The sequence below is a fragment of the Vigna unguiculata genome, chromosome 10 (assembly GCF_037176805.1).
Source record: "Vigna unguiculata cultivar grain cowpea cultivar isolate G323 ecotype 2 chromosome 10, ASM3717680v1, whole genome shotgun sequence".
NCBI classification, from domain to species: domain Eukaryota; kingdom Viridiplantae; phylum Streptophyta; class Magnoliopsida; order Fabales; family Fabaceae; genus Vigna; species Vigna unguiculata.
In genome coordinates this window covers 11,971,087-12,043,175 of record NC_140801.1, presented here as the reverse complement: position 1 = coordinate 12,043,175, position 72,089 = coordinate 11,971,087, and the positions used below count along the sequence as shown (strand labels likewise).

The window sequence follows — 72,089 nt, the reverse complement described above, 5'->3', positions numbered from 1 at the left end:
CTTCAAAAGGTGGCCCTTGTTTGGTAAAATTGGTTGCAGCATAAATATTGTTCCACAAGGAAGGCAACTAAAGGCTGAGAAATGTTATTCGTTCTAGAAGTCATTGAGAATCACACATTTACACGTGTTTAACAAAATATTTTGAATAGGAATCTTCCAAGTAAAATCAAATAAAACAGGAATATTGTAGTCACACAATCAAAAATACAACGCACTATTTTTGTGCTCTAGTATCAAACTCTAGGATCAAAAAACAAAATGATGATGTAGTGTAAAATATACTACTTTTATACTAGAATGGAGAAGACAAATATAAAATTTTTAACTTTATTATTTTCTAACTAAATTTGAAGTCTTTATTATCATTTAAATTTCTTATCTATCTTTCTACCGTATATTTATCTATCTATTTGTTTGTTAATGTAAATAGATAAATTGATATTTATTTAAATAGATTATATATATATATATATATATATATATATATATATATATATATATATATATATATATATATATCGATTTAAAATAGATAAACATTTACGTAAGGAAATAGAATACACTACAAGAAAAATTATTTTTAATAGGAGTTATTTTTGGCATTTCCGGAGGTTTTAACCTCCGCTAAAGGTGTTACTCGCGGTTTGCTTTTCTTTTAAAAAAACCAGCATCTTTAATATATTACCGGCGATTTTGACTAACCCCTGGTAAAGCAACACTTACTGGCGGTTTTGAAACCCCTGGTATATACCGGCAGTTTTGAAACTCCTGGTATTTACCAGCAGTTCTGAAATCCCAAGTATCTACCGGTGATTCTGAAACCCCTGGTATCTACCAGCAGTTCTAGAACCTCTGGTATTTACCGGCAGGTAATTGGACAAATTTTCTAGTAGTTTGTTTTCCTTGTTTTATAATATATTCCTACTAATTAAAATCCTTATTATGATTAATGCAATAAAGTTATAATAGAGGACAACCAAGACATGCAGACATTAGAGACGGAAAGCCTGTGATATCTTAGGAGCCAGCCAGGCACAAAATATAGATTGCACGTCTATAATATCTCACTTTTTTTAATGTGATTCCAACATTTTCATGCTTATAATAAAGATATAATTTTCTTCATTTTAAGTCAAGCTAAATGAGTTATGCTTCTTAAAGTTGAAAATCTACACCAATGCTTTTTTTTTTGGTTCAAGAACCCGATAAATCTAAAAATCCTAGTTAAATACGATAATGATTTGTCTTATGGTATCGCACGGTAAAGAAGCCCCCTACTAGGCCAAAATTGACCGTTAGATAGAATTATGAAAAAAAAAAATTGAAAAAAAAAATCTAGTGTAGAATTCAAACATTCTTGCAGTTATAGGCAAAGCATCTCCTCACAACCACACAAGCATACTTGTTTACTACAATTGAATCTTAGCATAGATAAAGAATGATATAAATAAATAGAGCTAACTGTACAAGTGAATTCTAAATGGAAGAAAGCTACCATGAAAGAAGCACAAATAATGAATTAAATTAGGCTAGTAAGATTTGGTGGCTCTCGTTGCCTAGCAAGTTCATCAATGTCCCTCATGATGTCAAACACCGCCTCTGGTTGTGCTAATTTAAGTGCTTTCTCTGACATTCTTTTCAGCTCATCTGATTTCGTGGTGAACCATTCTGCCACCATTTTTGTTGTTTCCTTAGGACTACGCGTGAACACACCAGCTTCATTGTCAACCACGTACGACACGTTACCCTTCTCCTGAAGTTTTTACCACACTAACATCTCATAATCAACATGGAACAATAGAAATAATAGAAGAAAACCCAATTTAACCACTCACCTGTCTTGGGATATAGTTGTCGAGAATTATGGGAAGTCCTCTGATCAATGCTTCCGCTATCGTACCTGGTCCAGCCCTCTGATCAATATTTCAAAACCCACAATGGAATATGCTGCATCAAGGGATGGACGTTGATGATTATATTTGGCTTGTACTCCATCAACCCCGCCTCCACCTCCCTGAGAAAGACGGAGAAGTTATAATAAATAAGAACACAACGAACATAAAACAAAAATTCTTTTACAGCTGCAGAAACGAATAGTTTTTTTATCAGTAAAGGGGGAACCACCATTTTTCACATCTTCCCTTTTCACTGTCAAAATAGTTGTCAAGATTACTTATCAAAGGTAACCAAGAGAAGCATGAGAATAGGAATGTACCTGGCATAGTATGCAGCAATGGCAGCCAAATAATGTTGGCAATATATGTCATTGCTATATGCGTATATGCGTATACTAATATATGTCGGCAACTGAAGAACACTGTGCTCACAATAACTGCCTCTGCAACCACAAGAATCACAACCACACGCACAACACCTTTGGTTGTTTTTGGATTTCCTGCACCTAGTTTATTTGAAACCCGAGTGCTGCAAAACAAACACCACAAATTACAAAGTATGTTCTTGATGACAAAGATTCGCTTTCTGTTCAAGAATTACTCACTGAAAGACAGGGTTTTATTTACTCAAGCTTAAACTTAACCTTCATAAGGCTCAACACAACATGAAAACAACTGAACCTTGTAGAAGCTCCAACAGCGTAAGGAACGAAGTAGTGTAAGGTAGTAGCGTTAAGGCTGCATGGGTGACATCAGAGTTATTAAAGGAGGAGAAATTGATTCCACCCACCAGACTAAGAGTACTGCGGTTTCAAGTTGGGGATTAGGCAAAAGCCCTACAAGTAAAGTTAGCACCTCAAAAGACCACCATTCAAAATTGCAGAGAGTAATGAAAAACGCAATTAGCAGAGAAGAAAAATAGATGAAGAAAAAGCATTGATGCAAAGTCATATTTACCAAAACATGAGTCCTGAAGGGATAACTAATTTCAAGAAATCTGGAATGCAAAGTAAAGCACTACAAGAAAACACAATCTTGGTTTTTTGACAAGCCGGGAAGTAAAGTATGTATATTGCAAGCCAAACCACACTTAACCAATAAGAAACTCCAATGGCTAACGCAGCTCTAACGTGTCCTAAGCCCAACGTAAAAACCAGACCCCAACAAATAGGAACATGCAAACACAGTGAGGTAATTGAGCTGAAAACCATGGGAAAGATCATACTCTGAGTCTGGAAGTACCGAGTCAGAGCCTGAAGAATAGCATGCCCAATTCAGCAGATGGTGTTCCGTAGAGCTGCATCACGAAAGAAATGAAGATACTAGAATAACTCCTCCAAGGTAGACCAAATACAAAGCCTGCTATAATTTATAAGAGTCATCACACTCCATCACATATACACATAAAAAACATGTGTTTAACTAAAAACATATCTAAAAAATGCATGAAGAATATAATTAAAAAAATTAATCAATTCTACCCCATATATTTATGGCACACTTCATACAGGCAATTTTTAAAAGTTACTTTTTAACCTTCGTATCTTTATGTTACTTTTTACTTCTTTTTCTGCATACCAATTCATTGATAAATAAGTTGAAGTTATACATGTAATTATGCATTTTATAGTTATATCAAGTAAAAAGTACACTTATCTCATATAGCTAGAACATTACTCATTCAGTTAGTTAGTACTAAGTAGTTATCAACTATAGAATTCTGAAGGAAACATTGTATGTAATTATGCATTTTTGCAGTTCTTAAAACAACATAGATCCTACGAATATCAATTCATATAGTACAATGAGTAGAAAAATCTTGGAGCATGTTTTGCTTGCACAAGTGACAGAGAACACAACAAAAGTATATTATAATATCAAATAAGTGAGTTGCTACAGGAGATTCAACATCCTCAACCAGAATCAATAAACAACATCAAAAGTACTATAATGCATTCAAATGTTTTACAAATAAAGCTAAATTCTTACCTTTCTCTTTGCAAGTGCCAAGCATATCCAAATCCACTTTTCCAAGCTTCAAACCAAGTTCTTCAGTGATAAGCTATTGGGATTCAGAAAATGTATCACTAATAAGTTAACAAAATAAGATTTAATGCAGTAGTAACCTCAAAACAGTAAATTTACTGCTCCTCCTGTTAGAACTGCAAGATCTTGAAGAATTACTTAGATATCATAAAAGGAAACTACTCTTTCATTAGTAATTTAGAAAAAATTTACAAAACCTCTATTAAAAATATAAAGAGGCAATTTTCACCTTACAAAATATAAATAGAGGTAATTTTCACCTTACAAACCAAAGGAATAATTACACTTAAACTCACTTCCTAATTCACCATAATGCCAATTCTATGGACATAGGGATTTATTATCAAAACTAGATTCAACTAATTTAAAGCCCCCAATTTCATGAACATAGGGACTTATTATCAAAATTAGAGCCAACTAATGTAAAGCCACCTTACAAATTATCTCCAATTTCATCTGTAAGTCACAAGTCTATGACACTATGACAACGATAAGTTAATCTATGTAATTGATATTAGCAAGTAAAACAGGACTATAGTAGCTGCAAATCAAGAAATCGAGTAAACCAATCCAAATTTACATGATAATGCAAAATAAGTGTTCCTGATAATGCATTATAAAAGCTTTCTGCCTAAAGAATTCTGGTTTACAGATTATTATAGAAAGGAATGCAAAACATTGGATACCTATTATTATGAACTAATAACTTCCAATAACTACCTATTATTATTATGCACAATTTTCAAAGGAAGTGAACGAGCGAAAATACCAATTTCAAAGGAAGTGAAGAATTTTCCCTCATCAACCATTTTCTTAACGCCTTTTATGTCAATCTTCTTCACCAAGCTTTTCGATCCTCCAAATCCTTAAACGCCAGTCACCAAAATCAACTTCTTTGCAATGGTCTATAGATCGACAACCTTGGGGCTAGGGCGGGCTGTGAGGAGGCGACCATCGAGGCTGAAGAGACCTACGACGGTGGTGGAAGATGACGCCCCCGACATCAACACCTGGCTCGGATTCTCCCTCGCGGCTAACAAGCACTCCAAGGCAGACGACGCCTACACAGCGGAATCAATCAGAGTCGAACAACCAAGTCATCGTCAGGGTGGAGAGCTTCTACTGCGTAGTATACCGCTTGTGAACCTCCTCATGAATGCCTAGTGAGAGTTAGGCAAAGAAATTTGGGAAAAATCAAGGGCAAAGGAATTAGGGATCGGGATACTTAGTGTTTAGTAAATGCATAAGAAAGAGGAGATGGAGAATTTTTTTCAAATGATGAGAGAAATTTATGTTCTTCGTATAGGAAGATGAGATTAAAGAGGTAGGATATTCTAGGAATGAAAATCAATTGTACACGAAACAAATAAAAGAGAGGGAAGACGAAAAGTGAGAAAAAGAGGGAAGGAACGAAAATTAATAGTATAGAACAAAATTAAAAGAGAGGTAAGACGAAAAGTGAGAAAAGAGGAAAAGTAAATATAAAAAATAAAATAAAAATATGAAATTTGGTACGGTTTTTTTAAAACTCTGGACATTTACCAAAGGTTTAAGATAAACCCCAATTATGTATAATTTTTGCAAGAGGTTATAATAACCCATGATAATAAACCTCAGTTATAATTAATTTTTTTTGTACTGATATATAAATATATAATAGATAGATATCTAGATAAATATTTATTTACCGAAATAAATAAATATCTTAGACAGAATTTCATTTATTTATTAAAATATATAAATATTTATCTTTTTTAATAGATAATATAAATATAAATATTAAGAATAAATAAATAAATATATATATATATATATATTTCAAAATCACCCGTTATTAGTAGATATTTACCAATATTTAAAAAAAAAATATTTTATAAATTTTTAAAATTAAATTTAAATGAAATTACAAATAAAAATAAATATAAATATAATTTAATAAAATATAAATTAAATTTTAATTTTAATTAAATTTTATTTAATAAAATTGAATTTTAATTTTAATTTTTTATAGATAATATATATCCACATATACAAATAATATAATATTCATACTCAATTTCCTCTTTATTAATGGATGTTAAAATATTGGTTAATAAAGGTAATTAATATTTCTGAATTTCAACTATTGATTGTGAATTTTATCCAACTTGGTTATAGATTTTTTTTAATCTCTAACTTCATTAAATGTTTTTGTTGATGATACAATTTTAACTAGAAATCTATATTTGTTGATGTCGAACATTGATTTTTGTTTTATTGCTTTCTCAAAATTGTGAAACGATAATTTGAAAGATGATGTTGATATATGAAATAGTTAGTATTATTTGATTGAATATATTTATTTATCTTAAAAGGAATATTATCCAACTTGGTTATAGATATTTTTTTTGTAACGTCTCGTTTAATCAACAAACATAATTAACAGAAACGTTGCACAAGGTAACGTAATAGCGCAGTCCTGGAGTTTTAAACTTAACTCCTTACAACTCAATGCACACCACGGTGCCACAGGAAAACAAGTTATAAAGTTTAAGAGGAACATAAAGAAATTAAAAGTTAAACTGATACATGGGCCATAACCCTAAAGAAGAGCCCAACAATAAACATCAAGTCCAGCCCAAGTGGACTACGCAGCAGAATCCTCTCTCCCTTACCACGAGTACCTCTCGCATCTGCTCCCATCAATAAATTGATGATCATCGCAAAAGTAGAAGGATAACATACAAGGCATTCAAACAAGAAAGGGTAAGCTAGAGCCAAAAAGATTCCATCAATACAGTCAAATATATTTTCACAATCCAATGCACACATATCAACCAAGCATGTCATGACTTCTCAAACAATACACCAAGACTCGACTCGACTCATCCGGATACATATAACCTGGTCGGATTCAACGGATGCTTGCACTTGTGGTGGATACCTCTGCTCACCCCCGAGCTGTATGTTACAAGTGTTACAATGAATCAATTCCCTCACACACAAGGTTAGCCCTTAATGAGTTTCAGGCCTCCTGCTACTCTCACCATAGGAGTCAGTCCGCTTTAAGTGAGACTAACTGACTCCTTAGAGTGTCAGGATGCAATCCTTACCAAGTTATATAGATGGGGCACCACCATGGACACCCACTAACAGGGGTCATGGAATTACGTCCCGACCACTGAAGCACGACCTTGAGAATCTCACCAAGAGATCCCAAGGATTACGCACTGACACGGACCAAATTATGTTCACACAACCAAGTAATATTTAGCATGCATGTATATATATCATGCCAACCCTTATAACCAATCCTCTTTCGTGTTCCAGGTCAAATCCATACCAACTTGTCGTACTCCACCCATGAATATAGGGTTTCAACTCATCTCATTACCATGTCACATTCATAACCAACCAATCTCATATTCATCACATGACAAGAATTTATACAAGTTCATCATTCACAACTCACACACCCTCCCATTTCATGCATATTCATTCATTTCATACTTTGGCATAGCAATACAACCAAGCATGTATTTAATACCCAAAACAAAGATTGAAACAGTACCCACACATCCTCTCGCCCAACTATCGCTTAGGCCAGAAGCCCTCGCTCAGGCGAGAGGGGTTCCCTCGCTCAAGCGACAGGCCCTCACGTAGGCGAGATCGCAACAGAGGTAAATGGAGTGTTTCTCACGTACTCGCTTAGGCGAGCCCTCCCTCGCCTGAGCAAGCCCACTCCTCGCCCAAAAATGAGGTCCCTCGCCTGCGCTGCAACTGCAGCGACCCAACCTCGAACTCCCACGCGAGCTCGCTTAGGCAAGCGTCTCTCGCCTGAGCGAGATAGCACCTTGCTCAAAACTAAGACCCTCCGCCTGAGCGAGAGCTCGAGCACGAGCCGAGGTTGGTTCTCTGCAAGTCTCGCTTAGGCGAGACCAAGTCGCTTGGGCGAGAATAACAGGTCACGCCATTGTTCATCCTGCATCAGCTATATTTCCATACCCAATAATATTTCCAACCATCTCATACGTTCACAACAACATGCAATTTCAACCAATCACGATACAAACACACAACCACAGAAAATGCATCACACAAATAGAGGGTTCTAGCTTCCCTTACCTGGAAATAAGCTAGTAGGATATCCCGACGCGCCCCCGACACAGAACGTAAGAACGCAGCAACTCTAGGAACGAAATAAGTGGCTGGAAGGAAACCAAGAAATAGAGCAGAACGGGTTATTGAAATGAGTCTCAAGGGAACGCCACTATAGAGTTAGAGGAAGGCTACTACGAGTTCAGGAACAACTTACATGGAGTGGAAAAGTCGAAGTTCGCTTGGAGAGGGTTGACGGCTAACCCTAGCAGAGCTCTGAAACGGAAGGGAGGCAGTGTTTAGGTTCAGATTGCCAAAGTGAGGCTGAAAGGAAAATCCTAGCAGCTTTAAGGCCTTAGCACCCTATGGGCCAGTCTTTAGGCCCAACAGATTAAGGCCAACCCTTAAGCATTAGGGCAAAGAAATGAAACTGGGCCTTACATTTTTAATCTCTAATTGCATTAAATGTTTTTGTTGATGATACAATTTTAACTAGAAATCTATATTTGTTGATGTCGAACATTGAATTTTTGTTTTATTGCTTTCTCAAAATTGTGAAACGATAATTTGAAAGTTGATGTTGATATATGAAATAGTTAGTATTACTTGATTGAATATATTTATTTATCTTAAAAGGAATATTATAAATTAAAAATAGAGATTAAATATTTTATAGAAATAGAAATGGAAAAACAAAATTATACAATTAATGTATCGTTTCTCGTATATTAATGAGATATAGATTGGTTTCTCGTATTTGTTCAATAACTATTAATTAACTTATGAGTATTGATATTAAACACACTACCACTTAAACCGTTCAAAAAACAATTTTTTATTTAATTAGGATCTAAAATGCTAAGTAATTATTTTCTGACAAAAGTCATGTAAGTTCTGTTGAATGATTAACTTTAATTTTCTTAAAAATATATAAAAGAAAATGAGTTAAAAATTTTATAAAATTATAAAAAAAATTATCGTTCAATTCATCTCAACTTCTACTGTCTAATTAAGATTACATGTGGTCACTCTAAATGAAAAAAAAAATAGATAAAAAAAAAATAGAAGAACTAAATTGAGATTTTGTTATAAAGATGGGACCAAGACATAATTAAACCTTTTTGTTTTTTGTTTTTCCAATATTTTTAAGTTGGAACCAAGAAATTGAGATTTTTAAGTTTTAAATAAAGAAACTAAAAATTAGTTACCTAAGCTTTGTCTACCAAAATAACTTAGTTACTAAATTACTCTCTATTTAATTAGTGACAAATTTAATGATCGATTATAATTTTTTATTTATATTAGTGTTTTAAGATCAATTCCGGAATAATGAGGTAAATACTGCTAAAGTTGGTAATGGTTAATAATGCACTATTCAATTTTATGGTATGTTTTGCTAATTGGTAGTGTATGTAGTTTGTAACAGGTTGTACACATAAGTAAGAAAAGTACTTCTGATGTAGTTCTTGAACAATGTGTAGATGACAGCCACAAAATTGATTGTCATGTTCCAACCTCCAATGACAACCAAATTGTAAGTATTGATATGATTTCTATTTTTATTATTTGCTAATTTTGACTGTATGTATTTCATTATACAGATTGCAGATTTTAGCTCGAAAAGGATATGTGATTTAAGTGTTGATACTAATAGTTTTATTGTAAGTATTTACCATAATTAAATTTGGTTATTTATACCAATAGTTCTACTTCTAATATTTTCACAGTTTTCATATTTATAAACTGCGCATTTGTGCTTATGTAGAATAATCTCTCATGTACAACAGACCATGATCCTCATTCATAAGTTTATAGAACACCTGTAAAAAGATTATCCACTGAATCGACCAATGATGATGACATGTCACAAGAGGAACAATCAAGACAATTATCAACTACTAAGACGACCAAAGTGATCAAGAAGGAGAAATGAATATTGACGAATCTGTAAATCAGTTTTGTATATAAGTAGTTCACTGTTTTGGAAGCTTTAACTTATAAGGACTTCATAATGTTTACCCTTTTGGAAGCTTCTGTTTTGTATATATAAGTACTTGCGTTGAAAAATTTAACATTTTAGAAGGTTTAAATTATATAAGTAGTGAAGCTTTAAATTGTTATTCCTCATTAATAGTTTACTACTTATATGCAACCTTTTCTATTACAGGTCTCATTAATACTAATGCTGGTCTAATCTAATATTTGTACATGAATCTTTTCTTTGTTTTCCTAAATCAATTTTATACTCAGAACATTTGATGTAGTATTATATAAAAAGCTATTGTGATTTATAAACCCAACATGACAAACAGTAAAACTGGAAGTCATTGATTTGTTGTGAGAGTACTCTGTAAAAAAGTTTCCCAACTAAGAAATAGAATTGGTAGCATTTGTTTTCAGCCCTTTGCCTTTCGGTTGTTGTTATATTTTGGATACTTCTACATTTATATTTATATTATAAGTCTTTCACAATTTGAAATAAGTAAAGACTAAATAATTTAAATTGTCTGATTTGTTAATTTTAACTTTCGTGTTTTTTTTAATATTAATTAATTTTATATTATTGTTTCTTTACTAATTCCTTTAGTGTTTCTTTATTGTGATATTACAAATCCAGCCATGATGTCTACTGTCACTTATATAATTTTGAAATTTAATTTTTTCGAACGTAAATTAGAATATTTTAATGTATTAAACAAAGTATAAGTTTATTCTATCTAACTTTAACTTCGTTTTTGAACTTTAACTTTTCGCATACATACGTTTATTGTTACATTGATATAAAAATGAGTATAAAGAACAAATGCCATTATATAAATATATGCTTATTTGACTATATAAGATTAAATTATATATCTATTCAATTTATATATTGCAATATCAAGTGGCCTGTAAGTACAAATATCACCAAAATATAGGCAATCATAAAACATCCATATAGAATATTACCACTATACATCTTCCCAAATTTAAGTTTGTAATATGTCACAAAATGAATCATGTTCAAAATCCCGCTACTGATATGGATTCTACCCACCTCATTTCTCTTAGTCCTACAATAGCATACATGTCTCTTAGGGTCTATTAATTTCACTTACCCAGGTTCAAATTCCTTACCCCAACTATATCCCAGAATTTGAAAATCCAAACTATCCAGCATACGAACAAAATTAATACACTGAGTTAGCCAAATTAACAATATTTTACCAACCAAGTATGATGAAACTGAATTGATCATCAAAACCAACCATATACCTTATTGATCTGCAACGAAGTAGTGAAGCAATGGAAGAAATGAGGCGAAACCAATGGTTCATCAGGATTTTTCATGTCCTTAGGGAGTGGATACTCCATCTCAACCCAATCATCATTAAAAATTCTAACCATTGGTTAACTATGAAATGCCTTGATTGCAGACCATAGAACTCGATACTGGTAGCAGCAGAAAACGATTTTATGGGTGCATGTGTTCCATCAAACTCCATAGTCAGGAGGTTGCCATTTGGATCTCTAAACAAATTCGAACCATTGACTAAACCTTCAGCCTAGTAATGCAGCAAACAATTTTGAAATTGCACAACCACCTGTACTTACAAATCTTAGTATCAAATATAGAAGATCATATTAAAAGCAAGTTGACTTTGAACAGTGAGATGAAATTTGAAACCCTAAAGTAAGAAATGCATAAATTTAACAAACATCATCCTAAGTCCAGAACTCAAACAGTCAACATGTAAAAAAATATTCCATAATCAGATAATGGCAAGCACAACATACGATTTCAACAAAGAGAACTCATGCAAATAAGATGTATAATAGAAATAGAGAAGAAGGAATGATAACCTTACCTTTAGAGGTTTTAAACTGCCCACTGATTGTTGAAACCAGTTGCGAAAATTAAGCCCAGACGCACTCCTCATGGTGTTGTCGAATGGAAGTTTCTAGAGCCTTGTAGAGTGGGATGTTGGTAACTGGAAGTCTCCAAACCACTTGAATCCGTGATGTTTGAAGAAGTCTCGCAATTTATAGCATTGAACATACCAAACATAACTCAATATGTTATATTAATAACGACAATGATACTTTAACCTACTTTTTTTGACCCACTTTTAACCCACCACTTCAATCACCATTAGATCATCACATCACATCACTAAAAAGAATAAAAAAAGATGATCTAATGGTGATTAAAGCAATGGGTTAAAAATGGGTCAAAAAAAGTGGGTTAAAATATCATTTTCCTATTAATAATTCTTAAAAAGAAATTGGACAATATGACGTTTAAAAGAAATAAAATCAAATCAAAACTAGATCACATGACATAACTTTTCTGACATAAATTGAAGGGCATTAATTATAAGCTAAATAAAATATTTAAATTAAATCTTTTAACCCATTCATAATAACAATTCATCATTACAAATCTTACGATCAAATCTCAGACCTGAATAAAAATAAACTTCAATATGAAATATATAAAATAAATAAATTGCAAATATTTATTTATTCTCGCCATTATCAGTGAATAAATTTGACGAAATATGGTTTATGCAAAATTAAACTAGAACACGTAAGTTGAAGACGAAAAAGAAAAGCTAGGAATTCTTTCAAACATGGAAGTAAATATTGTAGTCTCGCTGCATCCAAAACAATGTATGACAATAGCTGATATCTAAATGCAGAAGACTTCAGGTTAACCCTATTAAACTCAATACATGCTTTCGATTTTAAAAAAGTATACATTCCAAACTGATATATAATCAACATAAACAGATTCTTCCTAACTTAATTCTTGCCTTTTATAGATACAAAACAATGTCCATGAAATCTTTTATAACATTATTCATTTAATATGTTGTCTTCATTTTGCATTTCATCTACTGTAATCTATATGTATATTTTGCAATTCATCTACTCACAAAATATTTGATATATTCTTACAACTTATTAAATATATCATGCATTTCTACCTTTCTATAGTCTTTATGGATAATCAGAATCAGAAGAATAAGCATAGTTGTGCTTTGGCAAGATTGAAAAGGAAAAAATTCTTATTGAAAAGAGAAGTAGGTATTACACTATTGCAGTGGGATCCTCACCTTCTCAAAGTACCTGTCAATTGAAAATTCTACGAAAGGGAAGGTACATGTTAACAACTGATTTACACTTACAATTTGAATGAAATCTTACTCAACTAACTTTTGTATTAACATTGCATAACCATAGTTAAATAGAATATTCAATGCACTCGAATTCAAGTACTGAAGATGAAGGAACATTGCAAAACAGTGTTTTTCATAAACAAAAAGCCAAGAAAACAAATTATTGTGCTTTGGTAAGATTGAAAAGGAGAAACTTGATTATTAAAAAAAGATGTAGATCTACACAGAATCAGTGTACACCAAATCAACATACACAACCAAGGATATACAACAGGCCACTGTCAGATATTACTTTAAGTGCACTCAATGAACCCTCTTCCTCAACTCCTTGGTGGGAAACACTCCAAGCACCACAAATATCCCCTCAGTAGGTATTGATATATTAAATACAATCCCATATAATATTAGTCATCGTACCAACCTAATTAATAGGTTTGATGTTGCAACAGAAGGAACAACTCCTTTGAAAGGTATATTTCATGACTACAAAAGCAATACTCCCGATACACAAATGGAAGGTATCAATCAGTTTATGATTATAACTCCTAATGTATTAAATTATATTCAAATTGTTTGTTATTAACATTCGTATCATCATATGTAAGACGATTTTGCAATGCATTCAAGTTCAAGTTCTGAAGATGAAAAAGAATTTGAAGACAATTTCATTGATTTATCAGTTGAATAAGATGTAATATCTCCTATGAATTCCTATTTCTTACTATAATCAAGTATTCATATATTTCTACTAAATCATTATGTCATGTCTAAGGTATATGGAGATATTGGTCAACCTATATATGAATGTATACATTGCAAAGCTCATATGTGGTATCAAGAAAGGATAAGGAAAAAAGTACATTGCTCCATTCCAAAGTTATAACTATGTTATGAAAATGGTAAAGTTCAATTGCCACTACTAAAGGAACCTCTTCCTCTGTTGCATCATCTTCTTACTGATATTGAATCTCAATAATCCAAGAATTATCAGCAAAATATAAGAATATATAACATGATGATTGTTTTTACTTCGCCGGGGGCAGAAATTGATAGAAGTATCAACAATGGATAAGGACCACCAAATCTTAGAATATAAGGTCAATCATGTCACAAAATATGTAGTCTCCTTCCACCAATTGGAGAGGTACCGAAGTTTGCACAACTTTATATCTATGATATTGAGAACGAGACACATAATATGATCCAATCCTCAAGGTGAACATTTTGAAAGTAGCACTACTAGAAATTCTCATATTACATTTGCAAGAAAAGATTTTTTTTCTGTCATTTTCTCTAAGAATTTTAATTGGCAGGTAATTTCTTCGTGGGTAATCATTTCTTACAAAATTATAAAATTTGCAAGTATTTCCAACAAAATTTGTTGCGAAAAGTGTTTTATACAAAATATTTTGCAAGAAAATTTGTAGCAATTTCTTGCAATTTTTTTTTCACAACAAAATTTGTAAGTATTTCTTACGAAAATATTTTCAAAACAAAATTGGCAGAAAATATGAGTTGTTTTAGTAGTGTAGAGATTAAAGCTGCTTACACTATAATTTTCATTATATACAACTACTTACATTAATTTATTCCATTATTGCTGTAAGAACTCAAATCGTATAGATGTTGAGATTGTTGAACAACTAACAAACATGCTTGATATGCATAATGTACATGCAAAGTCATTTAGAATGGCAAGAGACAAATACAAGGACAAATCGTATGATGACTTGAAGCTAAGACTCATAGCAAATAGGAGTAAGGATGGTAGAATTTATAATATTCCTATTATTTCTGAAGTAGCAACATTAATTGTAGGTGATGTTGATACTGCTTCTCCTAGAGATATCATCATGGAAAATAGAGGTGGAAAATTGCAAAGAATAAATGAGTTACACACAAGTTACTTAGGATTTCAGTACCCATTACTATTTCCTTATGGTGAGGATGGATATAGGCATGACGTGCATCACCGAGACTCATTGTTATCAACAAAAAAAAAAAAGGAATCGCTTGACAATACGAGAATGGTTTAGCTATCACATACAAATAAGAGATTGTGAAGCGAGTACTCTGTTAAGATCAAGAAGACTATTTCAACAATTTGTTGTGGACGAATATACCATGGTAGAATCTGAAAGATTATCCTTCATCAGGAACAATCAATCAAAACTAAGAGTTGACAAGTACAAAAATCTTTCTCAAAATAGTATGAATGAAGAGAATGAAGGTCCAAGCAAAGGGAAGAGGATTGTCTTGCCGTCAACTTTTGTTGAGAGTCGCAGGTTTATAGATTAATTATACTTTGATGGTGTGGCAATTTGTGGACATGTTGGTTTTCCAGATTTGTTTATAACATTTACATGTAACCCAAAGTGGCCCGAAATAAAGCAATTATTAGGTCAGTTGAACTTAACACTAGCTGACCGTCCAGATATACTTTCTAGAGTATTCAAGATTAAATTTGAACAACTTCTAGAAGATGTAACAAAGAAGCACATCTTGGGCAAAGTTGTAGCATGTAAGTCTTTATGTTCTAATTAATTAATCCATGCTCCTACGTATCTCCATTCATAATGGAGAATCAGGGTTACATAGTTATTTATGAAAAACTATTTGAGAAACTTTTTGATTTGATTTTTTTATAATTTTGAAAACCTTTTTTATGTTTGTTTTTGTAAATTTGAATTATTTGGAAATAGGTGTCATGCGACGCGAGTGGTCGCACAGACACTAAAAATTAAACAAAGAAAATATTTTTTTATTTTAGTTTTTTATATATATTGTTTTACATTTTTTGAAGAAAAAAAGAATTTTGAAAATTGGTGTTAGACAAACACTAAAGAAATGAAAAAACTATTTTTTGTTATGATTTTTAGAATAAGATAAAAAAGGAAGCCCAAGAGTAGGCGAGAAAAAGCGTATAATATTAAAACAAAATATAGTGAAATTTTAGGAATAAATAAATAAAAAAATTTGGCACTGACATACCTTTTAAACTTTCTAGTTCCTCCTCTTCTTTTTCAATCTCTTTTGTTCCCTACATTATAACTATCTTCTCTTTTCTCCTTATTTTTCCTACTTCCTCTAATAAGAATTTTGCTCTTCCCCCCAAAAGAGATAGAAAGGAGGTGTAACGGTGTGAGTGGTATTGAGAAAGAAAGAGGAAGTGTAGAGAATATTTTCTTCTTTTTTGGTCCTTTTTCATATGACAAACTGCATATTTATATTCATATATTGCAATCCCAATGCAATCCTAGCCTTAATTGTAATGAACAATATAAGGAAGAAATTGGTCATGATAACATCACATTATGGAAATCAAATCATAGCAAATCAGAGTACAATATCAATCATCGAAAATATTGATTCTAACCATTAACAAAACAGATCACAAAAATCAATCCTAATTAATAATATTGATTCTAACCATATGAAGAGATATTGTTTCTAATTATTAGAATCATATCACTAATGTCCCTATCAAGAACAAAGGGTAGAAAATATGTTGAGTTGTTAGGCTCAAGAAAAGGAGTGCGATAATTAATAACAAATAGGGCTCTTCCTTTTTTTTTCCTTTTTTTCTTTTAAAATTAAAGTTTGAAAATTTTTGAAGAAAATAATGTTTCACATTTTTTTATTGTTATTTGTTTTTCTTTTGAAAATAAAATTTATTCGTCCTAACGAAATTGGGTATTGACAAATGTGATCTCAGTTGAGGTTCCAAATCGACAAAATCAAATATTGTATAAAGCTGTCATGGATAACATGATTCATGGACCATGTGGACTAGCAAACAGATCATCACCATGCATGAAAGACAAAAAATAACTCACAATTTTATCCAAAAAATTTCCAAGAAAAAACAGCTATAAGTGAAGATGGTTATCCACATTACAAAAGAAGAAATAATGGAGCAAATATTGTCAAAAATGGTATTGAATTGGACAATCAGTTTGTAGTGCCATACAATCCCAAACTGTTAATAAAATACCAGGCTCATATCAATGTGGAGTTGTGTAACCGAAGTACTTTTATTAAGTACTTATTGAAGTATATCAACAAAGGATATGATAGTATAACAGCTATAATAGTACCTAACCAGACAAATCCTTCAACAAGTGTAGCAGTAGATGAGATAAAGCAATATGTGGACTATAGATATATCTCACCATGTGAGGCATGTTGGAGAATTTTTGCATTTCCAATCCATGGAAGAAATCCAGTTGTTGAAAGACTATTTTTTCACTTACCAGGTGAGCATCAAATATATTTCAGAGATGGAGATATCATTGACCAACTCATTGTGAAACCAAGCATTACTGAGTCTATGTTCACAAGGTGGATGAAATGCAACAAGAAATATCTAGAGGCAAGGAAACTAACCTACAGTCAATTTGTATCTAAGTTTGTTTGTGTCAAAAAAGATAGGTGTTGGAAACCAAGGAAAAAAAGAAACACTCTTGGAAGAATTTTGTGGATATCACCCTCTACAGGAAAACTTTTCTACTTAAGAAGAATGTTAACAGTAGTAAAAGGGCCATTATGCTATGCATATATTAGAACTGTTCAAAACATAGTATATCAAACTTTCAGGGAAGCCTGCTTCCCATCAGGATTTCTAGTTGATGATTCTGAATTCATATAAGCTATTAAGGAGGCCAACGACTGGGGTTCTAAACACTACTTAAGAGAATTGTTTGTAGCAATTTTGATCAACAATAGTGTCAACAACCCTCAAAATATTTGGAACAGTACTTGGAAATGCCTTTGTGATGGTATTTTGTACAATGAAAGAAGAATAGCAAGAAATCCAGGTAATACTACAAAACAAATTTTGTATTCATGTTTCCTATTAGCTTAGATAATTTATTCACTAAGACTGTTTTCCAGATCTTCGTCTAAACGATGCACAATTACAAAATTTGACATTGATTGAGATAGAAAAGCTACTCAAATCATATAGAAGAAGTTTGAGGGACTTCTCAGGAATTCCTTATCCTGACAACTTTATAGCTTCTCAAACTGGAAATAGTCTGATTTATGCAGAATTGGATTACGACCCAGCTCAAGAACATACAAATTTCGAATCAAATTTCAAATCCTTAACTAGTAAGTTATTTAATATATAAATCAATACAAACTATATTCATACAAGTACTTATATTTGTTTAATTTTATAGATGAATAAAAGGAAATCTTTGAAAAAGTATTAGAGGCTATAAACAACAACAAAGGAGGAATGTTCTTTTTATATGGATATGGAGGCAAGGGAAAAACATTCATGTGGAAAACACTCTCATCTGCCCTACGATCCAAAAGAAAAATTGTCTTGAATGTTGCTTCAAGTGGAATAGCTTCTTTGTTACTACCAGGAGTAAGGACAACACATTCCAAATTTAAAATCCCAGTCCCTACTTTAGATAACTCAGTTTCTAACATTTTTCAAGGCTCTGAGTTATCTCGATTATTAAAACAGTCTGATCTAATTATTTTGGATGAAACACCTATGGCACACAAATATTGCTTCGAAGCTCTTGATAGAACATTGAATGATATAATGAACACAGAAAATAAAAATGGGAAAGTTTTTGGTGGAAAAGTTATTGTTTTTGGTGGAGATTTCAGACGAATACTACCAGTTATTCTAGGAGGAACAAGATCATATATTGTTCACGCCACTGTCAACTCATCTTATCTTTGGGATTACTGTCATATTAACTTTGACATAAAATATTCGTCTATCACACGCTAGATTAGACCTGGCAAAGAAAGCAGAAATTAAACAATTTTTTTGATTGGATAGTCGAGGTTGGGGATGGTACACTGATTGAACCAAATGATGGGTTAGTGGAAATTGACATTCCACCAAAATTTCTGATCATGGAATTTGAAGATCCTATTCAAGCTATTGTCAAAAGCACATATCCAGATTTAACAACAAATTGCTTCAATCACAACTACTTGCAGTCTAGAGCTATATTGGCTAGCAAAATTGACACTATCAATGACATTAATGAATACGTTTTGTCTTTAACACTAGGTATATCATATAGATAAACTGCAATAAAGAGATAATACATTCAAAACAGAAACTAACCTCTTTTTGTGTTCAATATACCATCCAACACCAACTTCTCCTCATGCATCCTGCATAACCTTCCTCTTCCAGCATCCATAACCTTCCTCTTCCAAGCATTATATAATTTAAAAAATATAGAATATTACAAAATTTATGTGGTATAATTTTTAAGTAGAGAAGTTACGTACTTTTTTTTTGTCAGTAAAAGGAGACTCTTCACTTAATGAATAAAATATTTTTATTTGTTAAATGATACAATTATTCAATTAGAAGTTAACACAAAAGCTAGTTATAAAATATATTTTATTTTTATATAACAATATAGATATATGTAATTGATATAGGCTTTATTATAATTTTGATAATGTAATTTAAAAATTTTGTAAGTTTGGCTCTGATAATTTTTTGAGTAATTTTTTATTTATGTTTTAATCTTTAATTATACGTAGTTTTGTTGTTGTTTAGTTTTAAAAACGCTTGTTATTGTCCTTAATGTTAACTAATGAAATGTGTTTGGCTGTATAATGTTTTAGTTTATAGTGTTTTTGTTCGAAGAAGCTTAACAAATGTAACTTTAAAACTGAGTTGATTTACTTCTTTGAAAACATATTTCGTTTGTAGTTTTACTGGGCAGGCAAACTTTTGGATATGTGAAAAAATCTTGATGACTTTGATAGACTTCGATATGATGCTCCTGAAGGTTGAAATATAGAAAAATATCCACTTACAAAAAGACTCTTTGACGTTTAAGTCAATAAGAGAGATATGATCTTTAAAGTATGAGAATATGTGTTTTCTTGAAGATATAAGGTTTTTGAGCCCATAGGTCTAAGCGATAAAACTAGTAATGAGATATTGAATAATATTAGTAAAATAATGACTTACCTCAATTAAATAATAATAATAATAATAATATTCTGCCAACATATTTCTTATACCAAATATTCTGTAAATATATGATATTAAAGAATATCATGATGTAATCATACTACTGAGATTTGTCATAGATAGTGTTAATATGAGAATATTCACTCTTATGGGTGTATCTTATATTATCTCTATATTATTGAGGCTTAATGGGCCTTATTGGACCGCATTATTGGACCGAGTAGGTACAATTTCATATATTGGCACAACGACTCTCTTTATGTTATAACAGGTAGTAACATGCAAAGTAAAAGAGTGGAGAGTACACTTACTAATTTTAATTTGATTCATTTAATAATAAACTAATGAGTTCCACTAAGTAGACTAATGTTACGAAGTATAATTTGAATATTCTTTGGGCTCATAGCCACTCTTGATTAACCCCTAGAATACTCTTTTGATAAGGTACTATTAACTCAATCAAGTATTCTTTTTCAAATCACTCTTGGATCAATCTAGGGTATTCTTTTGGCTTTCAACCACTCATAACTGACTTCATTAAAGTATTATTTCCATAAACTTCTTTCCAAAAGCCACTCGTGCTTAACCAAATATTATTTTACATGCCACTTGTGGCTTAAATGAGTGTTCTTTGTGTAAGGAATTGGGAAAATACGAAGTGTAGAAGTAGGAGAGGCATGCCTGTAAGAATGTATATGATTTTGGTTTACATATTGGGAAATGGTATTTTGAGAATGTTTGGTATGACAAACTTTGACAAACAATTATTTTTTTAGAAAAATCCCAAAATTTTATTACTTTATTTTTATAAATTTCATAAAAAATAAAAAAGTTATTAAATTTAGTACCATTGACAACTTTGTCAAAGAATTTGTTTGTGAAAAAATCAATTTTGTTAGATATTAGAGGAAAAAAAGGGTGGTCCAGTCAATTTAGTCCCATCACGTCATTGGTCTCGACTTGTCTAGTGACAGGAGTTGATGGATTTACCAGCCAAATTTTTTTATCTTTTTAAATTTTACACACACATAATTTCATAATTTTTTATTAAAGTGGACCACTTTTTTTAATTTAGTAAGTTCAATATACCTTGTCAAACATTACTTAATGAAATACATCGTTTTACTGTATATGGTACAAATTTGTTTCTCGGACAAACGAAAATACAATGTGATTTTTTTTTTCAGAATCCCTATTGGAATTTGGCTCCCTGAGAGACGAATTCTGAGCAAGTTTTTTTTCTTCTAATTTTAGAAAGTTAAAAAAATTAAAAATTATTTTTGTTTATTAAAATTTTAAAATTTTTTATTTATTAAAAGTAGTTTATTATAAATTTAAAATTTCGTTGCTGTGACAGGTGAATTTGAAACTAAAAAAATATATTCAATTTAATTTTTATAAATAAGTATGGAGTAAACAATTTGAAAAATAAAAATATTAAATAAGATAATATAAATATGTATGGAAATTATGATAATAGAAAATTTATGATAATAATATATTATAATGATCGTCGTGTAACACCCCATTTAATTAATAGTCGTAATTAAAGGAAGTGTCACAACAAAATAGTAGAGTAGCACAATCTTAAAGTTTCCACAAAACGCCTTACGATGAACCAAGGCATACAATGATATCGAACCAAACAAATACAGAAATTTAACTGAAACGAACTGGAAGTTTAAAGGACAACCAATACATGGGCCGTGGCCCTAAAAGAAAGCTCAGAGAAAAAGAAAATCCAGCCCAGATGGCTAAGCAGCAGAGTCACTGTTCTCCTATTGACCGCGAAGACCTTGCACATCTGCTCCCATCAATAAATTGATGATCATCACAAAAGAGAAGAGCCACATACAAGACAACCAGACAACAAACAGGGTAAGCTAGAGTAAAACAGTTCATCAAGTAGTTATATGTCAACACACAATCCAAGCATTTCATATATCATCCAAACATGTTCTAACTTTTCAAACAATACACTAGACTCTGACTCGACTCATCCGGATACATATAGTCTGGTCGGATTCAGTGGATGCTTGCACTTGTGGTGGATACCTCTACTCACCCCCGAGCTGCTCACCCCCGAGCTATGTGTTACAAGTGTTACCATGAATCAATTTCCCTCGCCACAAGGTTAGCCCTTAATGAATTACAGGCCTCCTGCTACTCTCACCACAGGAGTTAGTCCGCTCTAAGTGAAACTAACTGACTCCTTAGAGTGTCAGGATGCAACCTTACCTTGAATCCTTACCAGACCATATAGATGGGGCACCACCATGAACACCCACTAATAGGGGCCATGGAATTACGTCCCGATCACTAAAGCGCGACCCCGGAAGTCTCACCTAGAGACTCCAAGGAATTACACACTGACACGGACCAATCATAATTCAACAATAAGAGAACACTAATCATGCTTATGATTTCATACCAACCTCTGAAAATCAATCCTCATTCGTATCACATGTCGAATCCATACCACTGGTTATTACCCCTCCATGAATATAGGGCCTCACCTCATACCAATACCATGCCTATTTGACTTCCAACCCACTCATTAATTTCGCATGCCAAGATCCCTCAATCACATCTATCCAATTTATAATACAGAACATACCATGCATTTCATTTCACAGATTTCATACATCATACAAAATACATCATAAACCCACAATCCAATTACCAATTGAAGAAAACCATCCAACCTGCAACGAATCTCGCTCAAGCCAAGAGCCCTAGCTCAGGCGAGAGAGGTGCTCTCGTATAAGCGGTAGACCCTCGCTTAGGCGAGATCGCGACAGGTGTTGGGAGTTCTCGCAGGCTCGCTTAAGAGAGCCTGCCTCTCCTGAGCGAGACAACCCCTCACCCAAAACTGAGGTCGCTCGCTTGGGCTAAATCACAACAACGTCCCAAAGCTTTCACTCCTCCTCTCTTAGACGAGTGACTCTCGCTTGAGCGAGACAGTGCCTCGCTCAAAACCAGAACTCTCTGCCTGAGCGAGGGTTCGCAAAACCCCTGGTTTGCTCCTGCAAGTCTCGCCTGGGCGAGTTACTCTCGCCTGGGCGAGAGTAACAGATCTCGCCACTGTTTCTCATGTAACAGTCACATGCTCGCACCCAAATAACAGTACAAGGTCGTTCACAGATTCATCACAATCATATAGTTCATACAACACCCAACAAACTCTAAATCATCCAGAAAATCATTCAAGACCCAAAACTCTAACTTCCCCGTACTTGGAAAAAGTTCAGTAAGGACCCTAACGACATGACTATGAGCACAACAGCTCTAGGGATGAACTACAGGGCTGAAATAAAGGTGAACAGAACCAGTAGATGAGGTTAACAGAGGATCCTAACTGGGAATACGAAAGATGATTAAAGGGGAACCAGCATTACTTAGAAAGGAATACTTACGTGGAGCAACGAGTCCTCTTAGCCAACGTAACAGTGGAAGCAAACCCTAGCAGAGAGGTTGACGGCTGTAGTTCTAGGTTCTCTGAAATGAGTGGAAAGTGTTAGTTAGGGCAACTAGGAATGGTTTTATCCTTTGGGCCAGCCTTTAGGCCCAACAGTTATAAGACAGCCCTTAAAATATTAGGGCAGAAAAACTGGGCCTTACATTCTCCCCAACAAGATAATTTTCGACCTCGAAAATAAAGACTCAACAAGTAAACAAATGTGGATGTGATTTTCTCATGTCCTCCTCTAACTCCAAAGTCGAGTCACATGTCCTCCGATCCCAGATGACTTTAACAAGACTGACAACTTTTCCTCGGCGTTCCTCAACCTTGCTATCCTCTAAAGCGACGGGTGGTACTTCAACAATGAGGTCTTCTCTAATCTGTATATCCTCGGCTTCCAACACATGAGCCGGGTCAAACATATACTTCCTCAGTTGCGAGACGTGGAATACCGAGTGAAGGTTTGCCAACTGAGGAGGCAAGGCTATCTCGTAAGCCACCGGCCCAATCCTCCTCGTGATCTGATAGGGGCCAAGAAACTTGGGCGAAAGCTTCCTTAAGCGGAGAGCCACTCCCACGCCCGTGGTTCGGGTCACCCTCAAGAACACATGATCCCCAGCCGTAAACTCTAAAGGTCTTCTTCTACAGTCAGCGTAAGCCTTCTGCCTACTCTGAGAAGCCTGCATTCTGTTCCTCACTTTCTCGGTAGTTTGTTCTAATAACTCTGGTCCAACAAGCGTTGCCTCCCCATCATGATACCAATAGAGAGAAGTCCAACACCTCCTGTCATAAAGAGCCTCGTACGGTGCCATGCTAATGCTCACATGAAAGCTGTTGTTGTAGGTAAATTCGATCAAGGGCAGAACCTCATCCCAAGCACCCAAATGGTCTAGTATGCATGTTCTCAACAAATCCTCTAATGACTAAATTGTCCTCTCAGATTGGCCATCGGTCTGTGGGTGATAAGCTGAACTCATGGTGAGCCTGCTACCCATAGCACAATGTAGCGTCTGCCAAAACCGAGAAGTGAACCGCGGGTCTTTGTCGGAAACTATGCTCGAAAGGCACCCCATGAAGCCTTACTATCTCCTTAATGTACAACTAGGCCAACTTGGCCATTGACATCCTCAAGTTCATCGCCAAGAAGTGAGCACTCTTGGTCAATCGATCCACTATCACCCAAATGGTGTCATGCCCTCTAAAAGTTCGTGGCAAATGGGTCACAAAGTCCATTGAGATTTTGTCCCTTTTCCACACTGGTATCTCCAAGGGCTGTAAGATCCCACTGGGTCTCTGGTGCTCCACTTTCGCCTTCTGACACGTCAGACAGACGGATACAAACTGTGCCACATCTTTCTTCATTCCTTGCCACCAGAAGTTTTCCTTAAGATCCTGGTACATCTTAGTCATGCCAGGATATAGACTAAGACGACTCTTATGCCCCTCCTAAAGGATCAACCGTTTTACCTCAGCATCGTCAAGTATACATACTCTGCTCTGGAACCTCAGTATGCCATCATCACCCAAAGCAAAGTCTTTGGCCTCATCTGACCCAAGTTGTTCTCTGACCCTGTTTAGACTGGCATCCAATAACTGCCTCTCTCTAATTGAGTCCAAGAAGTCACTAGATATAGTAAAGGTACTACATCTAATGGACTCGGACCCCAACTCCACCTGCAGCCTCATGTCTCTAAACTTCTCCAATAATTCCACCTCCTTGATCATAAGGTGTGCAGCATGTACGGTTTTCCTAATCAAGGCATCAGCCACTACATTTGCCTTCCTTGGGTAATATAGGAGCTCGAAGTCATAATCCTTCAGGAATTCCATCCACCTCCTCTGTCTCATGTTCAGCTCCTTCTGATCAAACAAGTACTTGAGACTCTTGTGGTCATTGAACACGCGAAACTGAGCACCATAAAGACAGTGTCTCCAGATCTTCAAGGCAAACACTATGGCTGCCAACTCCAAGTCATGAGTGGGATAGTTACGCTCATGCACCTTAAGTTGTCTTGAAGCATACGCCATTGCCTTCTTCTCTTGCATCAGAACACAGCCGAGCCCAAGATGAGATGCGTCACAGTAGACTTCAAATGGTTTCCCAACATCCGAAATTACCAATATTGGAGCATTAGTCAACCTCCGTTCAAGCACTTGAAAACTCTCCTCACACTTGTCCGTCCAAGTGAAGGGTTAGTCCTTCCGAGTAAGCAGTGTCAGAGGTGCCACTATCTTAGAGAATCCCTCTATGAATCTCCTATAGTAGTCCGCTAACCCTACAAAGCTCTTGATCTCTGTGGCCGACTTAGGACTTTCCCACTTTACCACTACCTCGACCTTTGCTGGGTCCACTACAATCCCCTGAGCGGATATCACATGCCCCAAAAACTGAACCTCATTCATCCAGAACTCACACTTGGACAACTTGGCATATAGCTATTTCTCCCTCAGAACACCAAGAACCAACCTCATGTGTTCGGCATGCTCCTCCTGGGTCTTAGAATAAATGAGAATATCGTTTGTGAAGACTACGACAAACTTATCTAGGAAGGGCCGAAAGATCCTGTTCATGTAGTCCATAAACATCGTCGGAGCGTTGGTCACACCAAAAGGCATAACCACATATTCGTAGTGGCCATATCTGGACCTGAAAGTCGTCTTTTGTACATCCTCAGCCTTCACCAAGATCTGATGGTATCCCGACCGCAAATCTATCTTCGAGAATACTGATGACCCATGCAGGTGGTTCATCAAGTCATCAATCCTCGGAAGGCGATACTTATTCTTAATCGTCATCTTATTCAACTGTCTATAATCCACACAAAAGCGTGAGCTCCCATCTTTCTTCTTCACCAACAACACTGGTGCTCCCAAAGGCGAAGTATTGGGTCGAATGAACTATTTTCCTAGTAGCTCCTCAATCTGACTCTTGAGTTCTACCAATTCTGCTAGAGCCATGTGATACAGGCCATCAACACTGGACCAGATCCAGGTACTAAGTCAATAGAGAACTCCACCACTCTATTAGGAGGCAACCCTGACATTTCATCTGGAAACACATCTTCAAATTCATGTACAACCGGTATCACCGACGTCACCTCTCCTCTCTCCACCTCTAGATGGGTGAAGATCATGAAACACTGCGCACCACCTTCTAGCTCCTTCCTGACTCCGTGAGATGATAACAGCTCGGGTTCCACTGTGTTGGGGAACAACAGCTTCTTCTCTCGACAATCTATAAGAATGCGATTGGCAGAGAGCCAATCCATCCCTAAGATTACCTCCAACTCTTTTAGGGGCAGGCAGATTAGGTTCACTTTGTACCTACGTCCCTCCACCTCCACCGGACACCTAGCATATAAGGACGACGACCTGACCAAACCTGACGCCGGAGTAGATACCACCAGCTCACACACCGGCAGACCCAGACGTTTCACACAAGCATCTGACACAAATGAGTGTGTCGCTCTAGAATCATACAACACACAGCAAGAAGTATTAGCTATTATGCAACTACCCATAACTAAGTTACTTGAAACAGTTGCCTCAGCTCCTGACATAGCATACACCTTGCTGGTCGCTTGAGGCCTGTTGCCTCTGTCCCTCCTCTGATGCTGGTAGGGAGTCTGAACTGGAGGGCTTGTTGCTACCCTAACAAGGTTGGGACAATCCTTCCCAAAGTGGCCTTCCTTGCCACAATTGTTGCATCTACAGTAACCCTCCATGTGTGGGCAAGCACTCCTCAGATGAGGGCCCCCACATATGTAGCACTACACTCTGCCTTGCTAGGGAGGAAGGTTCCTAGACCCTTGAGGCTGATGGTGAGGTCTATCATATGGTCTCCTCCGCTCATCATGTTTGGGCTTGGACCCAGAAGGTCCACCAATCCTTTGAGGTTGTTGTGGCCGTTGACCCTCTACCTCATTCTTCATCTTCTCCATTACTCTGGCCTTCTCCACCAGAGCAGCAAAATCCTTGATGGATAAGGGTGCTACCATCAAGCGAATATCCCCCCTGAGGCCGTTCTCAAATTTCCAGCATCTCCACTCCTCATCGAGCGGCAAGGTATAGAAGTGGCTGAGATGCTTGAACTTCTCAGCATAGTCCATCACTGTCTTCCCTCCCTGGGTCAGCTGGAGGAATTCCACCTCCTTGGCATACCGAACACTGTCTAGGAAATATTCCGAGAGGAATTTCCCCCTAAAGGTCTCCCACGTCACCGGCTCACTTCTCTCGTCCATGATGGATTTTGTACTAATCCACCAGTGCTCAGCCTCTCCGGTGAGCATGTACATTGTGAAGGCCAACCTGTTCTCCGTTGAGCATGTTTTTGCATCAAAGATCCTCTCCAAATCCTTCAGCCACTGGTCTGTTGCGTCAGGGCTAACCTTCCCATTAAACTTCACTGGGTGGTGCTTCATAAAGTCCTCTAGGCTCCACTTCCTGGCTGCAGGTTGTGGCTCGGGACCAAACACAGGGGCAGCCGCCCTATTCTCCTCCAACTGGCGGAGGGCCTCCATATGCTGCCTATGCGCATCCTCGACCACTCTTGCAGCCTCCATCTGCTGCATTGCCATCTATTGTTGCTCAAGTGGCGCTGCCTGTCACTGCATCGATGCCTCATGCTACTGCATCATCGTCGTGCTTTGTTGCATCATCGCAGCTACCATCGCCTCTATTGCCCTGGTGATATCGGGTACGTCTCCCTGAGATGATTGTGAAGTCCTACGAGGAGGTGTCATAATTCACTAGCACACAGAAAATCACTTGGTTAAGCTTGATAAAGGCAAGAATATAACTAAGAAAACTCAGAAGACACAGAGAAAGCTAAGCGGACATCCAAGTCCACAGAACTAAGGAGTGATCGCTCTGATACCATAAATGTAACACCCCATTTAATTAATAACCATAATTAAAGGAAATGTCACAACAAAATAGTAGAGTAGCGCAGTCTTAAAGTTTCCACAAAACGCCTTACGATGAACCAAGGCATACAACGATATCGAACCAAACAAATACAGAAATTTAACTAAAACGAACTGGAAGTTTAAAGGACAACCAATACATGGGTCGTTGCCCTAGAAGAAAGCTCAAAGAAAAAGAAAATCCAACCCAGATGGCTAAGCAGTGGAGTCACCGTTCCCCTATTGACCGCGAAGACCTCGCACATCTGCTCCCATCAATAAATTGATGATCATCGCAAAAGAGAAGAGCCACATACAAGACAACCAGACAACAAACAGGGTAAGTTAGAGTAAAACAGTTCATCAAGTAGTTATATGTCAATACACAATCCAAGCATTTCATATATCATCCAAACATGTAATGACTTTTCAAATAATACACTAGACTCTGACTCGACTCATCCGGATACATATAGTCTGGTCGGATTCAGCGGATGCTTGCACTTGTGGTGGATACCTATGCTCACCCCCGAGCTATGTGTTACAAGTGTTACCATGAATCAATTTCCCTCACCACAAGGTTAGCCCTTAATGAATTACAGGCCTCCTGGTACTCTCACCACAGGAGTTAGTCCGCTCTAAGTGAAACTAACTGACTCCTTATAGTGTCAGGATGCAACCTTACCTTGAATCCTTACCAGACCATATAGATGGGGCACCACCATGAACACCCACTAATATGGGCCATGGAATTACGTCCCGACCACTGAAGCACGACCCCGGAAGTCTCACCTAGAGACTCCAAGGAATTACACACTGACACGGACCAATCATAATTCAACAATAAGAGAACACTAATCATGCTTATGCTTTCATACCAACCTCTCAAAATCAATCCTCATTCGTATCACATGTTGAATCCATACCACTGGTTATTACCCCTCCATGAATATAGGGCCTCACCTCATACCAATACCATGCCTTTTTGATTTCCAAACCACTCATTAATTTTGCATGCCAAGATCCCTCAATCACATCTATTCAATTTATAATACAGAACATACCATGCATTTCATTTCACAGATTTCATACCTCATACAAAATACATCATAAACCAACAATCCAATTACTAATTGAAGAAAACCATCCAACCTGCAGCAGATCTCGCTCAAGCCAAGAGCCCTCGCTCAAGCGAGAGAGGTGCTCTCGCTTAGGCAGTAGACCCTCACTTAGGCGAGATCACGACAGGTGCTGGGAGTTCTCGCAGGCTCGCTTAGGCGAGCCCTGCCTCGCCTGAGCGAGACAACCCTCGCCCAAAACTTAGGTCCCTCGCTTGGGCTAAACCACAGTAGCATACCAAAGCTTTCACTCCTCCTCGCTTAGGCGAGTGACTCTCGCCTGAGTGAGACAGTGCCTCACTCAAAACCAGAGCTCTCCGCTTGAGCGAGGGTTCGCGAAACTCCTAGCTTGCTCCTACAAGTCTCACTTGGGCGAGTTACTCTCGCCTGGGCGAGAGTAACAGATCTCGCCAATGTTTCTCCTGCAATAGTCATATGCTCACACCCAAATAACAGTACAAGGTCGTTCACAGATTCATCACAATCATATAGTTCATACAACACCCAACAAACTCTAAATCATCCAGAAAATCATTCAAGACCCAAAACTCTAACTTCCCCGTACTTGGAAAAAGTTCAGTAAGGACCCTAACGACATGACTATGAGCACAACAGCTCTAGGGATGAACTACAGGGCTGAAATAAAGGTGAACAGAACCAGTAGATGAGGTTAACAGAGGATCCTAACTGGGAATACGAAAGATGATTAAAGGGGAACCAGCATTACTTAGAAAGGAATACTTACGTGGAGCAACGAGTCCTCTTAGCCAACGTAACAGTGGAAGCAAACCCTAGCAGAGAGGTTGACGGCTGTAGTTCTAGGTTCTCTGAAATGAGTGGAAAGTGTGAGTTAGGGCAATTAGGAATGATTTTATCCTTTGGGCCAACCTTTAGGCCCAACAGTTGTAAGGTAGTCCTTAAAATGTTAGGATAGAAAAACTGGGTCTTACATTATGTAAAATTAAATTTGAGAGATGTATATTTATTTTATTAAAGTAATGTATGTAATAAAATTTTATATGTAATTAGTTAGAAGAATAAAATTAAATAATTATATGATTGTAGGTGAAATCATTTGAAAAGATAATTAAAGTAAAGTTAAAAATGAGGTATATGAATACGTAAAACATTTAGATTTATTTATAAAAATATATATAGAACAAAAATAAATATTTTAAAATATATAGTACAAAAATTAATTTTTATACAAATTTTCGATATAGAATAGATGTACTTGGTATGAACTATAGTAATTATATTGAAGTGCTTATGAACCCAAACAAATGAATTGCCTTGCCTTTTGTCTCAAAACAATGCCACAATACCTGTTACACATATGTGGTAAGTCTTGTGCAAATACGTGGTAAGTTGAGAAAGACTTTTTGTACAAGTTTTCAAAAACTTGGAAAATTACACATACCATGTTTGATGTACTTGGTATGGACCATAGTAATTACATTGAAGTGCTTATGAATCCAAACTATTGAATTGTCTTGTCTATTGTCCCAAATCAATGACATACCACCCTTCACCCATATATGGTAAGCCTTGCGCAAATAAGTGGGGAGCTGGGAAGAACTTTTTGTACAAGTTTTTAAAAACTCAGAATGTTACAGACACCATGTTTGATGTACTTAGTATGAACCATAGTAATTACATTGAAATGCTTATGAACCCAAATTATTGAATTGCCTCGCCTACAGTCTCAAATAAATCCCATAGCACATGTCACACATATGTGGTAAGTCCTGTGCAAATAAGTGGGGAACTGAGAACGACTTTTTGTACAAGTAATAAAAAACTTTGAAAATTATACACACCGTGTTTGATGTACTTGGTTTGGACCATATAAATATTTATAGATATTTTAAATATAGAAAAATATAGAAATTTTTAATAGAATTTAAAAACAAAAAAATTAAAATAGAGAAAGTATAATTTTTTTTAAAAAAAAGTTTATTTTAACAAAAAAATGATAAAGTATAAGTTGAAGATGAATACAAAGAAATGAACATGCATGCATTAAATACATTAAGTAATGGTACATGGAACACACTTTGCTAAATGAAAGATAATCAACAAGTGAGAGGTGGATGCCCCAGCATTGTTCAGACATGTTCTTTTGGTGTGTCTTGGTGTTTGGTAGTATGAACATTTTTTGGGTCAATCATGTTGTTCCTTTACATCCATCTCTGTTCTTATCCTACTTGACTTAGGTCAACCCTTTGATGTTCTTTTCATTTGTGGATTTGGACGTAGTTTTCAGCCGGTGTAAGGAGGCCAATAATCTTCATTTCTTAGTTCACCAAACAAACTTTCGTATACTTGAGACACTTGGTGCAATCTATACATAGGTGTGATGTACTTTTCAAAATCGTGGTGTGCATATTTTCATGCAACAAGCACGTGTGAGCATGGTAAGTGTAGTTTTTGGAATTTACCATAGTCACACAATAATTCATCTAAGCGGATAGCAAATCTTCCTGGTGGTCGTATGTTTCTTGGATTTTGTCGTTGCCGCTGCTAGATTTGCTCCGCCTGTCATCGTCGCTGGATCTACTCTACTTGTCGTCGTCGCTGGATCTGCTCTGCTTTGTCATCAAATCTGCTACTTTCATCGTCGCTTCTACTCCACTATTACTATTGTTGTTCCGTTCATCGCTAGTGTTGGTTTGCCATAAGGATTGTTGTTCATCATAAAACATGAGAGTTGTTAATGAGATTAATGTATTAAAATTTAAATCTTATCTTGTGCTAAAGTACTCCCTTTTGTAAGCGCTTAACTATGAATTTATGTTGAGAATATTTGGTTATATTGATCTTGGCTCAAGGTTAGAGTTCTGTTATGTTTAATTCATTTAGTATGTATATTTTTTTATTAAGTGCCAATTGTAAAGATCATATATTGTAGTTGACAAAAATGCCTTGTTTTGTAAAAGTAGATATTACAGATGCTATTATTCTTTTTGGTCAAGATTGCTAGTAGGAACGATTGATGTATATGTGTAATTTTTTTTTTCTCTAATACAATATGTTACATCGATTATTGTAGAATCGATTATTGTAGAACCGAAGTGAAAAAATGTAAAACTTATTATATTGTTAATATAGTCGGATTCAAAATTGATGTAATAAGAAGTAAATAACCGATGTAAAACGTATTTTTTGTACCGGTAAGTGAGTGAGTTCTAAGTAATTCTTTTTTTATAATATTGTAGCATTAGTCATTCTAGTAGAACTTAATAAGTCGATAAAGAACTCGACATAATTTACATTTATAAACGAACTACGAACTAGTATAAAAAAAGGTTAAAATACTCCCTTCATCCATGTTTTTGTTGAAAAATCTTAAATAGGTCCTAAGATTTTTTTTAGTCTCAATTAGGTCCATATTTTTGAAAATGTGTAACAATTAGGCCCATTCCGTTAGTATAGAGTTAACGGTGTTAAGGATATGCCACGTGTCAGCTTCTCATTTTTTTGAATTTTTTAATTTTTTTGAATTTTTTTGAATTTTTTTTTATTTTTTTTTTAATTTTTGTAATTTTTTTTTGAAAATTATTCATGTCACGTGTCACATCAATATTGTGCCACGTGTCAAGTCAGTAAGGTGACACGTGTCAAGTCATTGTTTGAATCTCAATTTTGTCCATATATTTGTTATTTTAATTATATTTCAGTTCATTTTTTTTTAATTTTCAATTTCATCATTTCTAAATTGAGATCAAATTTAACTTTTATATAAATTTTATAATGATATTTTTATTAAACATTTTAATAATATTAAGTTTATTTTATATTTTGTTTTAAAATTTTAAAATATTTATTTTAACTTATTACAAAATTGTTTTAAATAATTTATATACAAATGTTAGAATTGGTTTAAAATTAATAATTTTATAAATTTAAATATAAAATTTTAAAATAATTTTGTAAAAAGTTAAAATAAATATATTTAAAAATATTTTAAAAAATGGACTGAAATGTAATAAAAATAACAAATATATGGACCAAATTGAGATTCAGACAATGATTTGACATGTGTCACCTTACTGACTTGACACGTGGCACAATACTGACGTGACACGTGGCATGAATAATTTTCAAAAAAAAAATTCAAAAAATTCAAAAAAAAATTTAAAAAAAAATTAAATTTTTTTTAAAAAATTTCAAAAAAATTCAAAAAAAGTGGAGCTGACACGTGGCACATCTTTAACACCGTTAACTCTATACTAACGAAATGGGCCTAATTGTTACACATTTTCAAAAATATGGACCTAATTGAGACTAAAAAAAATCTTAGGACCTATTTGAGATTTTTCAACAAAAACATGGACCAAAGGAGTATTTTAACCTATAAAAAAATGCATAGCGTAAATTTCATGTTATAAAATATGTCCTAAAAAAGAATGATAGTTATAAAAATAGTAAGATTTAAGAAAGTTTTCTGATGACATTAAAAGTTTGAGACTATAATTATTCTATCATACACAACTTTGCTAAATATTTAAAAAGTTTTGATACACTTATTAACTCCGATTCAAGGGTGGCTCAACAGTTTGGGAGGCCTAAAACAAACTTAAAAATTGAGGCCTTTTATTTAAAATTTATTTTTCGAGCTTTTTTTTATACAAAATTATTTATTAAATTCTCATAAGTAATTTCATTGAACATTTATTTCTCAATATATAATAAGATTAATTCGTTTAATCTTTCTTGAGACATTGTTGATCTTAAATAAATTTTTATTGTCTTTAATGTTGAGAAACTCCTTTTGCCTGAAACAACTAACACTATAAAGGTTAACATTATTCTATAAGCTATATATGTATTTGGAAAAAAAAATATTCTTTTTATATAATTAAGAATTTCAATTGGTTTATCATTTTTCAAACCTATAATTAATTTCCCTTAAGATATTTAATTATGAAATTAAATCAAATTCATCAATATCCAACAAATTATCATGTTTTAAGATTTTTCAAGATTTAAGTATTTTTCTTTCAAAAATGAAATATCTATACATCGTAATACTCAAGACATTTGTTCTTTTCAGAGCTCCTTTTTGTTATGCAATTAAAGCCTCAATTCTTCTTTTTTGAATAGCTTGATTCAAATTTTCTAATTGACATGTCTATATATTTTTATATGAAATAAAAAATGATAATATATAAAACACTATTAAAGATAAATATATAAAACGAATGAATTAAAACAAAAAACCCCGGTTCTGGTTATTAAGAAAATAAACTCGATAGTAGACTTGTATCTCTTTTTCGTTCTTAAGTCTCAACTTTTTCACAAACCTGCCAAGTTATTTATTTTAAGATTAATCATTAATAAAAAATATATATTACTTTTCTCATCTCGATAGTAAGTCTTTTTTTTTCCTAAACTTGAATTATCTTTTTACAAAAAACTCAACTATGAATTATGCTTCAATTAATCTATTATACACCAAAAGAATAAATCATAATCTAATTGATAGTTTTGTAAAAATATTTAGTTCTTCCTCAAGATATATGCAAAAAAAAACTCTCGAAACCTGTAAATCTAAAAGGACTGAAAAACAAAAGTCGTCAAAAGAAACACATTTCTAATCCTAGTACAAATCCAAAATAGAATAAAAATAACAACAACACAAATAGAAAGAAAAAACATACTAAAACTTGAATTATCTTTCTACAGAAAACTCAACTTTGCATTATGCTCAAATTAATCTATTATCCATCAAAAGACTAAATCATAATTTAATTAATAGTTTTGTAAAATAGAATCAATTCTTCCTCAAGATATCTGCAAAAACAAAAATCTCAAAACTCGTAAATCTAAAAGTACCGAAAAAAAATTAGACAAAAGAAACATATTTCTAATTCTAATACAAATCCAAAACAAAATAAAAATAACAACAACACAAATTGAAAGAAAAAGCATTCTAACCATAAATGAGGATGAAAAAATTGGTACACACGGATAACATGAGATTCAAGATATTTAAGGGATGTAATATGCCAAAACCCCCAAAAAAGGACTCTTAGAAGAAATTAAGGTAAGAAGAAGTAAGAGAGGTCATAGAAAGATAAGAAAAAAGAAAATATAATCCAGATCGATTATAAGGGAATAAAGATAGTTAATTTATAATTTATTAAAAAAATGTTTTAACTCATTAATTATCATTTTTACTACCAATAAAAATAAAAATACACTAATAATAATTTAATTAAATTTTATTCATAAACATAAATTTATAATTAATTTAATATAGCTACATTTGTAATAAAATATTTTTTTGAGGCCTTTTTTTTTATCTTAAACATAATTTTATAATTAGTTTAATAGAGGTATATTAATTAGTACTAAAAAAATTTGAGGCCTTTTTTTTTAAACATATTTTTATATTTTATTTAATAGAGAAATATTAGTAGTAAAAAAAATTTGTTGAGGCCTTCTTGTCCTTGAGGCCTAAAGCGAGTGCTCACTTTACCATTGAGTCAGCATTGCTCCGATTTTTGTCTATATGTTTTTCACACTTGAGAAACCATAAAAATGGGTGACATTAGCCATGGATACCTATCATTTACATGTTTTACATCACTATAAGAAAATCTTCGATTAGAAATCAATTTTAGAAACAAAAAATAGTTAATAATTATAGTTGACCAACTTAAATACCAATCTATAAAATTGAGAATTATTGGTTACTAAAATAGTCATTATTATAAATAAAAAATATAATTAGTTACTAAATTTTTTACTAATTAATTAGAGACTAATTTAGAAATTAATTCATTTTGTAATCGAAACTTAAATAGCTAATTTGTAGTAATTAATTTCCTTTGATAATTAAAATCATGGTAGCTAATTTTAAAGATCAATTTAGTGACTAATTATAATTTTTTATTTATAATAATAATTATTTTAATAACCAATAACATTTAATTTTATAAATTAATATTTAAATAAATGGCTATTTAGAAATTTTCTTCTAGAGTATCGTTTGGAGTTCATTGGGCTGATGTTTGTGTGTCCACTGGCGGACCTAGGACGTGACAGGGGGGAGCCACGGCTCCCCCATTTTTTTTTTGAATTTTTTTTTATATATATTTATATATTTTTTAAAATTATATTATATATTATTTATATTAAAATTATATTATGAAAAATTATAATAAAAGATAAAATAAAAAATTTTAATAGAGACATTAATTTGTAAAAGAGATTAGGGTTTTTTTCTGACTATAAGATCTTTTCATCATGTAAATTATCATGAAAGTATGTGAAGAGAGATAAATACAAAGGTTGGGAAATAGAGGTTGGAAACACATAGATTGAGATTCATGTATACATTCTTGCATGATCTATCACAAATCAAGGTTTGTATCTTATTATGATTTATGTATGTTAGTTTATGATTCTTTTTAGGATGTTTCTTCCAAATTAAGTTTATCCTAAATTAATGTAACCCTTAATTATGATTTTAGGGATTCTTTTATGAAATTGGTATGAACCCTAATTATAATTTTTCCTAAATTATTATAATCCTTAATTATGAAATTTAGGGATTTTGTGTTTTTCGCTACTTATGGTATTTTTTTTTTAAGTTTTGAATTTATACAGTATTGTTTATTTAATTAAAGTAGTATGAGTTTTATTATGTTTTGCATTGTGATAATTGTGATTTGTGAATATAAATTTTATTTATTCTAAATAGGTAAGAGGTGATAAATTTATATTAGAAAAATTATGATACAAAGTAAAAAAATTGATTCATTTTTTTCAAAGAGGAAGGTTTGTGATGAAGATGAAAAAGAAATGCATTTACGTTAACTAAGCTTGAGAAATTTAATAAGAACCAATAATTTAAGACAATATAAAACAAATCTTTAAAGTTACATATAATGAATTTAACAATTCAATAGAATGTGATCTAAAAAAAACGACATCAAATTTGACAATACCACCAAATCAAATTGATGAGATACGAATGCTTGATCTAAAATGGTATTCATGAATTGGTATCATGATATAATAGCGAATGATAGTAATATTTTTTTGAATTCTACTATTATATGTGTTTGTTATAAGAAGAGGAAATGAAGAGAAAAAAATGAATAGTTTTTCTTCTAAAAAAAATTATATATAACAAATCTAATTTGGCCCCCCTACAATTTTAGTCCAAGTTCTGCCACTGTGTGTGTCCACTTGTAAGTAATGCATGAAGCAGACGAAAAAGATTCAACTCGATGATTCACTCTGAGTTTATGGTTCTATTAGCCACTGTAGTAGATCATATATATTTGAAAATAATCTCCTTTTATTTTCAAATAATAAATATTTTTTATATTATAGTTCTTAAATTTTTTAATATTGATATAATTTTCGTTACTTAACAATATCACAATATAATATTGTAGTGTTCGTATTAACTATTTTTTAACTATCTTTGAGATTTTTTGTGTTATCTTTCTGTTACGTATTAAAAAGAAAGATAAAATAAAGAGACAACACAAAAAATTTAGCAAAAAATTTAAATTAATTTGCAAACCATCGGTAACATATTAATTCAAAAATTATTACAACATATTTTATTGATGATAATTTATATTACATTTGGAGACATATATTGTGTTTCAGTTACAAAGGCTTACTAGCTATCCACCTGCTGAACATGGCATAACCTTCTTCAGGCTTGTACTCAGGAGCTGTGTGTCCTGAATCCTATAACCAGTTATGATATCATTAATAACTTATAAATATTAATTTTTAGTTTGGTAGAATAAATATTTACGTATTTATTTTTAATATAATAAAAATAATAATAATTCTGTTCATTTTATTTAAATTTCATAGAATGTTGTAATATAAGGAAAGAACAGTTAAAATATCTAAATTGGATGCTGATATGTTTACCTTCACAGTTGCAAATGTCATTTGATTAGAGTATGTTCTTGTGTATCTGCGTGGAATGCAAATTATTCACAAATTAGTATAATAGTAAATACTTTTTATCATTAAAAAAAAGTAAAGATTGCTTTTTAAATGCCTACAATATTAATCTCACTGAACTCATCTTCACTCTTGGTAATTTTATATTATGACATATCATACTGTTTCCTGTGCTATATATTTCTTTTGTTGATAAAAAAAATTATAATATATCAATGATAAATCTCTTTAAGATCATTTCACACAAAACAAAAAAATATAATAATAAGTGGTATCAAATTGATGGTGGTTTATTTTGATAACTGACTTAAACAAATAGAGTATAAATTAGGTGAAACTAGGTGAAATATTTCAAGTTTATAGATTTTTTACATTAGAAAGTCTTTGTGAAAAGATTTTTAGACAACCATTAATAATTTATTCATGATTAAAAGATGATTTCACTAAAAAAAGGAAGTGAATGTATCATACTATCAAGAAGTTCACACTTAAAAAATATTATTAAATTTTAAATTGAAACTCTTGTGTTGAATAAAAGTCAATAAAACGAACAAATATATAAATAAATAAAGAAAACCTCACGTATCTATTATTTTTAATATTTTAAGTTTAAAATATAAATTCTTTCAACTTGATAGCGGCTCAAATCCCCCCTCTTTAATTTTAAAAATACGTTTGTAATCTCTTAACTTTAATAAAAATTAGAATTAATTTATATTCTGTTATGAATTAATGATTGTCTATTGATTTATTCATATAATTTTTTACTCTTTATGGTAAATATTTGTATTAACTAAGTTGATTTGTTTCCTTTATGGATTACATATTGTATCTATAATGATTGTATTTATAAAGTTTCACTTTATTACTTTAATGATTGTATCTAGTGAAATAAAAAAACATGTTCACTAACATTGCAATATTCGATTATCCTAGTTGCACAACAAGTTTGCATTTACATCTAATGGATGATGTTACAACCTGTTAGTACGGTTCTTTTGAGAATCATATTTATATGAAAATCCTTGAAGGATTTTATTTGCCCAACCAGAAGTTTACAAATCAAAATGATCGTCTTGTTTGACATGATCAGTTATTATGATGCGAAATAAAAGGGTTGAAAAACTCATGTGAACACGTTTGAAGCGTGGTAGACCTATTGGTTCCAAAGATAACTCACTCTTGAATGAGAAAGGGGGCTAATATGCAAAATAAACTAATCGAAAAGGTTGAAATCCCAAAAGATTCATTTATGTAAAAATTTGGCAGATTTATTTATAAAGTCTTTGCCAAGAAGAACTTTTCAGCAATTGGTCCACAATATTGGACTTTGTCATCTTAATGATGTAAGTTTACATGAGGGGTAGAAATAGAAGATGTAAAGAACATTATTATATAAAATGATGTACTCTTTTTCCTTCACTAGGTTTTTATCCCAAAGGATTTTTCCTAGTAAGGTTTTAACGAGACACATTCTTTTATCAATTTATCAATGGACACTCAAGTGGGAGTGTTATGAATGAATGATTGTCCATTAATTTGATACACTTACTCATGTGATTTCATATGATTGATACTCATATGATTTATTACTCTTTATTTAAATATTTGTATTAAATTGGTTGATTTGTTTCCTTTATGGATTACATGTTGTATCTATGAATAGGACTCTTCCTATCAATAATAATACACAGATGAGTTTCTCCCTATTCTCTATTTTCTATTGTTTCTTCTCTTCTCTATTATCTATTATTCTCTCTCTATTATTCGCTTTATTTCATAACATATTCAAAATTTTGGTTAAATTTAATCTTATAATTTTAAAAATAGGTGAATTTAATCTTTTTAATTAAATTTTATTAAATTTATTTATATTTAAAACGTGTTTTTGAGTTAGTATTAAAGTAAAAATATGTAAAACAATATAAACAACTCAAATGTTATCATGAAACACAATTTAAATGTCATATAAACTTAATAAAGTTTAGTTAAAAAAATTAAATTTATGTATTTTTAAAATTAGATGACTAAATTAGATCAAAATTTAAAAAAATGAACTAATTTCAAATTTAATTAAAAATTAAAAAACCAAAAACATAAATGAATTCTCACCCTGCAACTTGATCTTCTAGAAGCCATGGCCTCCAATCTTGTAGAATGGAGTAGTTCAGAGCTCTGATCCATGCTTGAGTCGACATGAAAGGAACAACTGTATCATGATCCCCACTGCCAACAAAACACCAAACATCCTTAACACACAAAACATATGCAAACACAATTTTTCAAAACAAAACATATAAAACTCTTCACCTATATATTAAAGAACGATATGCTTTCGCACTCAGATTTACATGAAACGGGAAGCTACTATAGATCTCATACTCATAATCACTACTCCAACAACGTTCCCATTTGCCCTTGGTTCCCTGCAATCAACATACAAAAGATTAAAAGTTTATTTAAATCACTATCATCAATTTATTTGATTTAACACACATCCCAATATATATATATATATATATATATATATATATATATATATATATATAAATAAGGTTAAATATGTTTTTGTCCCTTAACTTTCGGTGAATCTTGGAATTAGTTCATTTTAAAATTTTGGACCAATTTAGTAATTCATCTTTCGAAATATGTGAATTTAGTTCTTTTAATCAAATTTTGTTAGGTTTATTTGATGTTTCGTATGGATTTCAGGATTGTATTTGAGTTGTTTATATAGTTTGGGCAATTTTGTATTTTAGGATCTTTGTTGGAAGTCCCACATCGACAAAAGATAAGGCAATTTCATAGTATATAAGTGAAGTGCAAACCTCACCTTCCAAGCTAATTTTGTGGAGTTGAGTTAGGCTTAAAGCTCACCACTAACATGGTACCAGAGTCAGGTTAGAGCATATCCTAGTAAACTTTCTTGGACAATTCATTAAAGCATTGTTCCACCCTCTAAACCTTCCAAGCTGGTTTTGTGGGGTTATCAATTATAAAAAAAAGTGAAGTCGTTACTTGAGAGATGACGACTTCACTTTTTCACTTCACTTTTTTTAAGAAAAAAAAAATAGAAACTGACAGGGTGGGAGACGACTTCACCTGTAATGTCATCGTCCACCCTGACGACTTACCCCTATTTTAAAAAAAATTTCAACGGACTCAATTTTACAAATTTCAGTTCAAAAAGACCTTAAATACAAAACTGCCTACGGTTTGACACATTTTTACTTTAATGTTAAGTCAAATACTATTATGAAATGTGTTTGAAATGTCAAATAAACTTAACAAAATTTGATTAAAAGAACTAAATCCACGTATTTCAAAAGATGGAAAACTAAATTAGTTCAAAGTTTCAAAATAGACTAACTCCAAATTTACTAAAAGTTAAGGGACCAAAACCATATTTAACACTATAAAATATTATGTCAAACCTCTCGAATGTGCAGCGATTTGCGAACGCTCTCATCATTGGCCCATTGAGTGACAAGGAAAAAACGATATGTCTGCAACAACGTAAAATGGTGAAATAAAATTGAAACCATGGTGGACAAAAAGTTTGAGAGTGCATTTAAGGTACGCAAGAATTACTTGGCATCTTGTGTCTAAGTCTAACTCTGTGAGATGAGAATTAAGAGAAGACTCAAAGTTTTGAGTCAGAGATCTTATCCATGGACCTTCATGTTTCTTAGCAGAATCATATTTGCAATAGCGATCCAAAATGTTGAATGTATTGATTCCTGAAAGCAACTGAACATAACAAATAATATTTATTATTACGATCAATAAACAAAAATAAAATAAAACAGAACACAGAACACAGAACTAGGATGGTTTTTACTTGCCTCATCATAGTAGTTGAGATCTCTTAAACACAACTCATTTGTAGAATCTACATATGTATATTCTCCTTTACAATTTCTCTTCAGTGACTGCCCATTCATGATGATTAAGAATTCATGTCATTTAAACAAGTTATTTTTTAATAAGTAGCATACTATTTTTGAATAATCAGCATACACTTTTAAACAAACAACGTATAATTTATTAATAAGCAACTTGTTTTATCAGTTATGTATTGGTCATTATATAAATTTTTGAAATAATATAAGATCTACCACGATATCTCTGAAAATAGCATATATAACTGATATTTTTCATAACAATAAATTATTCCTATCATTTATGAGTAATTAATATCACTCTCTTAATTTTTGGTTGATTAGAATGTACTTATCAATATAAAAAGGATGCCTAAATATTTTCACACACAATTTAAGTCATCACTTCATTTTGGTACGTTAGAAGGGAGGATAGGAGATATGTGCTCAACTCCCCTCACATAATACTAACAAGGCTTAAGTATACTTTTAGTAGTATATGAGTTGTTTACTCCAACACATCTCTACTTTAATATTTACAGGAAAAATGCATCTCACATGTACAAATATTTTAAGATAATTGAATGAAAATGACTATATTCATTATTTTTACAATTTGAAAACTAAAATATATCAAAATTTCAAACATGGATCAATTCTATTTTTCTTTCAAAATCCATAAATTAAAAACATTCTTAACCCTAACAACTAACCCTTGTCGAGATAAAAAAAAAAGTCAGCAGTTCAGCGGTTGCGACAAACTTTACTCAAAAGTACAATGCAAGTAGCATTATTAAAGAGAAGAAGAACACTTTTATTACCTCATATAGTTCATCAGAAATAAGTCCCATCCCATGAGAAAATGGGATTTGGTCATTTTTTTCTTTCCTTGTTGTTATTGGGTTCCCTAGCAGATATCCCTGAAAATAGTGGTGGATCTTGATAAGAAAGTTTGAAGGGACCAAAATAATATACTCAAATTTTATATATTTAATTATTACTAATGTAACAAAAGTATATATAATTTAGTATTGAAATCCTTGTATGTTTTATAGTAAAAAAAAAGTATAGTTTTGAAATTATATATGATATGAAACTCATTTTAAATAATTTTTTTTAATTTAATCTCTTCCCCTATATATTTCCACATTTGAGAACGCTTTCTTATAATAAATTCCAAGGAATTAATCAGAAACATTCGTCTTGTAATTTAAAAGAATTAATATGAAACTTCTCACTTATAATTTTTTGAATATTTAGGAATGGTTCTCTAATTCAACAATTGAATTCCTAACATGCTTGAAAATAGGTGAAGGAGTGGATTTGTATTGTTTTGATCTTCAAGGGTATCTTCTTTTTATCACTTTAAAAAAATAAATATATTGTTTTATTTTTCATCAATATACCTATTAAAATAAATTAAGACTAAAAAATAATTTATCAACATCTAATCAAAGATTGAGAGACATAATTACTAAAAAAATAAATATGGTAATCAAGTCACATCTAAGAAATGGTTATAAAAAAACATATAGTACATATATAACTTTTATTTTTACATTCATAAAAAAATAAATATAAAAAAACTTAGAAGATGAAAAAAAAAAACTAAATATCAAACTAATATTTTCCTATCAAGAGAAATGAGAGAGTTGCCTTTTTTTATCTTAAACTAGTATACTGACTCGTGCATACGCATGAGTTGTATTTTTTTATATTTTGTATATTAAAATAATGAAGTAGTGAAAATATTATGTAATGAAATATTATGAAAAATATGTTATATTATTGTAAATATTGTTATTAAAGTAATGAAGTAGTAAATCTAAGTGATGTAATAATAATTTCGGTTCTAAATATAATAAATAGAATTGCTATCATAATATAGTACAATTAATTAATTTTACGAAATAATTATAATAGCATGTGACTTGTGACGTAAGCACGTTTTTATTTTGTTTTTTTTATTTCAAATCTTTTTAGAATAATAATATAATTATTATTATATTTATTTAACCATTAAAAATACTAATAATAATATTAATTATAAATTATAAAAATTTTAAAAGATTAAAAATCTATTCAGTAAAAGTATTTAGTATAACAATGTTTTTTATAATTAAAAAAGAAAACACTTATATTAATAACACTACTATGAATAGTAATAATAGTAATAATAAAAATAATAATAATACCAATAATAACAAACTAATGATAATAATAATAATGTTTATGCTATAAATATTAATGTCAATGTTAACACTAAGGCCAATGTTAACCATAATAATCCATAATTATATATAAAGATATACATCAAAAATAAAACAAATAAAAAGGATAAGTAATTGAAATATGATCCTGTAATAAATTAAATTAAGGTATGTGTCTAATTATAATAATTATAACACCATTATAATAGTATCTCGTAGTGATAAAAATAATAATAATACAACAACTACATGAATAAAGAGGTAAATATTTTGTGTGTTCTCTTTTATTTTTACAATTTCATCCTCTTAATTATTATTTGTTAAATTTAAATAATTATTTATAATAAAAAAATATTTGTCAGTTTTATCATTTTACTAATTTCAATAACTATTTTTTTAATTCAAAAAGTTACACAGATCTAGAGATAAAATGAACAACAAAATAAATAAAAAGTGCAAGTAATTGAAATATAATATCGTAGTAGATAAATGTAAGATGTATGATTAACTATAATAATAATAATAATAATAATAATAATAATAATAATAATAATTAATAATAGTAATAATAACACTAAAATAATATCATGTAAAAAATAAAAATAATATAATAATACAATTACATATATAAAGAGATAAACATCTTTGGTGTCTTTTTTTGTTTTTTCAATTATATCCTTTTAATTATTATATATTAAATTTAAATAATTATTTATAATAAAAAATTATTTTTAGTTTTATTATTGTACTAATTTTAGTAACTATTATTTTGAATTGAAATAATTGTTCAAATGTAAAGATAAATGAACAACAAAACAAATAAAAAGAACAAATTGAAACATGATGCCTATATGGTAAGTAAAAGTAAGATGTGTAACTAACCATAATAATAATAATAACTATTATAATAATTATATTTTTTATTAATAATAATAATAGTAATATAATAATAGAAATAATTATAGTTAATAATAATGATAATAATACTTATAGTTGGAAGTAACAATGATCATAATAATTATAATTGATAATAATAATAATAATAATAGTTAATAATAATAATAATAATTACAATTATAGTTAGAGCTGCTCATAATAACAATAATTCGCTACTAAAAAAACTCATATAACAATGATTTTTTTTTGTAGAAGATTGCACCTCTAACTATAATAATAATAATATACTAATAGAAATAATTATAGTTAATAATAATGATAATAATACTTATACATGGAAGTAACGATGATCATAATAATTATAGTTGATAATAATAATGATAGTTGATGATAATAATAATGATAGTTGATAATAGTAATAATTACAATTATAGTTAGAGCTGCTGATAATAATAATAATTTGCTACTAAAAAAACTCATATAACAATGATTTTTTTTTGTAGGAAAATTGCAGCTCTAACTATAATAGTAATATAATAATAGAAATAATTATAGTTAATAATAATGATAATAATACTTATAGTTGGAAGTAACAATGATCATAATAATTATAGTTGATAATAATAATGATAGTTGATAATAATAATTACAATTATAGTTAGAGCTGTTGATAATAATAATAATTTGCTACTAAAAAAAATTCATATAATAATGAATTTTTTTTTGTAGAAAATACTTAACAATTTTATTATTAAAAAAATAATTGTATGAAATTACTGTCAATTTTTTTTGCAAAATATTTTGTATAAAACACATTTCATAAAGGTTTTGTGAAAAATACTTACGAATTTTATAATTTTGTAGGAAATAATTAACCACGAAGGAATTACTTGTCAATTAAGATTCTTAGAAAAAATCACGGGAAAAAATATTTTCTTGCAAAATTTTTTAACAAACTAGTAAACTCACCCATGCTCACACAACAGTTGTATTTTTTTTATTTTGTATATTAAAATAATAAAGTAGTAAAAATATTATGTAATGAAATATTATGAAAATTATGTTATATTGTTGTAAATGTTGTTATTAAAGTAATGTAGTACTAAATCTAAGTGATGTAATAATAATTGTAGTTCTAAATATAATAAATAGAATTGATATCATAATATAGTGCAGTTAATGGATTTTACGAAATAATTATAATAGCATGTGACTCATGCATGTATACACATTGTTTTTTATTTCAAATCTTTTTAGAATAATAATATAATTATTATTATATTTATTTAACCTTTAAATTACTAATAATAATATTAATATAAATTGTAATTAATATTAATATAATATTATAATAAACACATAAAAATATTACAAATAATATTATTACTTGTAATTAATATTGTAGTTGAAATCATAAATAAATGAAAAAATAAAAACAAATTGAGTTTTGTAGAATTTGAACCCGAGTCTTTTTGTACCAGAGTTTTAAAATGACGAAAAATTAATTTTTATGACACGTGCCAATAAAAGAAAATGGATAATGTAGTAATTTTGGTAGTATATTCTTTTCTTAATATGTAATTTGTACCAGAATTTTAACATGACACAAAAATTAATTTTAATAATACGTGTCAATAAAAGAAAATGGTCAATGTAGTAATTTTGGTAGTATATTCTTTTCTTAATATGTAATGTAATGTAATAGTAGAAAATGGATGAGAACATAGAGTGAAAAAATGAATTTATATCTAACTTTCTATTTTTTTTAAAATAAAAAAAAGGAGATGCAAAAGTAATAAATAAATACAAAACTTGAAATGAGAGAGAAAAATATATCTCAATAAATTTTATTATTCTTTATTATATTTAATTTTTTATTTTATTATTTATAATATTAAATATTATATTTTATAAAAAAGTAAAAATCAATCTAAAAAAATTAAAAAAAAGTATTTAAAAAAAATTAAAAAATCTTACCTTGTGTTTGGATGGAGCATTTCAACCGTGGTTAGAAATTGAAATGCTCTGTATTTGAATTGCTTGCAATTAAATCCCCTTCATTTTCTAAATAACTTGTTTGGATAAAGAAATTAAAATACCTTACATTTCAATTTCTTGTTTGGAAAAAAACAATTGAATTTCTTGTGAGATAAATTTAATTTGTACAATATTTATTTTAGGCTTAATTATGTTTTGAGTTCATGATAAATTTGAAAACGGGCTTGATGATCCAGATGGGTTGGGCTGACCCAACTACCTAGCCGAATTGGTCTTACTCGATGACCTAGATGGGTCAAGACGACCGAAAAACCCAAATAGTCTGGGTCGGCCCGATGATCCAAACAAGTCTGACGGCCCATACCTACCGATCATGCTCATCAAATTCGTCAAACTGGCCCAGCATGACCCGACCCAACTCGACTCGTCTAGGTCATTGGCCTGGCTTGGCCCCACTAGGTTGTCAAGCCCACGCGACCCATCTTGGTCGTCGGGCTCGTCCAAACAGTGTGGGTTGTCGGACTTGATCGACCTGTTTGATTTGTCAAAGCCGTCCAACCTGTATGTGTCATCAAGTCACCCGGTCTGTCTAGGTCATCGGGTTCGCCCAACCCGACTGGGTTGTTGGGCCTAGTTGACCCGTTCAATCTGTCTGGATCATATGACCAGCCTAGTTTGTCATGGTTGTCGGGTTTGCCGGGTTTGTTTGGGATTGAGTCCAAAGTGTGAGATTGATGAGAAGAATTTCAAATTTCACCTTTTTTTAGGGCATTTGAATTTATTCTAATTTAGCTAATAGAAATACTTTAAGAAACATTTTAAATGCTTTTTAATTTCTTTATCCAAACAAAGCATTTCATTAAAAAGAATTTCAAATTCTCCAAATAAATGAATTACCCTCTTGAATTGTTTCATCCAAACACACCATTAGAGACATGTAGGGACCTTCCAAGGTCCGCCACTGCTGCCTGAAAATATCTTAAGATCAATTTAGACTTTAGAGTGGTAACCGAAAAGATATTCCTTGAATGATTTGGGGTTTTGAAAATTGAACTTAGTTATCAAAACTCAGTCTCTAGAAATTTATTTTGTCTGTAGTAAAAGCACGGACAGAGAAACTGGTAGCAAACCTTGAGATTTATCGGTGGTTGAAGACCAATTTCATTTCCTGTTCATCAAAGAAATCGAAGAATAATTGTAAGATTTATTATATATGTCCATGCATGATAAGCTTTTTATATGTTATATATAGTTAAATGTAAAGTGAGATTTAGTTTGCACAACAATCTTGTAAAAAACTGTCCTTAACTTATGCAATAAATGTAGCAGTTTTTTACAGTTAATATATGTTAGGAGATGTGAAACTAAAAGATTTGAAATTTCATACCTTTTGAAATTTCTTGAACAATGGCAGGGCCAGGTATGCCAGAATATGAATCAGCTCCCATGTAAAACTCATTTGAAATAAATTCAGGATGATCAATCAGCCACTACAAAGATCATTACCATACCAGGATTGTAGTTTAATAAAAGAATGATCAAAATTATGGTAGCTTGTTTTCAAAATGCTTAAGAAAGGGGAATTTGGTGATGAAACTAGGAAAACTCACAAAACACGATAAGAGTGAATATTAACTTAATTTCACAAAATCAAAATCTAACATGTAAAATAAGATTTGTATTTATTTATAAATTATAAAATTATTTTATCTTTAATCGTTTGACTAAAACAATTTTATTTTTTTAAAAATTGTCAAACAATCGTATATCAAACAATTTTTTTCTATCAGAAAAGTTGATAGAAAATTAAACTGAAAAAATAATAAAAATTTAAGTGAGTAATATGAACTCAGTTAAATTTTTAACTTAAAATTTAATTAATGAAACAAAAACTCACAAAACATGATGAAAGTGAACGTACCTTCCTAAGAAATTGATGAGTATGGTGAACTAACTTCCAGTCACTTCTATTAGCAGTAAGATTTTTGGCATACGAGAAGCCTGTTCCTAAAGGCAAATCCACAAAAATAATGCTACACACCTGTCAAAACAAAACACAATAAAAGAATTATTTTAGGTTTTATTAAATTTGAAGTTAAAAATGTAACTGAGTTCTTATTACTCAGCTAAATTTTTATTATTTTTCAGTTTAGTTTTCTATTATTATCTTATTATAAAAATTTTGAATCTTAATAAATTTTAGTTGTATGAAAATTAAATTAACTATGAGATGAAATTAAAGTCAAATGAGGATGCTAGCTCTTTCCAAGTAAGGGAAGATAATATTTTTTTTTATGCTTTTATAAATAATGTGTCTGTTTTGGTTCAGTTGGGTGCTCTTGATGATTTGATATGCTTTTGATGGTGTGAAAATAATTTGTATATTGTTTATGGATGAATTTTTGGCTTGGCATGCGTGAGAGCAGGTGAGATCTGCTATGCTCGCCTAAGCGAGCTGTTTTTCGCCCAAACGAGAAGCTCTCGCCTAAGCGAGGAGCTCTCGCCTAAGCGAGAATGGCAGTAACTCGTGCCCTTTGGTTTCGAGTGCTCGCCTGAGCGAAGGCCTCTCGTTTGAGAGAGAACTTGAAGTGCTCTCTGTTTTCAATCTCGCTTAAGCGAAAGCTTTTCGCTTGAGCGAGAGACCCTGTCGCCTGAGCGAGAGCTCCTTAGTTTGAGCGAGATTGACAACATAGTTGTTTAAATACTTGTATGCTCCCATGATTGATTTGTTTACCCTTTTAAAGCATGAAAATATGATGCCAACGTTTCATGCAACGTGTTTGTGTTTTCTTTAGTTTTTGTTGTTTGGGATTTTGTATTCTTACATGTTGAAACCAGTGAAAAGCTATCAGTTTAGCTTAAGCGAGAGATTTTAGCTTAAGCGAGATCAGTCTAGCTTAAGCGAGAATTTCCAGCTTAAGCGAGACCATTCTAGCTTAAGCGAGATCAGTCTAGCTTAAGCGAGAATTTCTAGCTTAAGCGAGATCAATCTACCTTAAGCGAGAATTGCTGTAGAATTTTAATTCCTCACTTTAACTTGAACTTGTGGATTGATTCAATTACTTTTAAAAGCATGAATTGGGCGAATGGGTATGAGTAGAATGGTTTATGGTCTGTGATTGAAAAGTTTAACATGACCTTGACATGTGGCATGTATGAGATGGTTGGTAATTAAAGTGGCATGGTATTGGTATGAGATGAAATTCTATATTCATGGTTTGGGAAGGATGAGTTGGTATGGACTCCACATGTGATGGGAATGAGGATTGGTTATAGAGGTTGACATGAGATTTACGTGCATGATAAATATTACTTGATTGATTGAGTATGATTGGTCTGTGGTCAGTACGTAATCCCATGAGCCTCTAGGTGAGACCCCATGGTAGTGCTTCAGTTGTCGGGACGTAATTCCATGACCCCTGTTAGTGGGAGTTCATGGTGGTGCCTCATCTATATAACTTGGTAAGGATTCAAGGTAAGGTTGCATCCTAACGCTCTAAGAAGTCAGTTAGTCTTACATAGAGCGGACTAACTCTTGTGGTGAGAGTAGCAGGAGGCCTGAAACTCATTAAGGGCTAACCTTGTATGTGGGGGATTGAGACATTGTAACACTTGTAACACTTAGCTCGGGGGTGAGCAGGATAATCCACCACAAGTGCAAGCATTCGCTGAATTCGACTAGATTATATGTATCCGGATGAGTCAAGTCTGAGTCTAGTGTATTGTTTGAGAAGTCATAACATGTTCTGGATGATATAGACTACTTGGATTATGTAATAGCATGTGACTGTATGATAAACTGTTTTCTACTCTAGCTTACCACGTTTGCTTGTTGGTTGCCTTGTATGTGGTTCTTCTCCTTTTGCGATGATTATCAATTTATTGATTTGAGCAGATGCGAGAGGTTCTCGAAGTCAACAGGAAAATGGTGACTCTGCTGCATAGTCCGCCTGGGCTGGTTCCCGCTTAATGGATTTTCTCTTAGGGCTGTGGCCAATGTATTAACTTGTTTTCAATCTTAATTGTATTATGGTTGGATTATGTATCCTGTGTGTATTGGCATCGTGATGTGCCTTAGGATTTTCTTTTAAAACTCTTGGATATTCTTAAGGAGTGAGTTATACTCCGAACCTTTGCTCGGAATATTGTTTATGTGTGACGTGTCATTTAATTAAGTTTATTTATTAAAATGGGACGTTACATTTATGGTTTCAGAGCAGTTCGTCCTTAACATGACCCGAGGTTGTGGGTTTGTCATGCCTCGCGGGCGTGAGTAGTCATGTCTAGTTAAGTTTGTAAGTGAAACCAAAAGTTTTGAGAACAGAAAACGCCTTGATAATGTTATGAGGGTGCACACTCATGACTAGATTAAAGGTTGTTTTTTCTTTCTTAATTCTACTTGTTAGGGAAAGAAGGGTGACAGACAAAAAGGTTTGGTTGTCTATAAATGATGGAGTGTTGCTTCGTATGTTCTAGTTTATCTTGTTATGCCTTTGTGCTCTGTGTCTGGTGTCTATAGAAATAAGGGAATGCATATTCAATGTCAACTTGGCCTGCTTACCTTTACAAGTGTTGGATGAGGTCTCTGAGACAACTTCTTGCCTCAAAGATAGGAAGTTGATGTGTGATGTATACCGTTGAGCAAGGAAAGGTAAGTTTGGGTTAGTAGTTTGAGAAAAGATGTTGGAGTTTAGCAACGATTGGACTAAGGGAGCTTCAAGGACAAGTTTGGGATCAAATACCGCAAGTTTTCCAAAATAAGTTGAATCTAGAGGTTAGAATATATGGGAGATATCAGTGCATGCAAGTGTAACAACGTTTGAGGAAAAATCAACTTGGTTCTACATTCCGGTAATGCCGGGGTTCAGAGTTCTACAAATACATGTAATGTTAAGAGAAGTGTCATTAAATTTGGTCGTATGGCCATATCAAGTGTTTTCTTGGATTGGTGGAAAAGAAGCAATTGGCAAATCCTGGGTTGTAGAAAATAATGAGATTGCTTGGCATCGAGCAAGCTGAGAAAGATAAAGACCATGAAGTGTAAAAAGACGACAAATCTCTAGTTGGAGGCTAAAATGGAGTAGAGCTTACGAATCAGTCAAGTAGGATAATGTTTCCTAAGTAAAGGAAAAAAAATAATATGTGGATAAAAAAAGGAAGTGGCATAAAGGTTTCGTACTAGGTTGGATAGTTAGAAGGAGATGATTGGTCTTTGGAGTTGGTAGAAGGATGTTTCATGGAAAAGTAGTTTACATGAGCAAAACAATTGACCTTGGGCTGAGGCCAAGAAATCTAAGTGTTGGGTTTTGTAGGAATGGCAAGATCTAGTGGGGGCAAAATACACTAAGGAATGAAAGGAGAAGAAAAGTCTGAAGAAATTGAAATGGTGTATATGATAGCTGGTGCTAGAGTGAGTAGCACAAATGATCAAATTCGAGGATACAAAGTATAAAAGTGGTGCTTGGGATATGGGTTTGTGGGATGATATACCTCTTGGTATCGCCCATATGGTAAAGGAGTCATGGGTGCCTGCAAGAGGGAGTTGGAGTTGAGATGGTGGTTTGCTACAATTGCAGTCAAGTGACGTTTACTCGGGTGGGTCTCATGTCTTATGGTGACCAAAGGATTTAAATTCAAAGCCAATTTGAATTGTTTCCTTTACAAGGTTGGGACATAATCTCAAGGGTGAATTGGTTGTTTTCTTAATCTCATTCTTAGGAGATGTGATCCCCAATGAAGTAGTATCCTTTGATTTAAAGAGATGAGTCAGTAATGGTGTAACAAGTGTGGATCAAGCTGAAAGGTGAGGGCATGATGTCATGTGAATCAAAGTTATACGACAAAGGCAAGCGAAAAATAGACGCAAGGAATCTCAGTGGTAGAAGAGTTATAGATTTGTTCTGAAGTAAATATTAGAATTTTCGCTTTGGAGTGCTGAAGTTCACTTTTGGGTCTGAAATAGAACTTGTGCTAATAGTTTCTAATTGGAGGATTTATGCTAGGATTGTGAAGTAAGAGAAACAAGTGAAAGAGTTGTTAGAGACATAATGGTATAAACTCAGTATAATCACCAGGATGACTGCAAGTTTGGTGAATCTTTAAAAAGAAGTTGTGGTGTGTCAAGCTGTTCAAGAAGAGTATTGACTAAGGTTGGAGTGGCTAATAAGGAATATAGTTTTAAAATGATAGATACATTGTTGAGAAAATGGAACGCTAAGGCTATCAAAAGAGGAGTTTAAAGGGTTCTTCAAGTTTTATAGGGGTCTCGAGGAAGGTTTCTAAACGACGATTGCTTCCTTATCATGGCGAACATGAAAGGATAATTAGTTTGAGTAAACAAACAAGTGACCTTATGTATGGGTCAGAGTAGCGCAGCGGGATGGTGGCAGATGATGCTTAGAAATGGTAAGACGTGCACGAGAAGAACTATCTTACTCATGACCTAGTGATTACTACGAAGACCAGTTCTTTAAAAACATCAAAGGTTTCATTCTTGTGAGTATCGGGTAAAAGTGTGCAATGATCATTCAGAGAGTGAAGTGTAGGGTTGCATAGAGGAAGTTGGACCAAGGAAATGAGAGGTGGTTGAATTATGTTTTCAAGTTAGGGTACCAACCTAGAAGTAAGGAAGTAAGAGTCGGTGCTTATTTCTATAAGAGAATTCAAGATCTAGGCTTGGCAAGGTAAGAGTAAGAGTTGGTGGAGAAGTTAGTGTCTAAGTTGGGAGGAGAAGAGGTGAAGAGATTTCATTGGTCAAGTCATTTGACTAGTACAAGGGAGTTTCTCAAAGAGGTAGGGAAAAAAGCCAAATCAGGAAATCTTAGTTTGAGGTGTATTGTAGAGTTGATTGATACAGATCAAACTAGAGACTTGAAGTCAGGGAGAGTTATGGTTTTGAGGTTTCTGTGAAATAATGGTTTCAGGTTAGGCGATTAAAGGTGAAGGTAGGACGCCAAAACGATATGGTGAAGGAAACAATTGAAGGTTTTAAATTGGAAATGGAACAACTCGGTAGTGAACTTGTTGCCTTGGTTGAAGCCAACAGAGGAAGCAAGAGGTATGAGTGTCCTTATACATAAAAGTGGTCAAGAGTGTTGATGGTGGGGCAGTAGGCCAGAACCCAAGAGTGATCAAGTCAGTGGAGAGATGCTTAAAGGAGAGAACAAGGTGATGGGAAGTGATAACGAACATGCTTTAGTTTGAGATTTGAAGTCATCTGAGACTTTGATAAATAAAATTTAACAATTATTTAACAATTTTTAGAAAAATAAAATAGTTTTAGTCGACTTTTATATTTAAAAGAAAGAAAAGTGAGTAGTAACGAAGATCATTGTTGTAAGACCAACTTTATTTTCTACCCTTATTTTTAAAGGCCCACCCTAATCAGTTGGGCCTAAAGGCTGGCCCATAGGGTGCCAAGGTCCTTCATTCTGCACTCACTTGTCAAAATCAGTGCTCTCACTCTTACCTTTCCTCTCCACAGAAACTCTGCTAGGGCTCAGTAACACCATGGTCAAGCTAGTTTGAACTCATTCCTTCTTCACCTTAGTAAGTTGTTCCCAAAGTTGTGGTGCTCACTGTTTGGGTATACGAGTCTTTTGGATAGCTCTTTCCAGGTCAGGGAAGCTAGGATTTTTTTTTTAATTTTTTTATAAATAATGTGCTTGTTTTGGTTCTATTGGGTGCTCTTGATGATTTGATGTGCTTTTGATGGTGTGAAAATAATTTGTGTATTGTTTATGGATGGATTTTTGGCTTGGCATGCGTGAGAGTAGGTGAGATCTGCTATGCTCGCCTAAGCGAACTGTTTTTCTCCCAAACGAGAAGCTCTCGCCTAAGCGAGAAGTGCAGTAACTCGCCCCCTTTTGGTTTCGAGTGCTCGTCTAAGCGAAGGCCTCTCGCTTGAGCGAGAACTTGAAGTGCTCTCTGTTTTCAATCTCGCTTAAGCGAGAGCTCCTTAGTTTGAGCGAGATTGACAACATAATTGTTTAAATACTTGTGTGCTCCCATGATTGATTTGTTTACCCTTTTAAAGCATGAAAATATGATGCCAACGTTTTATACAACGTGTTTGTGTTTTCTTTAGTTTTTGTTGTTTAGGATTTTGTGTTCTTACATGTTGAAACCAGTGAAAAGCTGTCAATTTAGCTTAAGCGAGAGATTTTAGCTTATGCGAGATCAGTCTAGCTTAAGAAAGAATTTTGAGCTTAAGCGAGACCAGTGTAGCTTAAGCGAGATCAGTCTAGCTTAAGCGAGATCAGTCTACCTTAAGCGAGAATTGCTGTAGAATTTTAATTCCTTACTTTAACTTGAACTTGTGTATTGATTCAATTACTTTTAAAAGCATGAATTGGGCGAATGGGTATGAGTAGAATGGTTTATGGTCTATGATTGAAAAGTTTAACATGACCTTGACATCTGGCATGTATGAGATGGTTGGTAATTAAAGTGGCATGGTATTGGTATTAGATGAAATTCTATATTCATGGTTTGGGAAGGATGAGTTGGTATGGACTCCACATGTGATGGGAATGAGGATTGGTTATAGAGGTTGACATGAGATTTACGTGCATGATAAATATTACTTGATTGATTGAGTATGATTGGTCTGTGGTCAGTACATAATCCCATGAGCCTCTAGGTGAGACCCCATGGTGGTGCTTCAGTGGTCGGGACGTAATTCCATGACCCCTGTTAGTGGGAGTTCATGGTGGTACCCCATCTATATAACTTGGTAAGGATTCAAGGTAAGGTTGCATTCTGACGCTCTAAAAAGTCAGTTAGTCTCACATAGAGCGGACTGACTCTTGTGGTGAGAGTAGCAGGAGGCCGGAAACTCATTAAGGGCTAACCTTGTGTGTGGGGGATTGAGACATTGTAACACTTGTAACACTTAGCTCGAGGGTGAACAGGATAATCCACCACAAGTGCAAGCATCCGTTGAATCCGACTAGATTATATGTATCCGGATGAGTCGAGTCTGAGTCTAGTGTATTGTTTGAGAAGTCATAACATGTTTTGGATGATATAGACTGCTTGGATTGTGTAATAGCATGTGATTGTATGATAAACTGTTTTCTACTCTAGCTTACCCTGTTTGCTTGTTGGTTGTCTTGTATGCGGTTCTTCTCCTTTTGCGATGATCATCAATTTATTGATGTGAGCAAATGCGAGAAGTTCTCGCGGTCAACAGGGGAATGATGACTCTGCTGCTTAGTCCCCTTGGGCTGGTTCCCGCTAAGTGGATTTTCTCTTAGGGCTATGGCCCATGTATTAACTTGTTTTCAATCTTAATTGTATTACGGTTGGATTCTATATCCTGTGTGTATTGACATCGTGATGTGCCTTAGGATTTTCTTTTAAAACTTTTGGATATTCTTAAGGAGTGAGTTATACTCGGAACCTTTGCTCAGAATATTGTTTATGTGTGACGTGTCATTTAATTAAGTTTATTTATTAAAATGGGAAGTTACAATTGTCAAGTGATAGTAAAAAAATTTAGTGTGTCCTTTTTTATAATAGGTAAGATGATTATTATCTTATGAAAAAGAAAATTGAATCTTAATAAATTTTAATTGTATGAAAATGAAATTAAAGATGAGATGAAATGAAGGTGAAATGAGGATACATTATGAAATATATACCTTCGTCCATGAGTGTGGCATCAAGATCAAATTTGGCACGCTCCCATCGGACTTCTCGGTCTTGAATCGCAATGGACCTACAAATCCAATTGATTCAATCTTTTTGGTGAAGCTCATATTTGGATGCATTCACTATCACATCATTTTCAACTATCTAAATGGAAACAAAGGTCAGGTGAAGTACAAGATTGAAGGGAATATGAATATTTCAATGGTGATTGTCCCTTGAATCAAGTGTTTGTTATCAAAGAAATCAACTAAGAAAATTTTCATCTCAGAATTACCTATTTGAAAAACAAGACTACATAAGGAAGAACAACCGGGACCTCCAGTTAGCCAAAGGATAAGAGGATCTTTTGTAGGATCATTCTCTGACTTGATAAAGTAGTAAAACACTTGCATATCATCATCTCTTTCTCCCAATCCTACATACCTGTTTTTGCTTTATGTCTATCAAACCCAAAATTCATTGAATCGTTGAAAACAGGGTTCAAATCAGAAAAGGGTAAGCGCTGTTGCGTACCCTGTTTCCAGTTCAAATGGAAGAGGCCCTTCAAAACCAGGAAGCTCTTCTACCTTCGAACCAAGCTGCGATGATACGCGTGCGAAAACTGCAAGAACAATCACAAAAATAATGCCAAAATTGAAACAGATAATACCAAACGTGTTCATCTTAGAAACTATGTAGGTGATAAGTTTAGGAAGCTGGAAAATGTTTGAATATATAAATTCTTTTCGTACAAGGTATCCTATAAATCTCAAATCGATTCCCGAAAATCCAAAAGACATTAATGACGTACCTAATTCTGATTGCTCTCTTGTCGGCAGAATGTGTGGCTATCTTTTTTTTTTTTTTGTAGAGAGACATCGTTTCTTGGATGAGGAACACGATTTTACTATTAAATTATATTCAGAGTACTTTTTTTTTCCATGTGAAATACTTAATTAGAAAAGGACAGGAAAATGATGGTTTAACAAACTTTTATTTTGACGATGTGAACCTGTAACCGCTTAATTGAATTAATTTTGTTTTTTTAATAGTAAAATATTTTTTACTACTAAATTTTGATAATTTTATCTTATAATCTTAGGTGTTATTTTTTAAGTGGTTTTTCAATTTTTCGTTTTCTCATTCTCAATATTCCAAAACCACTTAGAAAATGCATTGTGCTTCTAGATTCTGCATTGTGCTTCTGAATAATGGTTTCCGAAATTGTTTTGTCACTTGTTTTTTGGATTGTGGGTATCCCCAGACTGTGTACTAGAGAAAATGTGGAAAAAATTGTTGGAAAAATATATTCAATACTAAACTAACAAACACTATCTCCTTAAGTGGCAAACGCAATACATAATTTTGCACAACAGGTATCCCAAATGAAGGTGCCCAATTCATTTGAAACTGCATATCACTGGGACACATGTCGACCTTGCTTTTTCAAAAGTGAGTGGGTTATAGTTATCCCTAGATTGTGCACTAAAAAAGATGTGGTTTATGGTTTTACCAGGAACTTAAGGCAAACTCTTGGACATGTGATAAGATCTTGATGGCTTTGATAGATCTCAATATGATGCTCATGAAGATTGAAGCATAGGGGAATATCCACTTACAAAAGACTCTCCGACGCTGAAGTCGGTAAGAGAGATATGTTCTTTAGAGTATGTGAGTGTGTGTTTTCCTTGAGGATATAAAGTTTTTGAACCCATTGGTCTATTGTTAAAAATGGTAATGTGATATTGAATAATATTAGTAAAATAACAACTTACCTTAATTAAATAATAACAATAATAATAATCATAATGTGGCAACATATCTCTTATACCAAATATTCTGTAAATATATGATATTAAAGAATATCATGATGTAATCATACTACTAAGATTTGTCATAGTGTTAATACGAGAATATTCACTCTTATGGGTGTATCTTATAATGTCTCCATATTATTGAGGTTTAATGAACCTTGTTAGATCGTATTATTGGACCGAGTAGGTACAATTTCATATATTGACACAACGACTCTCTTTATGTTATAACAGGTAGTAACATGCAAAGTAAAAGAGTAGAGAGTACACATACTAATTTTAATTTGATTCATTTAATAATAGACTAACGAGTTTCACTAAGTAGACTAATGTTGTGAAGTATAATTTGAATATTCTTTGGGCTCATAGCCATTCTTGATTAACCCCTAAAGTACTCTTTCGATAAGGTACTATTGGCTAAACCAAATATTCTTTACCAAGTCACTCTTGGACCAATCTAGTGTATTCTTTTAGCTTTCAACAACTCATAACTGACCTCATTAAAGTATTTTTTTTTTTCACAAACCACTTCTAGCTTAACCAAATATTGTTTTACAAGACACTTTTGGCTTAACCAAATATTATTTTACAAGCCACTTTTGACTTAAATGAGTATTCTTTGTGTAAGGAATTGGGAAAATACCAAGTGTAGAAGTAGGAGATGCATGCCTAGAAGAAGAAGGAGGTCAGACACTAAGTATAAGTTGAACAAATTAGACAATAAACATAAATAAGGTGGAGTGGATGATAAATGTAAAGGAGGAACTGTAAATAATACAAGTGAAACTCGATTTGTAAGGAGTTTTATAGAAAATGCTATGCATGGAAGTAGACGAAAGGTGAAAGAAGTGATAGAAATAAAATATGTATAAGATACAATAATACAATATATTCAAGTATCAGTTAAAAATTGTGTACCTGGAATTAACGAAGGATCCATGGAAGCACGTAGTTTGATATGCTACTGTTCTCTTTCTGATGGATATTCTCTCAAACGTAAGAGTGTTTTACGTTGTTACTTAAAAACTGACTAATGGGTATCAGTTTTATAGAAATACTTTCAACAATTTGAAAGCCAGAAATCAAATTTTTAAGCCACACAGCTTGACAAGTAGCTTCATAACAAGCAACATACTCTGCCTCCATAGTGGAAGTAGCTGTAAGAGTTTGTTTAACACTCTTCCAAGAAATGGCTCCTCCTGCCATCATAAAAATAAAGCCAGAAGTAGACTTTCGGTCGTCAGGGCAACCAGCAAAATCAGAATCAGAATAACCAATGACCTGAAGTTGATCAAACTTCTTAAAGGTCAACATATGATCCTGAGTTCCCTACAAATATCTAAAGACCTTTTTAACAGCTTTCCAGTGATCCAAACCTGGATCACTCAAGTATCTCCCTAAAGCATTAACAGCAAAAGCAATATCGGGACGAGTACAAACTTGAGCATACATTAAACTACCAACAGCGGAAGCATATGGGATTTTTTTCATTTCAACTCTGTCATTATCATTTTGAGGACATTGAGATTTGGAGAGTTTGTTACCTTTTTGAACAGGTGTTGCACATGAGGAGCAAGAATGCATTTTAAACCTCTTGAGGACTTTATCAATGTATCCTCTTTGAGACAAACCAAGAATGCCACGTGACGTGTCATGAGAGATCTGAATGCCCAGAACAAAAGAAGCATCACCAAGGTCCTTCATATCAAAGTGGCTATTTAGTATAAATTTTGTCTCAATCAAAATTTCAACACTGCTACTAACAAGAGAATATCATCAACATATAAAACAAGAATGATGAAATGGCTCCCATTTTTCTTCAAGTAAATGATTTGATCTGAGGCATTTTCCTTGAAGCCAAAAGAAGTGACCACCTGATCAAATTTCAAATACCATTGCCTAGAAGCTTGTCTTAGTCTATAAATCGACTTCTTCAACCTGCAAACCAAATGCTCCTTACCTTTTTTAGTAAAACCATCAGGTTGAGCCATATACACTTCTTCAAATAAATCTCCATTCAAAAAAGCTGTTTTGACATCCATTTGATGAAGCTCCAAATCAAAATGAGCTACTGAAGCCATAACAACACGAAAAGCATCCTTAGTAGAGACCGGTGAGAAAGTTTCCTTATAATCAATGCCATCCCTCTGACTATAGCCTTTTGCTACAAGTCTGGCTTTATACCTTTCAACTTTTCCATATGGACTACGCTTAGTCTTGAAGACCCATTTACACCCAACTGGTTTACAACCTAGTGGCAAATCCACAAGATTCCAAACATCATTATGAGCCATAGAAGCTAACTCATCATGCATAGCATTTAACCAATCATCACCATGAGAACTAGAGATAGCCTCTTCAAAAGTAGTAGGATCATCAACATTATTTAGATCATATTCATGCTCTTGAAGATACACTAGATAATCATTAGATATAGAAGACCTGCTTACTCTTTGAGATCTCCTCAAAGAAATTTCTTCAACAACATCATCATGAACTTGTTCATCTACTACAGGTGATGTGGCATCCACAAGATCTGGAACAAATTCATTTTCATCACGGACAACTGGAATGACATTATCTGTTGGAAGATAAATGGACGACACCGGAATAACAACATGATCTTCTCTAAAAGTGACTGGTCGTGGTGTATTGCTCCCACTGTCCAAATCATCCTCAAAGAATAGCGCACGGTCAGACTCAATAACCCGCATAGAGTGAGAAGGACAATAAAACCTGCTACCACGAGAACCCACACAATAACCAATAAAGGACAATAAAGTCTTGAGATCAAGTTTTTTTAACTGAGGATTATAAGGCCTCACCTCCGCCTTACAACCCCACACATGGAAATGTCTCAAACTTGGCTTCTTCCCAGACATGAGTTCATAAGGAGTCTTTGAAACATACTTGCTAGGTACTTGATTAAGAATATACACAACAGTCCTTAAAGCATCTCCCCAAAGGAAATCTGGTAAAGAGGAATGACTCAACATACATCTCACCATCTCTAAAAGAGTGTGATTCCTCCTTTCTGCAACTCCATTTTGCTGAGGAGTACCAAGCATAGTATACTGAGCTTCAACACCACATTCATCAAGAAATCTAGCGAAAGGTCTAGGATTTCTTCCAGTCTCATCATATCTGCCATAATACTCTCCACCTCTGTCAGACCTTAAGATAGTCTCATCATATATGCCATAAAATGTTATATTTTATATAATTTTATTATATAAAATATAACAAAATACAATGCACATCTCATGTCAAAAGAAATCTAATACCGATAGGGTACAAGACAAATAACTGACATAATAAAATTCAAAAAAATACATTGTATCAAGAAAAGTAAAATGCATTAATAATAAAATACCGATAGGGTATAATTAATATTAATGTAATATCAAATTAATTAATAAAATATTTAAATTATATCATTCCCACAAAATTTCATACAATTGTACCCACGATAGGGGAGCTAACAATTATATAAAATTATATCATGCTTTAACAAAAATATAATAAATTATATAATGCATGAAATCATAATAATAATAAAAATAATTATTATTATTATTGTTATTATTATTAATTTAATTAATTAATTAATTATTTTATTATTATTAAATATAATTATATTATTAATTGTTATTATTATTCCCATAATTACATTCTGAACTATTCCCGTAGTTACGGGGTTCTTTTCCTATAGTCAATGCAGTGTTCATTGTTTTAAAAGATTCAAAAGGATGTAGATAAATCTGGTACATAAATCTGGTGCACGTGGGCCATTGGTGCAAAACTTAAGCCACCAAAAGTGACCATCATCCACAACGAACCACCGCTGCGCATAACATCGACGCGAACCACTGCTCCGCGACGAAAACAACGTTCACCGCTGCTGCGCGCAGACCATCACCACGCAGATCGAGCACTGTCGTGACGCAGTGTCAAACATTTCCCGTGAAAGAGAAAATGAAAATGGTTGGTGGTCAAACGGGAGAAACCTGGCTTTGATTTGGGATTTTGAAACGTGATGCACAATGATTTGGGGCTTTGATTTCGAATATTGATTTATCCAAAAACCAATTGATATTGATATATTAGGTTTTGAAAAACAATAAAAAATCTCCCGAGCATAGATCGTGAAATTCTAGAAAAGGGATTTTACTTCTAATTAGGGTTCCAAATTTGGTGCTTTAATAATATTAATTAAACGACATCAGACCAATAATTAATAAATAATGAAACTCCTTAATCAAATTTTGAATGCAATCAAAAGTTAAGGTGTTCCATAAGAATGAACAATTATGAAAATTATGATACACTTTTCAAAAGAATAATTATATTTTGTATCTTAATAGGCTCTGATACCAATTGATAGAAATAAAATATGTATAAGATACAATAATACAATATATTCAAGTATCAGTTTAAAATTGTGTACCTGGAATTAACGAAGGATCCATGGAAGCACGTAGTTTGAGATGCTACTGTTCTCTTTCTGATGGATATTCTCTCAAATGTAAGAGTGTTTTACGTTGTTACTTAAAAATTGACTAATGGGTATCAGTTTTATAACCCCTCAGCAGAGACCAGGGACCTCTCAAAATGTATCTGATTATTCAAGCCCATCACAGACTGTTTATTAAACAATCCAACCCCATCACGGATCGTTCATCAGAATACTCAAAATTATATATATATATATATTAACCATACAATAATTAATATTAACAAATAACTTAATTTATTATTAATGCTAATCCATAATAATAACAACATAGAGAATAATAATTTTATATAATAAAATTATATAAAATATAACAAGAAGGGCGATTCTCTTGGTGCTCTTTTCTTTAAATACCTTTTAATGTCTTATATACATGTATCCATTTATCATCTGAAATGTTTTATCACTTTACATATCAACATCTATCTACGATTACTACCATATACTCACCTGAAAGCTCGTCTATTGCCCCCAAACACTTTTTCTCTTCTCTTTCGCAGGTTATTCCCTACAATGTTGTAGACTTACTCTTCTGATTGTTCCGTTTAGAGTGACTTTGATTTCTCCATTGATTAACAAAACTGATGAGAATTAGTGTTGTCCAAAAAGAACTGTTGATGATAAACTTTTGTTGACAAAGACAACGACTGATTGCATCTTGTGCGACACCATATTTTGACAAAGTTTGGTATGACAAACTTTGACAAACAACCATTTTTGGTAAAAAATCTTAAAACTTTATTTTATTACTTCCGTAAAAAAATAAAAAATTACTATATTTAGTATCTTTGTAAACTTTTAGATATTAGAGGAAACAATGGGCTGGTCAGTCAATTTAGTCCCATCACGTCATTGTTTTACCAAATATGGGGTGTGGTGGGTTGGCCGACTGTAGCCAAGTGGTAAAAAATCTTGACTTGTCTAGTGACAAGAGTTAATAGATTGACCTGTCAATTCTTTTTTATCTTTTTAAATTTATATTTTTAAAATTTTACACACATAATATTTTATTAAAGTGGACCACTTTTTTAATTTTTTAAGTTCAATAGACCTTGTCAAACATTATTTAGTGAAATAGACCGTTTTACTGGAATTCGGCTCCTTGAAAGATGAATTCTAAGCATGTTTTTTTCTTTCCAATTTTAAAAAGTTAAACAAAATTTAAAAATCTTTTTTTTTTTGTTAAAATTTTATTTATTTTTTATTTATAAAAGTAGTTTATTATAAATTTAAAATTTCGTTATTGTGATGTGAATTTTAAACTAAAAAAATATATTCAATTTAATTTTTATAAATAAGTAATGAGTAAACAATTTGAAAAATAAAAAATATTAATTAAGATAATTTAAATTTATATGGTAATTATGATAATAGAAAAACTAAGATAATAATATATTATAATGATGGTTGTTTTATGTAAAATTAAATTCGAGAGATGTATATTTATTTGATTAAAAGAATGTTATGTAATAAAATTTTATGTGTAATCAGTTCAAAATAAAATTAAATAATTGTATGAGTGTAGGTGAAATTATTTGAAAATATAATTAATGTAAAGTTAAAAATGAGGTCTATGAATATGTAAAACATTTTTATTCATAAAAAAAATATTTATAGAAAGTACTAAAAAAAATTAAAATATATAGTACAAAAATTATTTTTTATAGAGATTTTTGATATAGAATAATATAGATGTACTTGGTATGGACTATAGTAATTACATTTAAGTGATTACGAACCCAAACAAATGAATTGCCTTGCTTCTTGTCCCAAAATAATGCCACAATACATGTTACACATATGTGGTAAGTCCTCTGCAAATACGTGGTGAGTTGAGAAGGACTTCTTGTACAAGTTTTCGAAAACTTGGAAAATTACACATACCATGTTTGATATACTTGGTATGGACCATAGTAATTACATTGAAGTGCTTATGAACCCAAACTATTGAATTGTCTTGCTACTGTCCCAAATAAATGGCACACCACCCCTCACCCATATATGGTAAGCCCTATAGAGATAAGTGGGGAGTTGAGAATAATTTTTTGTACACATTTTCAAAAACTCAGAAAGTTACATACACCATGTTTGAGGTACTTAGTATAAACCATAATAATACATTGAAGTACTTATGAACCCAAACTATTGAATTGTCTCGCCTACGGTCCCAAATAAATCCCATAGTACATGTCATACAAATGTGGTAAGTCTTGTGCAAATAAATGGGGAGTTGAGAACGACTTTTTGTACAGGTAATCGAAAACTTCAAAAATTACACACACCGTGTTTGATGTACATGGTTTAGACCATATAAATATTTATAGATATTTTAAATAAATAAAATATAGAAATTTTTAATAAAATTAAAAAAAAATTAAAATAGAGAAAGTATAAAAATTTGTTAAAAAAATTTATTTTACACAAAAAATGAATAAGTTGAAGATGAATACAAAGAAATGAACGTGCATGCATTAAATACATTAAGTAATGTTACATGGAACACACTATGCTAAATGAAACATAATCAACGACGATAAGTGGATGCCTAGAATTGTTCGGACATGTTCTTTTGGTGTGTCTTGGTATTTGGCAGTATGAACATTTTTTGGATCCATCATGTTGTTCCTTTAAGTCCATATCTGTTCTTATCCTACTTGACTTAGGTCTACCTTTGATGTTCTTTTCATTTGTGGGTTTGGGCATAGTTTTCGGCCAGTGTAAGGAGGCCAATAATCTTCATTTCTTAGTTTACCAAAAAGGCCTTCATATACTTGAGACACTTAGTACAATCTATACACAAGTGCGATGTACTTTTCAAAATCGTGGTGTGCATATTTGCAAGCAACAAGCACGTGTGAGCATGGTAAGTGTAGTTTTTGGAATTTACCACAATCAAACCACAATTCATCTAAGCGGACTATAAATCTTCCTGGTGGTCGTATGTCTCTTGGATTTTGTGTTTCTTGTATCAAAAATCTTGTACTCCTTTTGTCAAAAGAAAGCAATGTATGAGTGTTTTGCCTTAGATTGTGCATCTTCCAATGCCTTTGTTACAACTTTAGAGTAGACATGGCCAACAACATCATGGTTGTGACTTGTCTACCTCTATTGGTGAAGATTGAAGCAAGCTGTGACAGAACCCATAAACATTCCTCAATGTGCACACACGAATTTGATATTAAGCATGCATCAAAAAATTAAAAATCAAACGTAATCTCGTAATAAAGTTAGTCTTGATTATAAAGAAAATTAAAAGGCAAGAATTGGTCCTAATATTATCATATTATGGGAATCAAATCACAGAAGAATCAGAGCACAAAATCAAACATGATCAAGAAAAATGATTGTAATTAATAATTGAAACATAATTTATAAGTGTTAAAGATTTATGTTTCAATTTTATTAAAGATTTAAACCATTCAAGTTATATAATATAAAAAAGATAATCTTTTAATTTATTTTTTATTTGAATTTTTAATTAAAAGAAGGAGTTATTCACCAACCCGCTTAATACAACTTTCGGTGTGTCAATTTGGCAAATTACGTGGTATGAAGCAAAATAAATTAACAAGTTGAAAACTCTAATCCAACCCAATCAAACTTTTGTGGGATTGTTCTCTTTCTTTGTCTCTTCCTTTGTATTATTTTCCATTCTTGTATTAATTTGATTCTTAGTGTAATTACATTATGGTTTTCAAACTGAATTTTTTTAACGTTTTCTACATAAAGGAATTCTTTTTAGAAAAATTTTCAAAACCAATATAATCCATTCGTTTAGGTAAGTCATACAATATTTTTCTTATAATTAGCCTTAGAGTTGGTCTTTGAAAAAAATACTCAAAACAAAGATCTTGATTTTCTAAATGGATTTTTGTAATTCATTGAACATTATAAAAATAATTTTTGTTTCAATAAATTTTGGAATTGATATTTTTTGTATCAATAAATTTTGTTCCAATTGACGTGAATCTTGTAAGTATTGAAATGGTCAAAATACCAAGAGAATGGGGGGTTGAATTGGCTAGTTAAAAAATATGTTGACTTTTAAAAGCCTAAAATAATTTTCAATTGAATCAAATTAACCATGAAATGAGGATGCAAAAGTTACTAAACTGCACACTTTCAATTGATAAAAAACAAAGACAATCGATTGATTTCATTAAACATATACAATACTGATAGAATCAACAAATTAAATCACAAAAATAGTCGATTGAAAAATTAGGAAAACTATAGAAATGCGAATTTGTGATTTAAACAAAAACTAGCATGAAAGATAAAACAAGAATATCAAAAAGATGGTTTAATTCAAGTTTCTTTAAGCTTTAAAGTGTTAAACAAGAGAGAAGAGTTAGAGGCATTCATAATGCACTAGATTTTTATACTGGTTCACTCAAACCTAGGCCTGACTTTGCACTATTTCAAAAGATTTACAAAGTTTACAACATTACACTTTCAAAATATGCAAAAACTCCACACAATGACTCTTGAATCACACAAGAATCACACCATCATAGCAAGACACCTCTTGTAGACCTAGAAAACCACCCGGCACAACCTAAAAGCTTGAGAAAGACCAAACCTCAGTGGTAGCACAACCTTGCCTACCAAAACCACTTTCTCCCAGCTTCAAACACCAAGCAAAATGCTCCAAGAATGATCCAAGATCAATCTTCAACAACTACACATTTGTATGATCATGAGAGAGAGAGAGAGAGAGTTCCACAAATTCTAAACAGTTTTCGCGCTAAAAAAGGGTCTTCTTTGCTCTCTTTCAAAAAATACAACCTTTATAGTCAAGCTGTTATAAAATTCAACAGTGAAATCAGTCGATTACAAAATCTGATGGTGGCTTTCCCTAGCCAACCATACATGTGTTCTTCAAGCTAATCCCAAACCAAAATGGCTATAAGATCAACCAACATCTTCAATCAACACGTTGCAACTATGTATTATAGAGAGATAGTTTTTTAGTGATGAATGACAAGATTTCACCCTCTAAAACTCAGAATTACACCTCTGCTCTCGAAAACATAGCTTATATGGTATGGTTTAAGTGAAATCAATCAGTTGAATTTTCCCTACAATTAGTTGATTTCACTTAACTTAAGTGAAATCAGTCGATTACAAAATAAATCAACTAATTGAATATGTATCAGTTAGAACTACTGCAAAAAACCTTTTAACCTATTAAAAAATATTTCAACAGATTAAAGCACAACTAAGACCTTATACATATAATTAATGTAAAATGGTCTAAAACATGAATATAATTCTTCAAGCTTGTTTTCCCCATGAAAAAAACCAGATATAGAGCACACATAAAAGGCTTGATCTACACGTGAAACACCAAATATGCACATCTTCATCAATGTAAGCATGGTTCCAACATGTTCCAAGGCAATGCTTTATGTACCTTCATCAAATCTTCAAGCATTAAATCATCCAGGCTATGTGTGCCAACATTCTCCCCCTGATTTGATGAAGCCAACCTCCATTATACATTACTTCCATTGTTTCAACCTTTATTTGCTTGGACTCCATTGAATTGATGAAGTTCCATCTAAGCATCATCTTCCAACTTGGCTTGAACTTGTGAATCTAAAAAATGTTTCCGAAAGCAGTACATACAAGATAACAAGCACACACAGATGCAAATTCTCCCCTTATCATTAGTATGGGTATCATCCATATTTGATTTAGCAGTTTCTTAGTTCAATTCATTTAAATTCCACTATTAATGATCCAATTTTAATTCTTCTAATATTTCTGCCCCTTTGGATTCATCAAATAGAAGTAATGCAATTAAGATAAAAAATAAAGGATAATTTTTCATTGATCATAGCACGCGATATAGCAAACAAAAACTGAACCAGAGAAAAAAAAGCATAAAAATTGATACATTCAACTGTTAGGGAAAAACCAACACGGCAAGTGCACTGGTCGCACATAGCAAGTAATAAGTATTTTATCATTCTCTCCCAAGGGACTTGTGCAACGCATGACAACTCTCGCAATTTACAACTCAATTAGACACAAAGTTCATAAAAATACTAAGAAACTTTTTTTGTATTTTATGAAATAGTTGGTGTGCAATAAGAAATTACTTAACATAGTGTATTTATAATTTATCAAGATTAGACTTCAACCATTTCATTCTCATGCATTCTAAATTATCCCAATTCCATATTCATGTTAATATCAATTCACAAGAATACTCAAATCCCATTCCTAGATCCTTTGAGCCTATGATCACTCATTAAGTTTCAATTCCTTGAATCCTCAACAAGTGAAATCATGCATTAGTTTCAAGAATCTAAGATTACTAATGAACCAAGTTCTATTCCTAGATACAAGCATCCATTAGGTATTTAATTTCAAATTTAGATTCTAAAGATGTTTCCCAACACCTCAAGAATCACAAATCAAGCATGAGAACAATCCACATCAAGCATTAAGCATGGAAATCAAATACAAACATGAATTGGAAAAGCATATAAATTAACTACACAATTTTACACAAGAATTCAATGTTTTACATCTAATCTCAACAAATAGAAATTGATCTCCATGGTGGGGAACCTAGGGTTTTACAAAATTATAGAATAGGGAAGAAATTAGAACAATAAAGTAGAAAAAATCCCTCTCCCAAGGTTCTTGAATACTCCTCCATGGTTCAATTGCACCTCCCATTCGCATCTTCGCCTTCAATTTCGTAGCCCATCATCCTCTCCAACCCAAAAGGGGTAAAACCTCCATGGATGAAGAAGGAAACCCAAGAAGAAGAAGGGAGAGTTTCCCAACACCCCTAATAGCCTCTAAGAGACTCTCCCAAGCACCCAAGGCGTTTCTCTTCGTGCAAAATGAGGAATCCCCTAATACTCTCATATAAACATGATTAAATAACCATATTCGCATATTCGGGTCAATATTCTCGCCCAACGGCTTCATTCTCGCCCAGCGAGGCCTAAAATAGACGTTCTCAAACATGTAACTCGCTGGGCGAGCCATATTTTTGCCCAACGACTCGAATACTGTAGTTCTGGTTTGTCATTTTCGCCCAGTGAGTGACCCTGGCGCCCAATGGTCTTTTTTTGGCCTTTCAAGGGTGGTCCAAGGCAATATATACATATAGGTGAGTCCTTTCTCCATGTTTGTAGTGCTGGACTTGATCTCGGTGCCCCTCGACATGATTATTTGTGTAAAAGTCAATCTTTCATTTCCAATCATGCTTCCTTGAGCTTTAGCTTGTTTTCTTCCACCAGAATTGCTTCCTATTGTTTTATTTCACACACTCATAATAGAGATTAGAAGTAAAAAAAGTATAAAACAACTAAAATACGAAACAATGCAAAAACAACATAAACTAGAGGATTAAACAAGATAAAAGTTATGTAGGAGTTGATTTTATTCACGGAACTTAACATCAATAAAAGGTAGAAAACAATGTTATCATCAACATACTAAAATTTACAACCAACCGATTGAAAAATTGCAGAACACATAACAAAGCAACACAACCACACAAATGCAATGCATGATCCTAAATGTCAACACACTCTATTATTCTAAGGATTGTTTCTGGTATGGAATGAAGTCAACAGATCATGAATGTCATGAATTTGGCCATCCAAATCATTGAACCTTTCATTGCAAAAGGTGTGATGTGCATCTTGAGACACATTGAGTTCATGTAGTTGGTGCAACACCATCCTCTCCAACTGTGAGTACACATTGGTCCAATAGTGGGCTTTTGCTCTTCCTATTGATTTGTCCACTTGGGCCAACTTCATGGTCATGTGCACCACCAACTACAACACCACTAATTGCGACACCACCAACTGCAACACCACCAATTGCAACAATACTAGTTGTCCACACTTTCCCCACCTTGGTAAAACCCATCTTGTGTAGATTGATATAGGAGGTTTTGTTCAAAAGTCCAGTTGATTCTTCCAATTCATCTTTTACATCAACACCAAAGTACTCTATGAACTTGGACACCAAAACTGCATAGGGAAACCTAAAATCGGTGAGTCTCTTGGCCTTGAGCATGTGATCACGAAGCACAAAGATCCAATCCACAAACACATTGTGCTGGATGTAATACATGAGGATCAAATCTCCCTCATTGAATGTAGAATGGATGCTTCCGCGTGGAACTATGATTTTAGTGATGATCATAGCAAGAAGCCTTTCATTCACCTTGAGACTACTTGTAACATCCTGATTAGATATTATTAATTTAAATAAAATAAAATAACACGTAATATTAAATCGACAATTAATAAAACGTCTTACCAAAATCTCAGGAAATTTAAATTTATTAAATGCGTCATAGTTCAAAATCTATACTAAAACATCAATGGTTCCAAGTTTCCAAATCATAAAAGCCATAATATCTAGAATACATAAAATAGTGGTAAAATATTCTCTATATACCCATATTAGCCCCGCTCTGACTTTATGTATCTGCAGCTCCACCTAAAATATCATTTGCTCACGTGTAACGAGTTACATGATCATCGCCAAACACAAGTAGATAGGGTGAGCTCAAAGAAC

The 72,089-nt window shown here is 32.6% G+C and overlaps 2 protein-coding genes, 1 long non-coding RNA gene and 1 pseudogene across 11 annotated transcripts; all 4 read right to left on the bottom strand.

Moving 5' to 3' along the window:
* Positions 1-1,321: 1,321 nt before the first annotated feature.
* LOC114167260 (uncharacterized) lies at positions 1,322-5,339 on the bottom strand. Of its 9 annotated transcripts, none has more exons than XR_003600153.2 (6): positions 4,711-5,338; positions 3,885-3,957; positions 2,501-3,254; positions 2,216-2,424; positions 1,836-2,014; positions 1,322-1,753 (listed from the first exon to the last, which is right to left on the bottom strand). It is a non-coding gene; the product is annotated as an uncharacterized LOC114167260 (long non-coding RNA). The 9 variants fall into 9 exon arrangements; XR_003600155.2 differs by having other exon boundaries at positions 2,540-3,254; XR_003600157.2 differs by having other exon boundaries at positions 2,577-3,254.
* Positions 5,340-26,561: 21,222 nt separating this feature from the next.
* Positions 26,562-28,190, bottom strand: LOC114165254 (uncharacterized). The gene is made up of 2 exons (XM_028049912.2): positions 27,609-28,190; positions 26,562-27,302 (listed from the first exon to the last, which is right to left on the bottom strand). The coding sequence occupies exons 1-2, from the start codon at positions 28,188-28,190 to the stop codon at positions 26,562-26,564; spliced, it is 1,323 nt and encodes a 440-aa protein (XP_027905713.2).
* A 9,959-nt stretch (positions 28,191-38,149) lies between these two features.
* Positions 38,150-58,007, bottom strand: LOC114165870 (serine carboxypeptidase-like 11). The gene is made up of 14 exons (XM_085667899.1): positions 57,735-58,007; positions 57,496-57,644; positions 57,212-57,288; positions 49,489-49,608; positions 48,955-49,057; positions 48,698-48,735; positions 43,284-43,382; positions 42,427-42,513; positions 42,173-42,331; positions 42,016-42,087; positions 40,892-41,007; positions 40,694-40,807; positions 38,546-38,591; positions 38,150-38,353 (listed from the first exon to the last, which is right to left on the bottom strand). Exons 1-14 carry the CDS (start codon positions 57,998-58,000, stop codon positions 38,270-38,272), a joined length of 1,530 nt encoding a protein of 509 aa, XP_085524025.1. The 5' UTR covers positions 58,001-58,007; the 3' UTR covers positions 38,150-38,269.
* Positions 58,008-60,004: 1,997 nt separating this feature from the next.
* On the bottom strand, positions 60,005-60,718 carry LOC146882149 (secreted RxLR effector protein 161 pseudogene; annotated as a pseudogene).
* Positions 60,719-72,089: the final 11,371 nt, after the last annotated feature.

Bases quoted from the DNA above. Each gene is read 5' to 3' on its own strand.
- LOC114165254 (XM_028049912.2), bottom strand. From the start codon at position 28,190: ATGGCAATGCAGCAGATGGAGGCTGCAAGAGTGGTCGAGGATGCGCAT. The intron at 27,303-27,608 runs GTAGCACCCTTA...AATTGTGGCAAG, and splicing joins GGGGGGATATTCGCTTGATG to GAAGGCCACTTTGGGAAGGA.
- LOC114165870 (XM_085667899.1), bottom strand. From the start codon at position 58,000: ATGTCTTTTGGATTTTCGGGAATCGATTTGAGATTTATAGGATACCTT. The intron at 42,514-43,283 runs GTAATAAAAGTG...ATGAATGGGCAG, and splicing joins TTTCTGATGAACTATATGAG to TCACTGAAGAGAAATTGTAA. The intron at 40,808-40,891 runs GTGAAGAGTTTT...TTTTGTTGGCAG, and splicing joins TATCGTTCTTTAATATATAG to TGGGGATCATGATACAGTTG.